The sequence below is a fragment of the Bos taurus genome, chromosome X (genome assembly GCF_002263795.3).
Source record: "Bos taurus isolate L1 Dominette 01449 registration number 42190680 breed Hereford chromosome X, ARS-UCD2.0, whole genome shotgun sequence".
In the NCBI taxonomy this organism is placed as follows: Eukaryota; Metazoa; Chordata; class Mammalia; order Artiodactyla; family Bovidae; genus Bos; species Bos taurus.
Window position 1 is genome coordinate 66971148 of NC_037357.1, and position 52468 is coordinate 67023615.

General features: G+C 35.8%; 1 protein-coding gene across 7 annotated transcripts; it reads right to left on the minus strand.

Moving 5' to 3' along the window:
- Positions 1-1152: 1152 nt before the first annotated feature.
- On the minus strand, positions 1153-31889 carry ZNF711 (zinc finger protein 711). Of its 7 annotated transcripts, XM_024988064.2 has the most exons (10): positions 31557-31888; positions 29700-29827; positions 28610-28866; positions 28132-28236; positions 21512-22054; positions 15517-15672; positions 14513-14650; positions 5851-5898; positions 4373-4516; positions 1153-3806 (listed from the first exon to the last, which is right to left on the minus strand). In XM_024988064.2, exons 4-10 carry the CDS (start codon positions 28208-28210, stop codon positions 2629-2631), a joined length of 2286 nt encoding a protein of 761 aa, XP_024843832.1. In that variant the 5' UTR covers positions 28211-28236; positions 28610-28866; positions 29700-29827; positions 31557-31888; the 3' UTR covers positions 1153-2628. The 7 variants fall into 7 exon arrangements, with proteins under 7 accessions (XP_024843832.1, XP_059739427.1, XP_010820111.1 ...); XM_059883444.1 differs by adding an exon at positions 11908-12042 and having other exon boundaries at positions 28132-29827; positions 30784-31889; XM_010821809.4 differs by lacking the exon at positions 28610-28866 and having other exon boundaries at positions 31557-31885.
- Between the last annotated feature and the right edge of the window lie 20579 nt (positions 31890-52468).

The window sequence follows — 52468 nt, forward strand, 5'->3', positions numbered from 1 at the left end:
ACATGGACTGAATTCTTATCTGTTCTATCTTGGCTGAGGTTTTCTAGATCCAGTTAATAAGAGAATCTATTTGCTTTTCTTCAGCCCCACTGTAGCCATGAATGAGTGGAATAACCTCTCCACATGGCTCCCTGCTTCCCTTGGCTCCTCTACAATACATTCTTCGCACAGCCTCCAAAATGATTTTCAAAATGTAAATCACATCACTCCTTTCCTTAAACCCTTCCAATGACTTCTTATTTCAAATTCTCACAGGTCTCATCACTTATCAGTTCCTTTCACCATGATGCAGCCAAAGCTTGTACCATCTCAGGTTGTCTGTATTTGCATGTATGTTTCTCTGCCTTGAATGCTCTTGCACAAGATCTTCACATGACTGGTTTTTTCTTGGCACTCAAGTCTCAGCTCAAATGCCAAGTCCTCAGTATGGATTTCCTCATTATACTCACTCGTAGTTGTTTAAGCAAAGCTGCCAAATTGTACCAGAATTACACTGGGGGCTTTGTCTAACACCTCACTATTTCTATGGTAGTTAACACATTGGCAGCTTGATAGAAATGCAGAATAGTGGACCCCAGCCCACACCTATAGAATTAGAATATGTATTTTAACACTATCCCTAGACAAACTCTATAGACATTAAAGCTTAAAGCATTGGTCTAACATGTAATGGCTTTTTCTCTTAGTGATCATTAAAGAATAATTAACCCAACTGACAAAGAGTTTTAAGCAACAGTGCTATATATCTAGGTACGTGAATTCTACTGAACATTGACTACTATGTTCATTTGCAGAATCTTTCCCAAAGCCTTGATTTAATGAAGTATATTGGCCTACGGTAAACATAATTAGATTCATTTTTCAGGATCATGTTACTTAAGCAGGCCAAGAATTTTTAGTTTTCCCTATAATACTAAGTCTCAAGTCTTAAGATGAGCAACTTTAAAGCATTCCATCATGGTTTTAACAAAAAAAATTTGAGGAATAATCATGCTATAGCCATCATAACTTTAAATTCCTAGCTCATGTTGTTAATGCACAAAATTGTATAAAACATTAAATTACAGACAAAAAATGCCTAAGAACAATTTCAAGTAAAAAGTCTTTTAAGAATGGACATTATAACACAACTTTAAGTAAACTCATAAAGCCTTTAAGTGCAATAAATGCTTTTTATTGTATGCTCATTTCAATGAGTAACATTTAGAAATAATAATCCCACATTAACAGTGACAATCTTATCTTACAGCGTGTACATCATTTACAACCACAGGACACACAACTTTAGATTTTCCAAATTTAATATTCTGAATTAAGAAAGATAAAAAATTTATTCTCAAGGAACTGATTCTTACCTGGTGCAAAAACAGAAAGGTGAACATTATTTAAAACACAAAGCCACAATATAGCATGAAGTAAAATTACATTTTAATTATGCTGAACAGCTGAGTGTAAACATGAAGCAACTAAAACTTAAAAGTACACATCATATGCATTACATTTATGAACAGGATTTTCATTAAATTTCCCTAAACCAGCTTTTTATATTAAGCGCCATGTTTATTTGCAGCATGCTAACATAAAGTGTTGTTAAAAGGATGCATATTTTATACACTGTAAACTGAATATCCACCTCTAAGCTCTATTGGCAGCATAGTGTTTTGTTAAATACTGCATAAATACTGCCTCACATTGAAAATGTATGTTAATAATATGGTATATAGATTTTAAAAATCAAAATTTTCAATAATGGCATAAAATTGCACCTTTAAACATTAGAGCAAGTAAGGCTGGAATAATCATACTTGCTATGACTGTCCTAAAAAAACTAAATATTTAAGAAAACTGTGTTCTCTCAATTTAATCTTAGTATCATTAAGAAATATAGTGCTAGCTTTGTTTGCAACATTACTGTTGCATGCATTTTAGAAAGCCACATTTGACTCAAATATACTTTTGTCATATATACCATACTGAATATCAATCAACTTGAACATCAGAAAAAAGGGGAACTTTAATATTTAGACTTCAGTACAGATGCTGTATTTTAAACATCCTATCCTGTAATAAAACCTTAGTAGCTCTGAAATCCTTCTAAATAGTATTGAATTAATCTAACCTGTTTTCCAGTGAAATTTCTTTCAATGAATACACAAAACTTTTGCCATTTCTGGAATTCAAATTTCCAGGTACCATATAAAGATTCAGTGACTAAGTGACTGATGGATGATTGCATTTTATTTTTCCACCCCATTTATAAAACTGCATAAAAGTGAGGCTTGTTTGCCTTAATTAGATATGATCTTTGCAGAAAGATCTGTCTCTAGTATGATCAGCCAAATAAAGTGGTTGTCTTTGCTCTTCCCCTCTGTAGTTGAATTATGTTTATACCATTAAATAGACAATAAGGTTTTCTGCAACCATTCTATGGTGCTCCTTAAATTCTTTAAGTAATTTCAAAGGGCTGAGATCCCCTCTCAATTCAAATACTTTAAGATCTTTAATAAAAAGAATGTAAATTTATAATTTAATATCAAGCTATGTAACCAGGTGAAACAGTTTGTGAAATTATCTTCCCATGTAGCATGTCATAGTTTCTAAATAGCTTCTTTCTTTATATTGATCTTATTATATAAGAGCCTCCTTGTGGTGCCTCATAATATGCTGATTTTTTTCTGATGGTCGTCGGAATCCCTTCTTGCAGAATTCACACCTGTGTGGATAGTCTTTTGTATGTATTGATATCACATGTCGTTTAAAGCCAGATGCATCTGTGGTGCTGTATTCACAATACTCACATTGGTAAATCTTCCTTCCACTGTGTGTCTTCATATGCTTTTTGAGCTCATTTTGTTGTCTGAACCCTCTTTTGCACCTTTTACACTTCAATGACTGATCCTTAGTATGAACTGAAAGGATATGACCACTAAGAATAAATGGATCTGATGTTTTAAAGTCACAGTGCCTACACTGATGAATCTTCCTACCCTTATGGATATCACTATGCTTTTTGAGCTCAGAAGGGCGATGGAAACCTTTATCACAGACCTCACATTTGTGAGGAAAATCCTTAGTGTGGACAGATATAATGTGCCGCTTAAGGTCACTTGAGTTGGTGCTCTTATGGTCACAATGAGGACACTGGTGTGTCTTATGTCCTTGAAACAAATCCAGATGGCGTTGAAGTTCTCTCTCATCACCAAATGCTTGGGGACAATGCTCACATTTATATGGTAAATTGTTACCATGCTTAGACTTAATGTGAGTTTTCAAATTTGATTGATCTGCACACCTGAAGACACAATACTGACACTGATATGGCTTCTCACCGGTATGGGTTCTCATATGTTTCTTGAGTTCAGAAGGATGTCGAAAGCCCTTCCCACACTCAACACAAACATGAGGAAAATTCTTGCTGTGAACAGCCAGTAAATGTCGGTTTAACAGTCCTTGTTCCGCAGTTTCATAGTCACAGTATTTGCACTTGTGCATCTTCGGCTCCTTGTCTCTTAATATAAGTTTATTTGAACTCAGTGGACTTGCTTCTCTGTATCTTCGTGTGTATTCTGTAAATTCATGGGTTTTGTCAACTTTGTTTATAAGCTTATGGCTTTCTAAATGGTTATGGAAACTCACTTTCTTGTTAGTTGTAAAGTCACAATCTGTACACTGATATTTTTTTCTCATCAAATGATCAGGATGATTCTTCATGTGTCTTTTCAAGAATCCTCGGGATTTAAACTTTTTTGTGCAAATATGGCAAGGATACACTGTCAGGGGTTGTCCATCAGGGCCTATTATAACAGCTATATTAAAAAAAAAAAATAGAAGTTGTAACATTTGGCCAGACTGTTTTAAAAGGGTTTTACAACAAATGCAGCAAAATTAGCTGACATTCACAATGTGAGAACTATACTAGTGGAATAAAATCCTGTAAGACAAGATGTTGATTAAAAGCAATGTATAATAAAGTAAAGCTCCAGGAGTTAGTGATGGACAGGGAAGCCTGGTGTGCTGCAGTCCATGGTGTCGCAAAGTCAGACGTGACTGAGCAAATGAACTGAGCACACTAAAATATAACGAGCAGCACTCTACTATAGACCATTCATCTGCCAAAATGCTATATCACATGCACTTTGTAACAACCTGAAAATTCTCTTTTGAAAAACATCATCTGGGTAAAAAGCAAACAAGCACAGTTAAGTAACAGTAAAACATTTTTTAAAAAACCCATATACTTAGATCAAACACAAGTATATGAAAGTAGGACTAACTACACTACAAACAACTGACTTATATTCTTGGGTTACAAAAAATACTACTGCATTTCAAGTAATTATAATATTCGTAAAGCAATGTATTAGTATTTTACCTGTTTGCCACTGCCTCGTTTCTCCCCTTCTCCTCTTCTTGGTTTTTTGTTTAAGTACTTTATTTGTATTGATGCTATCACAAATTTGAAGGTACTGTGCTGCTGTACTACTTCTGTTTTCTAATGTTGAGTCTAAAGTATTTCCTGAAAAAAAATCAATACACCATTAAACTATATATATTTATACTCTTTTCATTTTGATTAGATGAATTACTAGAGAAAACTTGGCATTCAGTTGCCACTGAAGTGCTAAATTTCACAAAGTACACTCATCTCTCAAGTGAATATGCAAAAATATGATACCATATGAAATTAAAATATCCAGTTTATTCATTCTAAAGGAACAAACTGATCAGATAAATGAAACGTAAGAAAATGAATTTTATGACCATGAACAAAATCTTGACATCAGCTCAATTTTCTCACCAATGAAGGCTGATGAAATTAAAGAGATTTAGCAAAGAATTAATTTATACATGTCAGATAACCAATACAATCATGGTAACTGTGTAATACATGACAAAAAACAACTTCTTGATTTATGCTTCAAAATGGTTTACTTAATGCTAAAAGTAGTAAGATTGATTTTTTAAGAGTTAAGATAAATGTGACAGGCAATTTACCAAAATTTCAATGGACTCAATGTATACAAAATACTTAATATCAGTTCTCACACTCTCTTGTGTTATGCAATTTAGTTTAAAAACGTAGCCCAAGAAACTGTTTAGCTTAAATGCTATGATATGTATGTCTCTCATTAATTCACCTGAAATCTATATTTAAATTTAGAGAGTAAAAAACCTCCTAAGGTTAGAAACAAGATAGTCAGATACTTTATTCTCCCTGTGTAAGAAAATAAAAAGAATTATCAAGCATGGAATAAAAAACACTATATGAAGCATATTAAAACTAAAAAATACTTAAGCTGACACATGAGTTTTATGTAACATCTATATAAATCTACTGGCTGCACAGAAATTAAGAAAATAGTTCCATCCCAAGGAGAACATTAACAAGTGGTTGATATCATGGACAGTTTTTACTTTCATGTCAGAAAAATTTCTATTTTATAATTTTTTCCATAGTAACCTTTTATGGCCCATGCAGTAAGTGGCCTGACATTTGTATCTTGAAAAAGAAATTTTTTTTACTTTTTGGCCACATCATGTGGCATGTGGGATCTCAGTTCCCCAATTAGGGATCAAACCTGCACCCCCTGCAGTGGACACATGGAGTCTTAACCAGTGGACCTCAAGGGAAATCCTGAGGTAAATCTAAAATGAACTGCATTCACAGAATAACACACATTATGCCTCTAAATAAAATTCCTTAAAGAAATAAACTCATAACTAACTAGATATGACTTAGGCAAATAAGAGTCTAATGGGTCTGTACACACAAACTAATAACTCTTTATCTACCAAGTAGTATACAAAACCAGCTACTTAACTTACATCTCACATATAATGCTCTCTCACCTGATGACTGACAATCTTCATACCTTCGAGAAACTCTTCTTTCATCTCCTTAAAAAAAAAAGACAAATTAAAAACTGATTGAGTATAACAATTATCAAAGGATCGCATCTACAAAATCTTACATCAATCACCATTCCTTTGATTAAACTTTTTGTTGTTGAGGTCTTCCACTCCCATAGATTAGATAATTTCACACACTGAAAGTAAGGGCTGCTTTGAGCATTCTTGGAACTACTAACTTATAGGAAAACCTTACTTTCTATATAAAACCTGAGTAGACATTCTATGAGGCCATCATCACCCTGATACCAAAACCAGACAAAGATATCACAAAAAAAAGAAAATTACAGGCCAGTCACTGATGATGGGCTTCCCTGGTAGCTCAGCTGGTAAAAAATCCACCTGCAATGCAGGAGACCCCAGTTTGATTCCTGGGCTGGGAACATCCCCTGGAGAAGGGATAGGCTACCCACTCCAGTGTTCTTGGGCTTCCCTGGTGGCTTAGATGGTAAAGAATCTTCCTGCAATGTGGGAGACCTCAGTTCAATCCCTGGGTAGGGAACATCCACTGGAAGAGGGCATGGCAACATACTCCAGTATTCTTGCCTGGAGAATCCCCATTGCAGAGGAGCCTGGTGGGTACAATCCAAGGGTTTGCAAAGAGTCAGACACAACTGAGTGACTAAGCATGTCATTGATGAACATAGATGCAAAAATCCTCAACAAAATTCTAGCAATCAGAATCCAAAAACATTTTAAAAGGATCATACATCACGATCAAGTGGGCTTGATCCCAGGGATGCAAGGATTCTTCAATATACCCAAATCAATGTGATATATATTATTAATAAATTGAAAGATAAAATCATATAATCATCTCTCAATAGATACAGAGAAAGCTTTTCACAAAAATCACCCATTTATGATAAAAACTCTCTAGAAAGTAGGTAAAGAAGGATCATACCTCAATATGATAAAGGCCATACATGACAAACCCACAGCAAACATTAATCTCAGTGGTGAAAAACTGAAAGCATTTCCTCTAAGACCAGGAACAAGACAAGGGTGCCTACTCTTGCCACTGTTATTCAACATAGTTTTGGACGACCTAGCCACAGCAACCAGAGAAGAAAAAGAAATAAAAGGAATCTAGATTGGAAAAGAAGTAAAACTCTCACTGCTTGCTGATGACATGATATTATACATAGAAAACCCTAAAGATGTCACCAGAAAATACTAGAATTAACCAATGAATATAATAAAGTTGCAGGATATAAAATACACAAAAATCCCTTGTATTCCTATGTACTAACATGAAAAATCAGGAGAAATTAATGAAACAAGCCCATTCACCACTATAACAAAAAGAATAAAATACTTAGGAATAGATCTTCCTAAAGAGACAAAAGACCTGTATGCAGAAAACTATTAATCGAAGATGACACAAACAGATGGAGAGATACAATGTGAAAATGATTATATTACCCTAAGTAATCTACAGATTCCATGTAATCCCTATCAAACTACCAATATATTTTTCACAAAACCAGAACAAACAATTTCACAATTTGCATGGAAGCACAAAAGACCCCAAATAGCCAAAGCAATATTGAAAAAGAAAAACAGCTGGAGGAATCAACCTTCCTGACTTCAGACTATACTACAAACCTACAGTCATCAAGATAGTATGGTACTGGCACAAAAACAGAAATATAGACCAATGGAACAAGAAAGAAAGTCCAGAGATAAACCCATGCACCTATGGGCACCTTGTCTTTGACAAAGGAGGCAAGAATATTCAATGGAGAAAGGATAGTGTCTTTAATAAGTGGTGCTGGGAAAACTGGACAGCTACTTGGAATGAAACTACAATATTTCCTAACACCACACACAAAAATAAACTCAAAATGGATTAAAGACTTAAAAGGTAAGGCAAGAAACTATAAAACTCTTAGAGGAAAACATAGCAAGTACACTCTCGAATATAAATCACAGCAAGATCCTCTGTGATCTACCTCCAAGAGTAATGGAAATAAAAACAAAAATAAACAAATGGGACCTAATTAAACATAAAAGCTCTTGCACCACAAATAAAACAATAAACAAGATGAAAAGACAACCCTCAGAATAAGAGAAAATAATTTTAAATGAAACAACTGACAAAGGATTAATCTCCAAAGTGTATAAACAGCACATATAGCTCAATACTAGAAAAATGACCAATCAAAAAATGGGCAGAAGATCTAAACAGACACTTCTCCAAAGAAGACATATAGATGGCCAACAAACACATGAAAAGATGTTCAGCATCACTATTATAGAAATTCAAATCAAAACTACAGTAAGTGTATCACCTCACACCAGTCAGAGTGGGCATCATCAAAAAATCCACAAACAAATGCTGGAGAGGATGTGGGGAAAAGGGAACTCTCTTGCACTGTTGGTGGGAATGTAAGCTGATACAGCCACTATGGAGAACAGTATGGAGATTTCTTTAAAAACTAGGAATAAAACTATCATGTGACCCAGCAATCCCGCAGTTCAGAAAGACACATGTACCCTCAATGTTTGCAACAGCAGTATTTACAATAGCTAGGACATGGAAGCAACCTAGATGCCCATCGACAGATGAATCGATAAAGATGTGGTACATATATACAATGGAATATCACTCAGCCTTAAAAAGAAATGAATTTGAGTCAGTTCTAGTGAGGTGGATGAACCTAGAGCCTGTTACACAGAGTGAAGTAAGTCAGAAAGAGAAAAATAAATACAGTATATTCATACATATATATGGAATCTAGAAAAATGGTATTGATAAACCTATTAACAGGGAAGGAATGGAGACATGGACTAGAAAATGGACTTGTGGACACAGTGGGAGAAGGAAAGAGTGGGATGAACAGAGAAAGTAGCCTCGACATATATATACTGCCATGTGTAAACGAGATAGCTGGTGAGAAGTTGCTATATAACACAGGGAACCAACCCTAGTACTCTGTGATTACTTAGAGGAGTGGGGTGGGGGGATGGGAGGGAGAAGAGGGAGGTGATATATGTATAATTATGACTGATTTGCTTTGTTGTACGGCAGAAACCAACACAATATTGTATAACAATTTTCCTCCAAATAAAAAGTAAATTAAAAGATTGGAAATGGGAGCTGTTCTTACTATGCAAATGAAAACACGACTCCTGGATTTATAATTAAATTATATTTAATTTAAATAAAAGAGTAGATATTTCTGCAGAATACCCTCAAAATTGAAGATGCTCAACAAATGACTGCTGAATGACTGAAACTGTGAAAAAATCAAGATAAATTAATGCATTTGAACAACAAAATTTTTCAAAATAAAGAATATATCTGGGCCATCCTAAAAATTAAGTAGGAATGAGATCAAATAGAAAGGGAAAAAATAACTTGATTAATTTACCTTTCATCATATACTTCCTAGAAGAGCACACCTGGATTTCTGTTCCTTTTCAAACCCCAATATCTTATTATTTGTGGTGTTAGTACAAAAGAGGAGGGACCAATTTTCAAAGGACATTCCTATTTAAGAAAAATTAAACTTTGAAGCTTCTCACTTATACAGGTAGGATATAAAATAAACCCTACTGAAAAAATTACATTAAGCAAAGTTCATTTTATTTTTTTTTTTTTTTTTTTTTTTTGTTGTTTTTTTTTTTTTTTTTTTTTTTTTTTAATTTTTTTTTTTTATTTTTATTTTTTTTTTTTATTCTTCCAATTTTATTTTATTTTTAAACTTTACATAATTGTATTAGTTTTGCCAAATATCAAAATGAATCCACCACAGGTATACATGTGTTCCCCATCCCGAACCCTCCTCCCTCCTCCCTCCCCATACCCTCCCTCTGGGCCGTCCCAGTGCACCAGCCCCAAGCATCCAGCATCGTGCATCGAACCTGGACTGGCAACTCGTTTCCTACATGATATTTTACATGTTTCATTGCCATTCTCCCAAATCTTCCCACCCTCTCCCTCTCCCACAGAGTCCATAAGACTGTTCTATACATCAGTGTCTCTTTTGCTGTCTCGTACACCGGGTTATTGTTACCATCTTTCTAAATTCCATATATATGCGTTAGTATACTGTATTTATGTTTTTCCTTCTGGCTTACTTCACTCTGTATAATAGGCTCCAGTTTCATCCACCTCATTAGAACTGATTCAAATGTATTCTTTTTAATGGCTGAGTAATACTCCATTGTGTATATGTACCACAGCTTTCTTATCCATTCATCTGCTGATGGACATCTAGGTTGCTTCCATGTCTTGGCTATTATAAACAGTGCTGCGATGAACATTGGGGTACACGTGTCTCTTTCCCTTCTGGTTTCCTCAGTGTGTATGCCCAGCAGTGGGGTTGCTGGATCATAAGGCAGTTCTATTTCCAGTTTTTTAAGGAATCTCCACACTGTTCTCCATAGTGGCTGTACTAGTTTGCATTCCCACCAACAGTGTAAGAGGGTTCCCTTTTCTCCACACCCTCTCCAGCATTTATTGCTTGTAGACTTTTGGATCGCAGCCATTCTGACTGGTGTGAAATGGTACCTCATAGTGGTTTTGATTTGCATTTCTCTGATAATGAGTGATGTTGAGCATCTTTTCATGTGTTTGTTAGCCATCTGTATGTCTTTTTTGGAGAAATGTCTATTTAGTTCTTTGGCCCATTTTTTGATTGGGTCGTTTATTTTTCTGGAGTTGAGCTGTAGGAGTTGCTTGTATATTTTTGAGATTAGTTGTTTGTCGGTTGCTTCATTTGCTATTATTTTCTCCCATTCTGAAGGCTGTCTTTTCACCTTGCTAATCGTTTCCTTTGATGTGCAGAAGCTTTTAAGGTTAATTAGGTCCCATTTGTTTATTTTTGCTTTTATTTCAAATATTCTGGGAGGTGGGTCATAGAGGATCCTGCTGTGATGTATGTCAGAGAGTGTTTTGCCTATGTTCTCCTCTAGGAGTTTTATAGTTTCTGGTCTTACGTTTAGATCTTTAATCCATTTTGAGTTTATTTTTGTGTATGGTGTTAGAAAGTGGTCCAGTTTCATTCTTTTACAAGTGGTTGACCAGATTTCCCAGCACCACTTGTTAAAGAGATTGTCTTTAATCCATTGTATATTCTTGCCTCCTTTGTCGAAGATAAGGTGTCCATATGTGCGTGGATTTATCTCTGGGCTTTCTATTTTATTCCATTGATCAATATTTCTGTCTTTGTGCCAGTACCATACTGTCTTGATAACTGTGGCTTTGTAGTAGAGCCTGAAGTCAGGTAGGTTGATTCCTCCAGTTCCATTCTTCTTTCTCAAGGTCGCTTTGGCTATTCGAGGTTTTTTGTATTTCCATACAAATTGTGAAATTATTTGTTCTAGCTCTGTGAAGAATACTGTTGGTAGCTTGATAGGGATTGCATTGAATCTATAAATTGCTTTGGGTAGTATACTCATTTTCACTATATTGATTCTTCCAATCCATGAACATGGTATATTTCTCCATCTATTAGTGTCCTCTTTGATTTCTTTCACCAGTGTTTTATAGTTTTCTATATATAGGTCTTTAGTTTCTTTAGGTAGATATATTCCTAAGTATTTTATTCTTTCCGTTGCAATGGTGAATGGAATTGTTTCCTTAATTTCTCTTTCTGTTTTCTCATTATTAGTGTATAGGAATGCAAGGGATTTCTGTGTGTTGATTTTATATCCTGCAACTTTACTGTAGTCATTGATTATTTCTAGTAATTTTCTGGTGGACTCTTTAGGGTTTTCTATGTAGAGGATCATGTCATCTGCAAATAGTGAGAGTTTTACTTCTTCTTTTCCAATTTGGATTCCTTTTATTTCAAAGTTCATTTTAAATAACACAAGATATGTGGTATAAAAATCATGGAAGTAACTTGAGATGAATCAGTCCACAGCAAAACATTTTATAGTATTAGCCAACTCATGGGGGGCATTAGCATAGCATGTATAATGACCTAAAGGCTAATCAAATATATGTTATGTACTTATCAGGTTAAAAAAATGACAGTGTCCGACCATATACCACAGCCCAGACAATAGGAACAATTGTTTTATTAACATCGAAGTCCTTAAGTTGAGTCTCAGGGAAAATTCCTTCCTCTTCCCCTACAATGACTTCCATGTACACTTCATCTGCTATTTCAGCACAACCTAAATTTTAGAAATAATTGCTTGCTTATAACCCCAAATATTTACTAAATGGGTAAAAATTTCCAAATAATTATCTTTTAAGATTTCAATTTGGTAAATTTAAAAATTATATTAGGCATTTGGGAGGCTATTGCCACCAGGAGACAATAAATCATCAAAATTCTTATCTTCCTCTTAGAACCTAATCCTATGAAAATGACTTTCAATTTATATAAAACGTGTGCTTAAAATATACTGGCTGATTTTACAGTCCATTGGGCATTACAAATTTATAAGAAGAACTGTATTCCATAATTCTGGTTGATAATTCTTTGGAACTCAGAAGCATTTCCCATAGAATCAATTATGAGAAAGTGGTCCATGCTATCCTACATATTGTAACTTAAATGCAGTACTGTACATGCAATGAAAAAATTGTCAAAAATACTAGTAACTGAAGAATTAAAAATTAAAGAAATTAAAACTATATATATACATAGTTCACCCCACTCCAGTACTCCTGCCTGGAAAATCCCATGGATGGAGGAGCCTAGTAGGCTGCAGTCCATGGGGTCGCTAAGAGTCAGACACGACTGAGCGACTTCACTTTCACTTTTCACTTTCATGCATTGGAGAAGGAAATGGCAACCCACTCCAGTGTTCTTGCCTGGAGAATCCAAGGGACGGGGGAGCCTGTTGGGCTGCCGTCTCTGGGGTCGCACAGAGTCGGACACGACTGAAGTGAATTAGCAGCAGCATATACATAGTTATAATATAAAATGCTGATGCTCAAGGCTATGTGGACACCCATTAAGAGGCAGGATTTTCACAGACCTTACTGAAGACAAAAACATTAAGTTAGACATTTTAAAAATATAGTTAGTATAAAAGAATTTAAACCTAGAGGGTCAATATGTTTATTTTATGTGAAATAATCCACTTAGATTTAATCTGTTAAACAGAAAACTGGCTTGAATTCATGCTTTTCCTTTAATTCACACAGTGGTATTTTCTACTTATTTGAAAAATGTGGAAAAAATATGGGAGAAAAGTATCCCTCTCCTAGGTTTCCTTTCTTTCAATTAACCAGAAAGAGACACTAGTCTAAATTTTGCACATCCCCATGGAATTCTGGCATCAGCTAACTTAAGCTTCAGTCTCCCATCTTCCAGTGTGCCCCTTCTTACTGACCAATAAGTAAAAAAGAAGTAAAGAATTTAGAGATCAAGTAGAAATTCTTTTTCTAATAAAGTCCTCTAGACTCATTTGTTTTTTGACATTTTCAGCTGTGGTATATTATTCGTGTTTGGGATTGGAATTCAGTTCCCTATGAATTCTAGAGAAGGAAATTTGAGGAGTGGGAATCATAGTGCAGTATAGGTAAAGCTAAGTATTGTCAAGGTAATGCACTCAAGGGGAGGCTTTTGCTCTACTACTACTACTACTACTACTGAGTTGCTTCAGTTTTGTCCAACTCTGTGAGACCCCATGGACTGCAGCCTACCAGGCTTCTCCGTCTATGGGATTCTCCAGGCAAGAACAATGGAGTGGGTTGCCATTTCCTTCTCCAATGCATCAAAGTGGAAAGTGAAAGTGAAGTTGCTCAGTTGTGTCCGACTCTTAGCGACCCCATGGACTGCAGCCTACCAAGTAGTTTTTGTTTCAGCATGGCAAGAAGACAGAAAAAGCCTTAGGAAAGGGCTGCATTCCTATACTGAGGTGAGGAGAAAGTAGGAAGAAAGTAAAATGTCTTTATAAGGAAATGTGGACTATGGTAGGAAAGGGAATGTCAGGAGCTTTTTTCACCCTGTGTGGTACTCAGCTCCAAGAAACCTTAAGCAGCAACTACTTGGAGATAATCAACAGCATAATAAGTAAAAATCCTGGTGGCTTGACTTGGAAGACTACTTACTCAGCCAATGCCTCAGTAGCAGAAGGAAACAACCAGTTAGCCCTTCCACTGCTAAACTCAGAAAGCGGTCAGCAGTGCTCACTGCCATGTGCAAAGAACACTGGCAGCAGAGTTAGGCAGACATGAATTTAAATCCTACGTTCCTCATTTAATATTAGTTGACTGTAGGCAATTGCTTAACTTCCTTGAGCATCTTCTGGTTCCATTAAACAGGGATAATACCACCTACCTCAGAAATAAGTTATAAGAATTAAATGAGATAATATATGCAACATATGCAATACACACAAAGTAGATTCTCAGTAATTACCTACGTATTTGTGAGCTCTAGTAAAGTCAGGAACCATATGTTGCTGATCTCTGTATCCCAAGTATCTGAGACACAATATGTTTGCTCACTTGAACAATACACATATGCGTGAATAGTCAAAAGGACCCTTCCCTCTTAATTATAGCAAAGGGTCAGACTTATTTTATTGATATTTGCTACTATGTAGTGCTTAAATCTGAGATTGGTTTTTTTAGAAAAGAATGCATGATGTCTATGGATGAGTCACTACAGTGCCATTTTTTTCTTACTGATATCATCTTCTTCTTGAGAAGAATCTTTAACTGCCATGTAAACCATCTTCTCCCGCTGCATTCGGCTCTGGTCAAGCACTCCAGCTACAGAATGTCCATTGGTGTACTCACTCTCTGTGACAATTTCTGTTCCACCTTAAAAGTTAAAACATGTATCAAAATCAGTAAGCATCATGGAATAATTTCCTCCCAGGTGGCTCTAGTGGTAAAGAATCTGCCTGCCAATGTAGGAGACCCAGGTTCGATCCCTGGATTTGGAAGATCCCCTAGAGAAGGCAATGGCAACCTACTCAAGTATTCTTGCCTAGAAAATCCCACGGACAGAGGAGCCTGGTGGGCTATAGTTCCTGGGGTCACAAAGAGTCAGACATGACTGAGCACACTTTATATTATAATAAGGAAGATAATATTATTTTCCTTTAGAAAAATACTCCCCCCTATATATTCTAACTGTCAAGAAAATTATTATATAAATTTCACTTTAAATTATCAGTCATTACTAAGAAATAACAACATATGTGCACTTTGTCTTTCACATGTATTTATCCATTTAATCCTCGCAATAGTATTATTATAAGGTAGTTACTACCATTATGACCATTTTATGGATGGGGAAACTGACATAGAAGGAGGTTAAGTAATTCACCAAAGGTCACTTAAATGGTAGAACTAGGATTAAAATCCAAGCAGCCTGCCTCTAGACTACTCTTAAATACTCACAATTTCCTATTCTAAACCAAACTCCCTCCACTCATGTTTTGAAATCTCAACTGGAATCTTCTACATGTTTGAAAGAATCTAAGAATGATTTGTTCTGTACCATATTTATAGACAATTATATATATATATATATATTACATATATATATATATAATTTTAAAATATTCCACCCCCAAAGAAACCTATTAAAAAGTTGCACGTTGAAGGCAGTATTAGAATAGTTTCCAGAAAAGAAAAGTTCTAATTCCTAACCATTATAGCAATAAATTTAGTATTTATACCTATTTCAACATCATCTTCAGCCTCGGCCTTAAATATATACACTTTTATTACTTCTGAACCAAATCCATCTTCTTTAACATCTTCTTGTGAACCATCACTGCTGATTTTTAATGGTGTGTTCCCCATATGCTCTAATTTTTCCCCAACATCATCTACTGTAAAATATAAAGAGGAAACTATTTCAGCCAAAAAGTACCAGTGACATTTAGTGGGTGTTAAGCATTAATATTAGTGCAATGTGAAATAATGTGTTAACAACTTACCCACTGTATTCAATTAATAACCTATTATGCAACCATTAAAAGTGGTATAGTTTATGAAAAAATAATTCAAGACAGATACACTACATGATCATAATCATATAAAAATCTAGTCACAGATTTCAATTTATATATATGTAATACTCTTGTATTTCAGCTTTAATTAAAATGATTTGTGAAAAAATTAAATAATCTTCCATCATGTTCAACATTTTAAGCTAAATCCTAACAGCAAAATTAATACCAAAAATTAGAACATAAAATATATAGTACTCATAAAATAAGCTGACATAAACAAGTTTCCAAATTAAGTAGCAGCATGTCTAAACCAATTAGCATATGAAATCTAGTATCTAAAAAAGAGAAAACACCTGAATTATCTTATAAAAAGGGCTTTTTAGAAATCATAAAAATAAAACCTTAGTAAATACTTTTAACTCCTGTTGAGTCAATGGAAGACAACTTCAAATCAGAAACTGTGCATTCTTCTATACTTAACCATTGTATGCTTTGCTTCAAAATCATCATAAAATCAACAATAATTACTTACACTTAAAGTATACTTAAAATTTTTGATTTTTTAAGAATAGTGTTTAGTTTCAAGTAAATATTGTGCACAAACAATGCAATGAATATACTATATTTACAGAGTTTGTTCTTTGGACATAAATATTAAACAATACATTCCCCAAAATATTAACGTCATATGCCTACCATTTTTTCATTTCAATGTTTGTTCTGTCCCTATAAAAACTGAAATGTAATCTAAGTTGATAATCTGCTCCTCCCTATTATATGTATCATAGTATCACATACGAAATAAAAAATCATGAAGTCCTGACTACATCTAAACAATTCCAGAACTACTGAAAACAGTGACATTTAAAAGTTTTTAACTCAGTACTCTTAAAAATATGTATTTCAGTTAAGATCTATATGGGTCAAAGTCTAGCCTTTACCTCAGTTTCAAACTCGATATGCACAAATTCAAAACTATTCTTTTGGTCTTTCACGATGGTGAAAAACAACACATTTCAGAAATTCTTCCTACAATGTAAAGCTACTTTAACTTTGTGACTAAATATAAATGATTCCATAATATTTAAGAGTTCAGATAGTTTACTGTCTATGAAAGAGAGCACCTAAATTATCAAAATAAATAGAAAAAAAATTTTTCATTTCATCATAGACCCTAATTCTATTACCACTTTTTTGGTAAACATTTTTTTTTTTTGACAATGGGGCAGGTTAAAATGAAAGAAAAAAGATGAAGAATCTGATATTGGTTTAACAATCTCTCTTTTAAAATACGTTGAATAAAACAATGAGATCTTTAAAAAAAATTACAAGAGTCAAGTAATAAGTCTTCAGAAAAAAAAGTACTTTCTCATTCTTAGAAATAAAAACATAGAATATTAAAAATTTTAAAAGTGTCCAAAATATGAATTTCTTAGGTTGGAATAATTTACAGTAAATTAATGAAAAAAATAGTCTCATGTGATAAATACTATTTTATACACTTTAGTGGTTTAAAGTGACCACAGTTCCTCCTACAATCAACTGAATTAAAACTGTAATTCACAAAATTAAAGCTCATGAAATGAAATAAGACATTTGTCTGTCACTTTTCAATAGATCTGTACCATAATTTCACTTTAAATATTGAAATTACTGTTGCTATTCTGATTCCATTCATACCTTTCCTTAATGTCCACAGTTTAATGTGTACCTTATTTTCTACTTAGATTCCTCAGAATGAACAATTTTGAAATGTACTGAGTAAACTTGTTCTGTATTTTATGTTCATAGAAGATGATAAAGTTATTAGATATGTTAGTGTACAGTTTTAGTTTTAGAGATAAACTACCAACTTCAAGATTTATTCTATATTCTTCATTACAGAAAGTACAAAGTTAACAAAGACTTAACAGGCAATCAACAGGCTTTAGAGATAGATTCTAAGTCTTTTCTTAATACAGATAATACTCAAAATACCTAAAATTCAAGCTTAACCTTTTTGTTTGTTATAAGGTTTACAACATTCAAGTCCCACAGTGTTGTTTCTCAGTCTACATGTCATCCCAGCTAGTAATAAGTGGGTAATATTTTACACAACACAGAATTCTACTGGTGCTAAATATAACATTAAAATAGTAAGGTGCATTATTTACCAGTCCCCATAAACTGTGGTATCATTCAACATTCTTCTATAGACCATTGGTACAATTTGATTAAAATTTCATTTTAGTAAAATGTATGATATAATATTCCTTTAAAAAACTAAGTAGGCTTTTTAATGCACCCCTTTCTTGTTACATCTACCAAAAAATTAATATGGTGAATATGATATTATCAGTATAGAGTACAGCTGACTCTTGAACAATGCAGGGCTTAGGGGCACTGAAGCTATACACAGTTGAAAATTATATATACCTTTAGAGTTGGCCCTCCATATCTGTAGTTCTACATTTGCAGACTCAATCAACCTCAGATTATGTAATACTATAGTATATATTTATTGAAAAGAATCCTTGTATTAGTGGACCCACACAGTTCAGACCTGTGTTGTTAAAGGGTCAACTATATACTGATGTACCACAGGAATGGGATAAGGCAATGTATAATGGATCCAGAAGGCAATGGCAACCCACTCCAGTACTCTTGCCTGGAAAATCCCACAGACTGAGAAGCCTGGTAGGCTACAGTCCATGGGGTCGCAAAGAGTCGGACACGACTGAGTGACTTCACTTTATTACACAATGATGAAACAAACAAAAATGAATAATAATTAAATTACAAAGGTGTTCTACTCCTATGTGTATATATCGAAGAGATCTAAAATCTATGTGCACAAAATCTTGTACATGAATGTTCAGGGCAGCATTATTCACAACAGCACAAAAGTGGAAACAACCCAAACGTCTATTAACCAATGAACTGATAAAATATATATCCATATAATGAAATATATGGATATAGTCATCAATATATAGGAATGAAGGACTGACCCATGGTACAACATGGATGATCTTTGAAAGCATTATACTAAGTAAAAGGAGTCACACACAAAAGGCCATATATTATACCATTACATTTACATAAAATGTTGAAAACAACAAATCTATAGAGACAGAAACTGGATTAGTGGTTGCCTGAAGGGTGAGTGGACTAGGGGAGTGACTGCTCAAGGGCATGAGGATTTCTTTTTGGGGTAAGAAAAAATTCTAAAATTGATTATGGTGATACAATTAATTCTGTGAATATATGAAAAATCACTGATGAACATCTCAAATGAGTGAATTGTATGGCATGTGAATATCTCAATAAAGTTGTTATATTAAAAAATGCAAAGGTATTAACTTTTCCCTTTTATCCCTGAAATTGGTAAGGTTTCATGATATCTCCCATAATGACCATACCAATATATTTTTCTTTACACAAAACTATTTTCCTGAAAGAAATAAAAACTGATTTTATAGATAAAAAACAACTCTGAATGCATTATATTGGTTGATTATTTAAAGGACTCTCCTTTCTCCAATGAAGTTTTTCATAAAGGAAATCATCACCCACAAGTGTCTTATGGGTGTTAGGTATTTTTAAAGAAAACACGTGGGACAACTTTAGACAGATACAGTTATCCTATATTAATTTCCAAGTTACTTAGCACAAGTGGAATAGCCTAACTATCTGTTAAGATAAAGAAATTGTGACATTTGGTCTGAAAGTGGAAAAAACTTAAGATGTACCTCAGAGACTGAGAGAAGACAAACTCCCTACCACTAAAACCCAGCTGCTGATGAGATTTCCTTATAGGGATTCAGGAACAAGATAAAAGTCTGTTTTAAGTTCTCAATTTTATCTCTTAGAGTAGTTGAAGATATCTTGGAAAAAAGCCAGAGAACTTTTAAAATTAACATTGAGACCTCTCAAGACAATTTATTCTTCAACTTCTGAAGATTTAATGGTCAACAAAACCCAAGAGGTAAAAACATGAATTAAAGATTAAGAGATGAAGAAAAAAAAGGACAGACTAAATCAAACTAGAGTAAAATAAAATAAATGAAAATGGTAAGATAGAGTGATCTGGGTGGTGAGAAAATAAACGATATAAAACATTTCATTTTTGTATATCCTATTTTCTACAATAAAAATTATTTATGTTTAAAAGGTATTTATTTAAAAATTGTTAGTTTCTTTACTAATGATTAAGGAGGTAATTAATCTCCAGTCTGAATTCCCCTAAAATGACCCCACAGCAGTTCCAGTATTATTTGAGTAACACAATGTTCCTTATAGTTATCAGTCTATTAGACTAGAAGGACAGAAGTCTTTTGCACTTGACACATATGGTAACATAAAGATAAATATTTTAAATTAAAATAGTCTAGAAAGTTAAACTTTTGCAGAATCAAATCACAGAAGATATGTTGAGATATGACTATTCACAATACATATAACGTCTAAATTTTAGACCACTTTAATACCAAAGAGTTTAATTTGACAAGTATCCTTTTAAAGGCATACTGAATTTGTTTTGGTACAGAAAGACTTTCGACTTTTGCCACACCGTTTTAGAAAACCATAATCACAGTTTTGCTTTTTAAAAAAAAAAAAATGTCAGGTTAAGATGTAAATATGGAGCTGCTTTAGTAATCCACATCAATTGAAAAAGAATAATAACATTTGCACAGTCTTTTAGTGGCTTAAATTATTCGCTTCAAAACAATATAAATATTCACTTTGAAGTGCTTATAGAGGAAAAAAGTTAACACATCAGACTTCAGAATCATATTTACAAATTAAATATAATTTGCTTTTAGTTTTAAATTCACTGATACACATACATAACATACAATCATTTTATATATACATACACATATTCTACCTGTTAATTCACTTCTCAATCAACCATTTTTTATTTAAAAAAAGAAAAGAACAAAAATCCTCCCTTGAAAAGTGAAATCGTCATCTAATCTTTACTCCTTCTAGCATGATGCTTTCAAATTTTATAAGGAATAGATCCACTTCTTCCTCAAGCTCCACCAATAACTTATCATAAGATTTCTATTATTGCTGCTATTCAGGCAAACCTACCACTTGAAATGAGAACAAGATACTTCTATCTTCTTCATTCAGGTAGAATGTCTTAAGAACATCATAAAGTCAGGCTGATCTAAATTTGTTTTAAGTATTTTGCATAGACTATACACACACATAAACAGACAACAGAAAATAAACACAGGCAGAACTGTAGAATACAATCTGAGTTGATTATTTACTTTTCAAGTATTTAATTAGAAAAACTAATTACACATTTCTTAACATGTTATGCTTAAATTCCTAAGCAAAACTGAAATGCCAACTCCACTATCTGTCAAATTAAAGAGAAAGCGGTGGTTGCATACAATTACCCATTTTTAAATACATATATTTACCATTAAAATTTTGTGTCATTTAATGTTCTTTTTGAACCTTCCAAATTCATACTTTTATTCTAAGATATTAATAAATTGCATTAATTTACTCCATTGTGGGTATGAATTTTCAGAGTAATTTAAAAACATGAGCAAATTCAAAAACCATCTGAACAACACAGCTTTGAAAAAAATTATTTTTCAAAAAGATTACCCCCATGACTTTTATTGAACACATCTCCCATCCCAGAAAACCTGTTCATGTTATACATAAATAAATTTCTACCAAGTAATTATGGAACTTAAATGTCACTTACAAGATATCATTAAGTAGTCTTCAGAAGTGCTCTTGACATCATCATCATCATCATCTTCAGTTTTAATAGTAACTGTAGAACCAGGAACACCACCAGCTGCTTGAATCACAGTTTCTGTATCTGAATTAGTTACAAGAACCTCCTCTGAAACCACTGTGGGAGAGTCAACTCCTGAAACACAATCTTGGACCACATGTTCCAAGTGTCCATCAGGACCAGTAACAAGATCAGCCACAAAAACCTGCTCAGGTACTCTAACAGTTTCTGTAATTAGCTCAGACGTCAAGATGTGATCACCATCATCTTCCTCTAAGTCCTCTTCAATAGCAACATCAGCCTCAAGTACAGCTTCAGGAACAATTACACCTTCTGTTACTACATCAGTCTCAGTGATGATATCAGGCCCATGGACAACTTCAGCTGCAAGGCCATGATCAAGAGTTATCCCACCATCTGTGACAACATCAGAAACTAATACAGCTTCAGGAACTGAAACAACAATATGGTCTCCATCGATATGCGCAGTACCAGTCATTCCAGCAACTACAATACAAATTATCCAAAGAAAGTAATCTTATTAATTAAAAGTATTTATATATCAGATGACATAAAATAGTTTTTAAATTAGAAATAGTCCTCGGAAAATTAGTATTTTAAAGAACCACTGATAATTAACTGCCGTAAAAACCCCCACCAACCAGGAACTGAGGGGGAAGTGAAAGAAAATAATGTTAGTAAAATCTAAGTTAAAACCTTAAAAATAATATACTTTATTTTGAAGTAAAACAAAAAAGCCACAGTGAGATACTGAACAGCTAAAAAAAAAGAAATAACACCACAGGTTGGTGAGGATGCAGAGAAACTGAATCTCTCATATGTAATGGTAGCAGCCACTCGAAAATCATTTGGCACTTTCTTACAAAAAACATGTGTACTTACCAATACAACCTAACAATTGCACTCTGCAGCATTTCTCCCATAGTTACTAAAATATGTTTACACACAAAAAAAAACATGAATATCCGTAACAACGCATAGTAGATATTATTTCTAGTAGCAAAAGAAAAATACAACTCAAATGTTTACAGCATGCAAATGATTGGTTAAGCCATCTTTGGCACATCCTCACTATGGAATACTACTCATCAATAAAAAAGGGACAAACTACTGATACATTAACAACCTGAATCAGCTGCCAGAAAATTGTGCTGAGTGAAAAAATTCAATTACAACATACAATATACTGCATAATGTATAAATGGAGTCATTTATATAACATTCTCAAAATTCTAAAAGCATAGAGATGGAGTATAGATAACAGTTGCCAAGGATGGGGGTGTATGTGAATATTTTGGTATAGCACATACACGGTGATGGACATCATAAATACATGCTCACTGTGTATCTTCACTGTGGTGGTGTCTATACAAATCTATGCTATGCTATGCTAAGTCACTTCAGTCGTGTCCGACTCTGTGTGACACCATAGACAGTAGCCCACCAGGCTGCCCCGTCCCTGGGATTCTCCAGGCAAGAACACTGGAGTGGATTGCCATTTCCTTCTCCAATGCATGAAAGTGAAAAGTGAAAGTGAAGTCGCTCAGTCGGGTCCGACTCTTAGCGACCCCATGGACTGTAGCCTACCAGGCTCCTCCGTCCATGGGATTTTCCAGGCAAGAGTACTGGAGTGGGGTGCCATTGCCTTCTCCAATACAAATTTATATATGGAACAAAATTGCACAGACCCATATACACTCACACACACACAAGTGGTGAAAACTGAATGAGGTCTGTAGTCTAGATAACAGTAATGCACCAATGTTAATTTCCCGTTTTTAATATTGTACTAAGATGTCACCATTGCAGAAACATATGAGTAAAGCGTTTATAGGACCCTATACACTAGTTTTTCTATTTCCTGTGAGTCTAGCATTTCAAAAAGTTAAAGTTAAACTAAAAAGGACACAAAACCATGAAAGGTTGCTAATACATTAAATTGAGTTAATAAAATATGACAGCTTAATACATTAGACAATACGTATTATAAACATGAAAGTCTCTGAACTTCTTTATTTTAAAGAAGTTCAGAGACTTAAAAATAAAGAAGTTCAGAGACTTCTTTATTTTAAAAATGGAAAGCATCTTTTAACATCTGATTTGGGGAGAAGAAAACTCATTTTAGATAAATATTTGGTTTATTTTAAAAAAACACACAAATAGACTCTGAATTGTATTAAATTCTAAACTAGTAAATTGTAGGAATAAAGCTTTAAATAACATTTATCTTGAGCAGCATGGTAAACGCCAACTCCTACCCTCTTGTAAATATTATAAGAGCGTAAAATTCCTTCACAAGTAATTCTGTTACATTCTGCCTCTGAAGTGATGCAGTAAACAAATTAATAGTTTATGGACCAAGTTATAAGAAAATTACCTACAAGAATCCAGTACAAAGCCTTTTCTACATAATGATCACTTTCTATACAGTAATAATCTGAAAGAGTGCAATTTGTTACATGGTTCACTACTATTAACCAATTCATTATGGAAGATTGCTGGTAAATTAGGATGGAGACCAGTGAACACATTAAAAAATAAGGTGAAAAGGCAAAGTTACTTTTCAACCCTTCTGAAGTTTTCTCACTATTCTCAAATTCTCACCGAAACCACATTACCCAAAAGGACACAGCCTCAACCTTGAAAATTAGTAGACAAAGGGAGTGTGTATAGAATAAGAACTTTCTACTCACTTTTTACTCCACTGGTCATTTTTGTAGACAGGGAGACAGTGAGGGTTCAAATTTAGTATTCAACCAGACTGAAAATGTGTTTTTTAGCAAGGAAAAATTAAATGCTAAGCCTATAAAATTCACAGTATTGAAATTCTATGTATATGAATGACAACATTAATACTGTATAAAATTTTTTCATAAATTAGACTTAAAGTGCGGGAAATTCCATTTATTTAAGAACACAGCTAGAAAATAGTTTGTTTCCTAAAGGTAGACACTAAAGAAGGATGGAAGGACAGAATAATGCTAGTGCTGGCTTGGGTTCAGATTAACCTGTTTGGGAGGATTCTAATAAGATGGAATAAGTGCTTTTCAGTTTACCTAGTTTTTACTCTAGCAGGAACTTACATGTTAAAATAAATCAGATATAAACCAAAAAAATCCAAACATGCTTGTTTACCCTGAACTAAATAATTTAAGAATCTTAGACCAAGAATTGATGAGTTCCCACAGGGTACTGGCAGAAATTCAGACCATGATCCAAAATGCTTTTCATTAAATTCTGCTCTTTCCTCTTATCAACTCATTTGAAATTCCACTGAATTGCTAGACAAAGTTATTTATTTTAGCTACACATTAGCTATATTTATTATTGAATATTATGCACCAAGTAACTCAGTATTTTACATATAATATCTCATTTAAGCCTCAGAACTATGAAATAAGGGGAGTGTTATTATCTCCACTTTAAACACAAACAAACTACAGTTTAGAGAGATTAAATAAGCTTGCCCAAGGTTCAAGCTGGGAACTGAATGCATTTTTTTTTTTTACTCTAGACTGGCTTTTTTAACTTGCCTAAATGAGGAAAACAGAATTTACTTACTCTAGAGACTGATTTTTAAGAAATTTATAGGGCTAATCAAGTGAGTCACTACTAAAGGAATAGATTGAAAGAGAAAGAATAAAAAGACCTACCATATAGTGACTTATTTAAAATTCAAGGCATTTAGTAAGCAGCATTAAAAGGCATTAAAATTTTATCTCGCTAGGTAGCAAACTATAAACAATATGAAAAAAAAATCTTTTAAAAGTGTGAAATCAATTAGATGACTTGATAACAGTTAAGAAACAAGTCATTATTCCAAGCATTTCCCTTCTTACTAAAGTTGCTTAAATTAAATGTGAATAGCTGAATTTCACCAGAAAGCATAATATTTGGTATTTTGGGGGTATGTCTTGGGCCACCACATACCACTATTTTGCTACTAAGTCTCAAAGCAATATGGGCTTCCTAGGTGGATCGGTAGTAATAAATCCACATTTGATCCCTGTGTCGGGAAGATTCCCTCAAGAAGGCAAGGGCAACCTACTCCAGTATTCTTGCTTGGTAAGTCCCATGGACAGAGGAGCCTGGTGGTCTATAGTCCATGAGGTCACAGAGTTGGACACAACTAAGCAACTGAATACACATGCACACGCACGCTCAAAGCAGTATGGACTTTTTTTAGCAATAAAATCTTAAACAATTAGATTCAACAGCACAGATTCCAAGGACAACTATTATACTGAGACATGCACAAGTTATCACATAAAGCATACTATTGTAAAATTTAAAGTATCCTTGAAAAGAAACTGGTCCAATAAATTTCTGAATTAAATTAATAGTTCAGACTCAATATAGTAGCCATTTCATACCAACCAAAAACAGAGAATTTAGAGATTCTATACCACATAGTGTGTTTACTTAGCTAGCTCTATCTATGTATGCTACACTCATGTTTCACAAGTATCATTAATTTCTGGGTTTGTAGATATCTAAGTTTTTAAGCTAGCAAAAATTTAAAGAGAATGTATCTAATTTCTAATCAAATTTTAGAATTTGGAAACCTTAGTATTAGATATAAGGGATTAATTAAGCCTCAAGACAGCGAGGAGGAAAAATGCAAAGAAAGCTAAGAGGAACACCAAGTAAAAATTCACCAGCACCAGACATTTTTCCAATCTTTGAAAGGAATCAAGCTTTGCTTGCTAATGGGCAACTTCTTCAGGAGTGCGGATGGGAGGGATTTCTGGGACTGTATCAGATGCCATAGGGTAAGTAATATTTTGTATAAAATGGACAAAATACTGTATTTCTTCCATAAAAAATCTTATTTTGCATCATTTATTTTCAGATTCCAGATATAAAAGATGTCATATAATATTTCTCCTTCTCTGTCTGACTTCAGTCACAGAGACTCACACACTTAAGAGAATGAACTTATGGCTGCTGAGGGGGGAAGGATGGGGGCAAGGCATAGTTGACGAGTTTGGAATGGACATATACACACTGCTGCATTTAAAATGGATAACCAACAAGGACCTACTGTAAAGCACATGGAACTCTGCTCACTTGGCAGCATGGATGGGAGGGGAGTTTGGGGGAGAATGGAAACATGTATATGTATGGCTGATTCTCTTTGCTGTTCCCCTGAAACTATCACAACATTGTTAATTGGCTATACCCCAAAGGAAAAAGTTTAAAAAATACCTTATTTTTAAAAGGTAAAAAGTTAAGATTATACTTAATATATACTTAAAATATATATACATATACTGAAATATATATTTCAGTATATAAAATAATATATACTGAAAATTATTATAAACTTATTATACTGAATTTCAAGTGTTCCATAATTTGAAAAACTTATCTCTTGCAAGGTATTCACAAAATTCTTTTTAAAATCTCTTACACCTCAGTCTTTTGCCTTCTTCTAGAGTTTATTCACATACTTTTTCCACCTAAAATCACTTTTAGGTCATCTATAATCAAAAAACTCACTTCTGACTCTTTAAGCAGAGTAAATCCATGATTCCTTTTTGTGTCATCAATTAACTACAACTCCTACCATATTAAATTTGGAGAGGACATTTAATGTTATCTAGCCCAACCCACTCATAAAAGTGAATTAAGTAATTTGCCTAAGTTTACATAGATAATTAATAAGACTGCCAAGACTAGAATCTAGTTCTGAGTCTCATTACAGTGGGCTTTACAACATGAGACAAAATAACATATTCAACCATATTATCTAAAAATAGTATAGCCTTTTCTTAATTGAGCAAAGTATCCTCTTTGTAGTCTCCCATTTCTAATTGTATCTTTAACATTCCACAATATCTCATGCTTCTGTTTACATTTTATCCCAATTTACCATTTGTCTCTTCTACACTCACTTTGATCTTTTGTGTAAGTCTTAACCACTCTATCACTGCCACTTATACTTCAGATACCTCTCTCTTCTATCATTCAGACTGACCTTGCCCAAATTCAGATTATTTGCTGTTGAGGGTGTCTTATCATTTTCATCAAAATGACTACTGTTAAGAGGCCACTGAAAAATCTCGTCACAAAAATAGGGATTTTTTTTTTTTTTTTCAAGAAAAGAAAAAGGTAATGCTATCAGTGAGAACTTTCTAAGTATATGGCATCAGAATACAATTAATCATCTAGTGCAAGATATTCCTCTATCACTATATAAGCATCTAACTTCTTTGAAATGATGAAAGTACTTCCATTTCCAGCTTTATTAACAATGCAACTTAAAATGTATTTTATATTTTAACATTTTCTAACATGAGAACTACTGTAAGTATTTATATAAACTGTTTTTCATTTCCAATGATGTATTACCACTATATTCCAAGTTTGCTTACTTCAATCTACCCACAAAATTATAAGAATGATTTTAACTAGACTATTGACACATAGATTTACTTAAATAAGCCCTACAAATGTATTTTCCTGGCAAAGGAACAAGTTTTCATTGTAATTCTCCCCTTCCCCAATAGAGTTTTGATATTTAGTTACAAATAAAAAATACAACAAAGAAAATGCTTTACCAAAATCCTGCATAATCATGGTATGGGCCATTCTAGAGTCTGATGTGTGCAATCCAAGACTTCCACCACCTGGATCCATACTTAGTAAAGTTCATTCACAAATCTCTGTAAAAGAAGTGTTTTTTTAAAATAGTTTAAATGCATTTAGGTCAAAGTCAATTGTTTTGAGAAAAATGCAATTGAAAATGTGCCTCTCAACCAGGTGTGCAAATCTCATTACAAAGGAAAACAAAGCAAACAAACAAAAGAAACCTTGTTTTATGCTTTATGTGACAACCATAAATAAAAGAAGGGTCAGTGGAAGTAAACCAAAGATAATGGAGAAGAAGCACAAAGGGTGATGAGCCACAGGGAAGTGATAGACGCAAGCAAAAGAACAAAATTGTAGTATTGAGGTTCCAGTTAAAATATAGGTTATTAAAAAGGAAGAAAAAGAACAAGATGACAACAGACAGTAGTTGGGGTATTTATACATTACTAGAGGACTCAGGTGTCTAGTATTAGTGCATTTCATCCAGTGGCTCTCATCCATTTCTTCCAGACCCAGCTCAGCCCTGCAGCGTAGCTCTGCAGATAAACTTGTGTTTCACCTCTGGCTCCCGGGGTTCTACTTATAATGAAAAATGTTCTATCCCAGTTTCCCTGGAGTTCTTTGAGCCAGTAAGGACTTCTTGCCTTACTCTACTACAATCTCTTGGCTCACAGTTTTGAGGACTCATGAAACATGACTGCTTCCTAAATGTAGTAGAGATAAGATCAATCACATACAAACATTTAGCAAATTGTTTCTTTCAGAATAGCTTTTACTTGTCAATTTTTTCATTAATAATTAATAAAGCTATACTAGCCTCATGCTAGTTTTGGAAGCAAGGGCTCAACCTATTTCATTTCAAATGATTTATACTATATTTAAGATCAACAGATAGTATGGAACCTAAAATTAGATTCTGTTACTTAATGTTATTTCTTAAAACTATATGTATACTTTACTCTCAGATACAAGCTTCTAAGCAAATCAACCAAAAAATCTGTAAATTTTATAGAACATTTCCTCATTTTTAGTTAGAAATGTTTAATAGATTTGGCTTAATCTATTCTTAAGTACAGGAGATCACTAAGATTTTTTTTTTCCCTTGCCTCAAAGTTCTATAGGTGTACAGAAGGCAGGAAAGTCTCACAGAGTAATCTTTATCAACATTTGAGTCATGTATCTCAAAATCCTACAGCAGTAGGTGACATCTCTGTATATTACAATGATTCAAACAAAATTACTTTATGTGTGAGCACATTCTGAGCTGTATTTCTGTTATCTTTTTTAAACACCACATTGTTTTCTGCCTTCAAAATGAAGTCAAGAGAGTTCACAAACTACCTGGGTCTTCAGAGAGAGAAATTAAAATGCCATAATTACTTATTTCCAACATTTAAAACAGTGTACTATTTTAAATTTAATTAGAATAAATGCTTTATCACATAACCAACAGAACAATTACAAATGCCTTTAAAATGTTTTAAACAGTTAATTTTGCTTAATTATTAAATAAAACATGAAGTAATTTGTTAATCACCTTAATATGAGTATCCTGAAGAAACTGTAGATTTTCTTACATATTGTAAAATAAAATCTGCAGCATTTTGTTTTTGTTATTTTTCCTTCTGAACTACGTTATTTTCTTTGGAAGAACGTTCTTTTTACCTATTGTAAAAATACATTCACAATTAGATACCTTAAAACATTTTAAACTGAATCTCTGACACAACTTGAGAATTTTTCTTTACACTTTAATGTACAGGGTGAGATTGGGAAGGATTCATATGCTCAAAACCGTTAACCTAAAAAGCAACCAAAGGGATTCCAACAGAAATAACTACCTACAACGTTACTTCACTTAGAATCCAACCATCTGATTAAGCCAAAATCTTTCCTAAAGCATATTTTAAAAATCACTAGCAACATTTTATTTTGGAAAGTAAAAGAGAACCAACCAAGGGCAAGCTTTATTCTTGCCAAATCCATAGGAAAAAAATCTGCACTAGTGTTCAATGAAGTGTAAAAATTTTAACACAGTGCAACTCTTACAGGAATTATCACACTTTAAGAATATCAAATAAACTGGACCACCTTTTTCCCCATATAGAAAGTTTCAATAAGATCAATAACGAATGGGGTATGAGAACAGCAGTGTGTTAGGATTCAGTAGCCAGGCTTCTCAGTATTCTGAAGAGCATATTTCACATCCTTATTGAATGGAGGTAACCACCAAATACTCTTCAAGAAAACATCTTTCCCTTAGTTTATGTGGAGCAGAAATCACAGAACAAAAATCAAAGCAAAACAAAAAACAAACACCCCCCCCCCCCCCCCACCAAGCACACATTTTACTCTCATTCGTCTTCTCTGAACAGATTATTCAGGGCCTAGCTTCTAGATGATGTAAATAGGGTGAGGGACAGGAGAAAAATCCTAAGGCGGCAGAACAAGAGAATGTGAAAGTAGTATAAGCAGAGATAGGAGACAAAGGAGCCCTGGCAAGTAGCAGTATTGCAGCTTTGGACGCAACCCTCTTCCCGCATCAGTCTCCCTTTCCCACGACCACGCCAAGTTTCAATCATTCTGAGCAGAACGCACACACGTGCCCTCCCATACATTACCCATCTCCCTGGATCTTCAACCAAATGAGAACCTTCGCAGTGGAAAGGCAGAAAGCGAAGAGACAAGAATACCCTTTCCCCTCCTCCCTCACTTGGTGCAGCAGTCGCCACCGATACTACCCACGCCGTGCTGCCCAACCCCTCACCATCCTGCTCCCTTTGCCCCGCTACACGGGAGACGGCGGCAGGGAACCAAAATGGTGGTGTTTTAGCAAAGGCGACAGTTGCCGCACACGGCCCCCACCCCCACCGCAGGCTCTGACGGCTCCCTAGCCCCTAAAATGCCCGATTCGGTGCCACCCTCTCGCAAACGCCGTTATCCCTCGCGCTTTCCAAGGTTACCAACCGCTGCTGGCGGGGACGGGGGCGGGAGCGAGATGGGGGAAGTGCAGCTGAGAGGAATGGGGGGGGGGGTAGTGTCGCCGAGAGAAAATGCCAGGGGGCCGCCGCATTCTTCACCGTTTTGTTTTCCGCCATTTTCCCGTCACCCTAAACCACCGACGGCCTCCACGACGGCTCTAGCCCCCGCGGGCTGTGGCCTCGGGGAAAAACAGGGCAGCTGAAGGAGAAGTAATTCTCTCAATTCCCCCAGCCACCCGCTGCTGAGGAGAAACACTGTCTACCCGAGGGGAGGGAACGCTTAGGGACTAGACGCCACTTCCATTGTTCCCGTCGCCCTACACTACGCGCTGGGTGCGAGCCTCTCCTCAACCGAGCGACACTGAGAGCAGCCGACCCAAGTGCCTGTACTCTCTCCTCAGGAGTCTCCTTACCTGCCGCCGCCGCCGCCAGTTGGATTCTGACCGCGCTCCGGATTTCTGCGGGGGGCGGCAGCTGTGGATCAGCCAGCTCCTCACATTCGGGTTTCCGAGGTTCCGCAGCTCGAGCCAATCACAAGCTACTCTGCGTCTGGGAGGCGCGCCGCCTAGTCCTGTTTTATACCGCGCCTGACTTGCTGAGGTTGCATTACGTCACGCTCCCCTTGCTGCAGGGTAGGGGGCCGCGGGGGGGAGCGCGCACGCGCGCGCGATCGATCGAGAAGCCCGCGCTGGGTTTCTGCCCGGAGACCCCGCGGACTTGCGAGTCGAGGCTGTAGCGCCGGGCGAGTCTCAGTGCGCAAGCCTGGATTTTGGCGCGACCCTGAGGTGTTTCCGTGGGGAGATGTTTTGTTTTCCAGGGTTTCTAAAGGAGAGGAAGAGGGAGAGGTGGGGAAATCAATATGCGAATGGCCATCCACTGAACCTCTCGTAGATGTTGAATAAGGTTTAAAAAAAACCAGTCCTACCCTCGAGGATTTGACCAGTTAGGTTGACCTGAGTGATAAGAAGTATATTTCCCCGAAATGAAACCCTTATGTATTTTGCAGTTTCCCTCCTTCATTCTTTTTATATTTCCTCGTGAAGTCGCTCAGTCGTGTCAGACTCTTTGTGACCCCATGGACTGTAGCCCACCAGGCTCTTCCATCCATGGAATTTTCTAGGCAAGAGTACTGGAGTGGGTTGCCATTTCCTTCTCTTATGTTTCCTAGTGGTAGACAATTCGATCTAGAAAGTAAAGGGAAAAAAAGCATAGAAAGGAAGGGTAAACAAGGGACCAAAATGAAGTGAATACTAAATATCTCTTGATTGTGTCACTTTCAGCTTGTGTCTGAACAAAATGGGAGAACGGTGAGAAATTCAGTGGTAACGGGTGGGCAAAAAAGTGATGCGATGTGACTAAAAGATTGCATTTGCAAAGGGCCTTATGTTCTGAAAATTTAGCTTTGGTACCTTAGCATTTGGAGTGAGTATGGACTGCAAGGAGATCCAACCAGTCCATTCTGAAGGAGATCAGCCCTGGGGTATCTTTGGTAGGAATGATGCTAAAGCTGAAACTCTAGTACTTTGGCCACCTCATGCGAAGAGTTGACTCATTGGAAAATACTCTGATGCTGGGAGGGATTGGGGGCAGGAGGAGAAGGGGCCGACAGAGGATGAGATGGCTGGATGGCATCACTGACTCGATGGACGTGAGTCTGAGTGAACTCCGGGAGTTGGTGATGGACAGGGAGGCCTGGCGTGCTGCGATTCATGGTGTCGCAAAGAGTCGGACACGACTGAGCGACTGATCTGATCTGATCTGAACAGTGTTTAAGGAGGGAAAGGATACGCTCCTTTAAAAAGAGAGAGAGAAGGTAACACTACATTTGCCTAAATAGTTTGAATATTTTTACAAACAAAACATGTTATTTTTCTCGGTCAGCTAGATAATTTCTCCAGGTCTCTATAACCTGATAGACAATTAAAGGTTTTGAGAAACGTAAAGGAGACACAGCATGAAAGCCCTGGCACAGTATCTGGGCTATAGCAGACGGGGAGTACACAAACTGTCTACTTGCAGAGCCAAGTAATAAGTATTTTAGGCTTTGAGGATTATAAGGTCTCTGTCAAGTATTCAAGTCTGCAACTGTAGCCCCAAAGCAGCCATACACAGTATGTACACAAATGAGCATGGCTGTGTTCCCATTGAACTTTATTTATGGGCACTGACATTTAAATTTGGTCATTTTAAAGTGTCTTGAAAAATTATTATTCTTTGAATTTTTAAAAACTATTTAAAAATGTAAAAAACATTCTTAATATCAATCCACTAAAAATACAGGCAGCCATCCAGATTTGCCCTGTGCACGGTAGTTTGTTGACCCTGTAGGTGTTATTTGTTTACTTTTATTTTCCCTCATAGATAAAGTTATTTTTTATGAGTATGTTCCCCTAGGTGATATGTTTCTATATTGGGTTCCCTGGTAAATACTATTTGAAAGGTCTTCTCTCAGTGACAATTCTAATAGGACATGGAAGAATCTGAGAAAGATGTGGGGGGTTTTTACATCAATAACCTTTGCAAACAGTAACTTGTAGTAGATAATTTTTAAAAACTGAAAATCATTCTTGCTCCTCCCTCTTCCTCCAAGTATCTCTTCCATCAAAATGTCCTGAGACTTCTACTTCCTTAATATCTGTGTAGTTCATCCTGTTTTTTTTTTTTTCCCCCCCATTCCTGATCTCATTACCTTGTTTGGGTTCACATCCCTTCTTACCTGGATTACTGTAACACCTTCTTAACTTGTTCATCTTTTCCATTTGCTCATCAAATCCTGAAATCAGAAATAACCAAATCAGGAAAAAATATCTCAGATCAAGCCTCCCAACTCCTTTTTTCACTTCAGTTGATACCCTCAGCAAATAGGACTCTGCAATAGCCTCCTAACTCATTTCAGAAATCGGCTACAAGTCTCGGCTAAAAGTCATATATTTTACTATGTAGAATCTACATCACCACGGAGATCACTTGCATAACAAAACAAAAAAACCTGATATCTCACTCCCCTGCTTAAACATTGCTATAAAATTCCCACTAGAAGTCAAGGATGACTTTCAAGCAAGGAGAGAAGGAGACTTGTAAGACTCCCAGCTGGGCAACAATGTTGAAGACCATCTAAGTTATGTCTTTTAGCTTTTTGGTCAGTATTTATTTGAAGGGTAAATTAAATGCTATGTTACAGATGGCTGTTTGTGCTATTATTTTAAATAAGTGCTGCTTTTATATTCATGCTTCAGCTTTTTGCTGTTTCACATTAACCAATAATATTCATTAGGTACTATAACGGAGAAGGCAATGGCAACCCACTCCAGCACTCTTGCCTGGAATATCCCATGGGTGGAGGAGCCTGGTAGGCTGCAGTCCATGCAGTTGCTGGGAGTTGGACACAACTGAGCGACTTCACTTTCACTTTTCACTTTCATGCATTGGAGAAGGAAATGGCAACCCACTCCAGTACTCTTGCCTGGAGAATCCCAGGGATGGGGGAGTCTGATGGGCTGCCGTCTCTGGGGTCGCACAGAGTCAGACACGACTGAAGCGACTTAGCAGCAGCAGGTACTATAAATACTTTGTAGCTTACTTTGTTTTATAATTTGCTCACTTCACTCCCTCTACTTTCTTTGGTAGCCATGGCCAACTAATAGTGTTTTGCTATGGTACATTTAGAAACTACGTGTTCTGTTTCTTCTTTCTCATGTGCTTCTGGAATCACAGTTTGTCATCAGATATATTCCCTTTAACCTCAACTTGTTCTACGAAAACTATTAGTCTTCTTACTTTATCTGGCACCTGACCATCTCCCAAGGAAATAATCTAAAATAAATTAACATAAGCATATTCAGGATCATCTAGAAGACCACTTTGTAAATGAACACTGTCATACATCATCAACACTCACACTTGTATTTGTATTTACAGGCACATCAACGCCAGACAGTACCACTTTAGTTGTTTTGGGTTTGATATGCAATGAACAAATCAGACCGTGTAAACTATGTGGTCAGGTCCTATACCAGGTATGTGGTACATAATACAATTTCTTGGTAGACAGAATAAAGTGCTAGGGGAGGTGAGTCATCCCACAGCATACAATAAGATAAGCTATGCTCAATATGCCATTGCAGAGTCATATTCCTGTTATGAAATGTAATTTAGTTTCAGCACAACAATCTAATGCATAACATTAAATTAATGCTGTTAATTTATTAGTTTTGTTGTTTATCATTTTGGTTTTATAATTGTATCAGGACTGTTAGCTTAAGAAATTTATTTATACAGAGCTCTACTATTATTTATGTTTAAGTAACATTATAATGGAGCTTCCCTGGTGGCTCAGTGGTAAAATATCCACCTGCAATGCAGGAAACACAGATTCAATCCCTGGGTCAGAAAGATCCCCTGGAGAAGGGAATGGTAACCCACTCCAGTATTCTTGCCTGGGAAATCCCATGGACAGAGGAGCCTGACAGGCCACAGTCCATTGGGTCAATCAGTCCAAAAGAGTCAAACATGGCTTAGCGACTAAACAAAAACATTATAATAAAACCAGCTTAAATCAACGTTGGCTACAAATATTTTCCTTTAGTCTATGATAAAAATTGCAAAGAATCAGACACGACTGAGCACACATGATAAAAATATACAAAATGATGCACAAAATCTCTAAATACTATGCTACAGAAAAAGTATCAAGACTTCTTGAGGGTAATAGCTAATTCCAGATTTGAAAGGAAATAAATAAGATGAAACTGTGTTATATTGTTGTGTCAGTGAGCAAAAAAGCCATCAAAGACTAATGGGATCATTTCAAAAATACATGAGCATCAAATAATGATAATAACTGCATGATTACTAAGTGACTGAAACATGTAAAATATGTAAAAACTGATGAGTTTATTAAAGATACTGAAAGAGAAATAGAGAGATCACCCTCCCAACCCTCATCAAAGAAAAAAATCTCATTCGATACCATTTGAAGTAAATAAAACATCAACCCCTTACTCTGACAATTAACAAAAGAAAGGAACTCAGTATTTTATTCTGTTTTTCCTATACAGACTATTTCAGTACAACCAAATAACTCTAGGTTGATGAGGGAAAGTTATTTTTCATAAGAAATATAATAAATATAGAATAAACATAGAAATAAATGTAGAAAATCACCATTTTACAACCCTTAGTGAAGTCACAGATCCAGGTAGTAATCATCAGTGGGTGAAATATTAGATGAAAGACTGGATGGAAAACTATAAATTAGTTAATGTTGTCATCACCTGAACCCTCTAATCAGTTTCTCCCCATCCTGTTTGGCATTTGACATTATCACTGTTTTTTTTTTAAATAATTTTTATTTATTTATTTTTGGTTATGCTGGGTCTTCGTTGCTGCATGGGCTTTTCTCTAGTTGCCATGTGCAGGCTTCTCATTGCGATGGCTTCTCTTGTCATGGAGCACGTGCTCTGGAGCATACAGGGTTCAGTAGTTGCAGCTCCTGGGCTCTATCTAGAGCACAGGCTCAATAGTTGTGGCACACGGGCTTAACTGTGCCGCACGGACTTAGTAGCTCTACAGCATGTGGGATCTTCCATAATCAGGGATAGAACCCGTGTCTCCTGTATTGACAGGTGGATTCTTTACCACTGAACCACCAGGAAAGTCGATCACTGTTTTTTATTTCAGCTTGTCTAATAGCTGTGTAGTGATATCTCATTGCAGTGTTAATTTGAATTTGTCTGATAGCTAATATTGCTAAATATCTTTCACATGCTCATTTGCCATAATCTCTATGGTGAAGTGTCTTTTCAAGTTCTTTACCCATCTTTTCATGTGGTTGAGTTTCATATTTTTAAAAATATATATATTTGTGGATACAAGTCCTTTATCAGATATGTGATTTGTAGATATTTTCTATCCATTGTCACCTGGTCTTTTCTTTTTCTTTCCACGTCTTTGGCAGAGCAAAAATTTTTTAATTTTTTATCAACTTATCAATATTTTCTTATATCAGTTCAGTTCAGTTTAGTCACTCAGTCGTGACCGACTCTTTGTGACCCCATGAATTGCAGCACGCCAGGCCTCCCTGTCCATCACCAACTTCCAGAGTTCACTCAGACTCACGTCCATCGAGTCGGTGATGCCATCCAGCCGTCTCACCCTCTGTCGTCCCCTTCTCCTCCTGCCCCCAATCCCTTCCAGCATCAGAGTCTTTTCCAATGAGTCAACTCTTCACATGAGGTGGCCAAAGTATTGGAGTTTCAGCTTCAGCATCATTCCTTCCAAAGAACATCCAGGACTGATCTCCTTTAGAATGGACTGGTTGGATCTCCTTGCAGTCCAAGGGACTCTCAAGAGTCTTCTCCAACACCACAGTTCAAAAGCATCAACTCTTCGGTGCTCAGAGATTATGCTTTAGTTTGGATTCTAAGAATTCTTTGCCTTGTTTCAGCTCACAGACATTTTCTCCTATTTTTTTTTTCCCAGAAGTTTCATTGTTTGGGGCTTTAAATTTACATCTATGATCTATTCTGGATTAGTCTTTGGATAAAGTGTGAGATGTAAGTTGTTCATTTTTATGCATATTGACAACCAAAGATTCCAACAACATTTGTTAAAAAGTCTATCCTTTCTCCAAAGAGATTTTGCACATTTGTAAAAATAAAATGGCCATATTTATGTAGGGTCATATCTGTTCTATTTATTAGGTTCCATAGATCTGTATCTTTTTCTTTACCGATACCACACTGATCTGATTACTTTGGCTTTTTTAATATTTCCTAAAGTTGGGTAGTGTAATTTTCCGAACTTTGTTTTTCTTTTTCAAAATGGCATTAGATATTCTCCTTTCTTATATTTTTTTATTTTTCTCCTTTATTTTAACATTAACTTTTCTATATCATTAAAAAATTCTGCTGGGATTTTGATTGGTATTTTGTGAATCTATAGACATCTGAGGAAAACTGGCATCTTTATTGCGTTGATTCTGCTAATTCATATAACTCAGTATGTTCATTTATTTACATCTTCTTGGGTTATTTCATCAGCATTTTGTATTTTTCAGAATTCAGCTTCTGTACATGTCTTATTATATATATACCTTGTTAGATGTATACCTAAGTCCTTTGGAGGAACTGTTGTGTCTTCTAAAATTTGATTTCCAATTGTTCTTTGTATTTAGCTTTAAACTCTTTGATTATAATGTGACCAGAATTGGATTTTTTGGGTTTGTTCTGTTTGGGGTCCACTCAGCTTCTTTTTATTTGTATGTTTATGTCAGATAATTGGCCACATTTGGAACATTTTCAGTCATTATTTCTTTGAATACTCTTTCAGCACCATCATTTTTTTCTTGTCCTTTTGAGACTTTGATTATATAAAGTTTAGACACTTTGTGCTGTCCTACAGGTCCCTAAGGCTTCATTCATTTTTTGTTTTCAATCTTTTTTCTTTTTGTTAAAATTGGATAATTTCTATTAGTCTAACTTCAAGTTCACTAACTTCTTACTCTGTCATCTCTATTCTGCTATTAAATCCAGAAACTGAAATTTTGTGGGTTTGTAATTGTGTTGGTTATCGTCTTTTTCAGTTCAGTTCAGTTTTTCAGTTCAAAAATTAGTCAGAATGGCTGCAATCCAAAAGTCTACAAATAATAAATGCTGGAGAGGGTGTGGAGAAAAGGGAACCCTCTTACACTGTTGGTGGGAATGCAAACTAGTACAGCCACTATGGAGAACAGTGTGGAGATTCCTTAAAAAACTGGAAATAGAACTGCCTTATGATCCAGCAATCCCACTGCTGGGCATACACACCGAGGAAACCAGAAGGGAAAGAGACACGTGTACCCCAATGTTCATCGCAGCACTGTTTATAATAGCCAGGACATGGAAGCAACCTAGATGTCCATCAGCAGATGAATGGATAAGAAAGCTGTGGTACATATACACAATGGAGTATTACTCAGCCATTAAAAAGAATACATTTGAATCAGTTCTAATGAGGTGGATGAAACTGGAGCCTATTATACAGAGTGAAGTAAGCCAGAAGGAAAAACACCAATACAGTATACTAACACATATATATGGAATTTAGAAAGATGGTAATGATAACCCTGTATACGAGACAGCAAAAGAGACACTGACGTATAGAACAGTCTAATGGACTCTGTGGGAGAGGGAGAGGGTGGGAAGATTTGGGAGAATGGCATTGAAACATGTAAAATATCATGTATGAAACAAGATGCCAGTCCAGGTTCAATGCACGATGCTGGATGCTTGGGGCTGGTGCAATGGGACGACCCAGAGGGATGGTGTGGGGAGGGAGGAGGGAGGGGGTTCAGGATGGGGAACACATGTATACCCGTGGTGGATTCATTTTGATGTTTGGCAGAACTAATACAATTTAAAAAAAAAAAAATTCCCATTTGGTTTTTCTTTGTATATTATATTTCTTTGAGAGTGAAAGTAATAGTTGTTGAGTCATGTCAGACTCTTTGCAATCCCATGGACTATAGCCCACCAGGCTCCTCTGTCTATGGAATTCTCCAGACAAGGATACTGAATTGGGTAGCCATTCCCTTCTCCAGGAGATCTTCCTGACCCAGGAATCGAACTCAGGTCTCCTGCATTGCAGGCAGATTCTTTACTGTCTGAGCCATCAGGCTCAATATGTACCATATGAACTATAAATATTTATGATTTATGAACCATAACAATTTTACTCAAGGTCTCTAAAAGATAAATCTTTTAAAAATATGTCCACATTTCCCCAATTAAAAGATTAATAATAATTCCTTAGTAGCATTAAGTATGGATTTCCCTGGTGGCTCAGTGGTAAAAAAAAAATTTGCCTACAAAATGAGACGTGAGTTCAGCCCCTGGGTTGGGAAGATCCCCAGAAGGAGGGCCTAGTAACCCGCTCCAGTATTCTTGCTGGGAAAATCCCATGGACAGAGAAGCCTGGCAAACTATGGTCCACGGAGTCATAAAGAACACACAATGGAGCAATTGAACAAACACACACATGTGCATTAAGTATCCAGTCAGTATCCAAAATTTCCCATTTGCCCTTTAGCAATGTTTGTTTGAAACAAGATACAAAGAAGGACCATGAAATGCAACTGACCAATGTGTGTCTTAAGTCCCTTTAATCTATAGAATCTCTTTCCATCTGTTTTCCTTAATTTGTTGATCAACTGAATTATTTGTCTTACAGAGTCCCCCACAGTCTAGGTTTTCTGTTTGTATCCTCTTGGTGACTTTTAACATGTTCTTCTATTCTCTGTAACTTGCATTCTAGAGGCTTAATGAGGTGTGGGTTCAAGTTATTGCAAGAATATTTCATAGATGGCATTGTGTACTACCATCTGAAGACACATATGTCTAGATGTCTCTCTTGTTAAGGTGTTAGCAGCAATTGATGAATTTTGCTTAGATCTATGAATTCATTAAGGCTTGCTAGAATTAGCTGGGATACATCTAAAATAAGAAGCTTCCCCTCATTCCTGATAAAATTACACTAATATACAGTTGGAAGTTTTATTTTTATTGCTTTAGTTTTCTCAGGGAAATAGGAAGGAATGTCATCAGCTATTGTGAGGAGAGAGAGAAGATATTTGGAGATTTGAGGAGGAGAAGGTATTAAGTAGACATCTAGGAAAATGAGAACATGATTGGACTAATGAAATCATACTAAGAGCACAGATGAGGTTCATGATCAGGAATGTGGTATAAGACTAATAGATGTGGTTGTGTGCTTTTACTCAAGCAACCTGAAGCTTCATGGGTTCAGGTAGAAGTAGATAGTTCAGTTCAGTTAAGTTCAGTTGCTCAGTCATGTCCGACTCTTTGTGACCCCATGAATCACAGTACGCCAGGCCTCCCTGTCCATCACCAACTCCTGGAGTTCACTCAAACTCATGTCCATCGAGTCAGTGATGCCATCCAGCCATCTCATCCTCTGTCATCCCCTTTCTTCCTGCCCCCCATCAGGGTCTTTTCCAATGAGTCAACTCTTCTCATGAGGTGGCCAAAGTACTGGAGTTTCAGCTTCAGCATCAGTCCTTCCAGTGAATACCCAGGACTGATCTCCTTTAGGATGGACTGGTTGGATTTCCTTGCAGTCTCTCAAGAGTCTTCTCCAACACCACAGTTTAAAAGCATCAGTTCTTTGGCTCTCAGCTTTCTTCACAGTCCAACTCTCACATCCATTCATGACCACTGGAAAAACCATAGCCTTGATTAGATGGACCTTTGTTGGCAAAATAATATCTGTGCTTTTCAATATGCTATCTAGGTTGGTCATAAGTTTCCTTCCAAGGAGTAAGCATCTTTTAATTTCATAAAGAACTGGATTTAACCAGGATTGAGTTTTGGAGTATGAGTTCTAGCAAGAAAAGGACAAGAATATTGAGGGTATGTACACGGGAATGATTATAATAAACCGTGGAATTTGAACTAGGTAAAGGGGAAAGTGAGGGCATGAGAATGATGAGGAATAATGAAAAGCTGATAGGATCAAAGGAGTGTACATTCTATAACAGTTGAATTTAAAGAAGTCAAGGATCTATAAAGAAGAGTGTGCAAGAGGGATAGGAAGTTTTGATCAGATAATGGAAAGCTAAAAAATGAGATTATGAAGAGAGTAATGAATGACTCTGGCTAAGGAAAGACTATGGGAGTAAGTTGCTGAGGTGGAGCAAGGGACATGATCCCTGGAAGAGAGGAGGTCAAGGAGAAAGAGGCCAAAGGATTGGAAAATTCATTAATATAGATATTGACATCATTAAGCATAATGACAGTTAGTGGGCCAGAAGCTAAACTCCTCATGGAAGGAGTGGTATAACTCAATAAGTAGAGGTAGTAAAAGATAAACTCCATATGGGCAAGGATTTTTGTCTATATTTTTTATCACTGTATCCTCAGGTCTTAGGATAATACCTGGAACATAGTAGGGTGCTCAATAAATTAATATTATATGAATTAATAAGCAAATGAATGAATGAATTGGAATTCAAAGTTGAGGAGCTTTTAGGGAAGAGAGAGTAAATGTGTTGTAAATAGAACAACTCACCCACTTCTAGGAACATTGATATGGGGGATATGGAAAAGGAAATAGTTGCCACTTGATAGGATTTTAGGCAAAGCAGTGTCTTCATGGGAGAACTAGAGTTCCTAGATGAAGAAAGTGAAAGGAGTAAGGCAAATGCTAACAAGTATGAATGGGGAAATTAACAGTAACACAATAATTGTGGGAGATTTTAATATCACACTCATACCTATGAATAGGTCAAGCAAATAGAAAATTAGCAAGGAAATACAAACTTTAAATGATAAAATGGACTTGTTAGACCTAATTGATATCTAAATTACATTTCACCCCAAAACAATGAATTTCATCTTTTTCTCAAGTGCACACGAAACATTCTCCAGAACAGATCACATCCTGGGCCATAAATGTAGCCTTGGTAAATTTTTAAAAATTGAAATCATTTCAAGCATATTTTCTGATCACAATGCAGTAAGATTAGATGTCAACTACAGGAAAAAAACTATTAAAAAAAAAAAAAACATATGGAGGCTAAACAACACACTTCTGAATAACCAACAAATCACAGAAGAAATCAAAATATGCATAGAAACAGGTGAAAATGAAAACACGACAATCCAAAACCTATGAGATTCAGTAAAAGCAGTTATTTTACTGAAGGTTCATAGCAATACAAGATTACCTCAAGAAACAAGAGAAATCAAATAAATAACCTAACTTTACACCTAAAGCAACTAGAAAAAGAGAAATTAAGAACCCCAGAGTTAGTAGAAGGAAAGAAATCATAAAAATTAGGGCAGAAATAAATGAAAAAGAAACAAAGGAGACTATAGCAAAAATCATTAAAATTAAAAGCTGGTTCTTTGGGAAAATAAATAAAATAGACAAACCATTAGCCAGACTCATCAAGAAAAAAAGGGAGAAAAGTCAAATTGACAAAATTAGAAATGAAAATGGAGAAATCACAACAGACAACACAAATACAAAGGATCACAAGAGACTACTCTCAGCAACTATATGCCAATAAACTGGACAACTTGAAAAAAATGGAAAAATTCTTAGAAAAGTATAACTTTCCAAAACTGAACCAGAAAGAAATAGAAAATCTTAACAGACCCATCACAAGCACAGATATTGAAACTGTAATAAAAATATTCTAACAAACAAAAGCCCAGGACCAGATGGCTTCACAGGTGAATTCTACCAAAAATTTAGAGAAGAGCTAACACCTATCCTACTCAAATGCTTCCAGAAAATTGCAGAGGATGGTAAACTGCCAAACTCATTATATGAGGCCACCATCACCCTAATACTGAAACCAGACAAAGATGCCCCCCCCCCAAAAAAAAGAAAAGAAAACTACAGGCCAATACCACTGATGAACATAGATGCAAAAATCCTCAACAAAATTATATCAAACAGAATCCGACAACATATTAAAAAGATCATACATCATGACCAAGTGGGCTTTATCCCAGGGATGCAAGAATTCTTCAATATTTGCAAATCAATCAATGTGATACACTACATTAACAAATTGAAAGATAAAATCCATATGATTATCTCAGTAGATGCAGAGAAAGCCTTTGACAAAATTCAACATTCATTTATGATAAAAAGTCCTACATAAAGCAGGCATAGAAGGAACGCACTTCAACATGATAAAAACCATATATAATAAACGCACAGCAAACATTATCCTCAATGGTGAAACATTGAAAGCATTTCCCCTTAAGTCAGGAACAAGACAAGGGTGCCCACTTTCACCACTACTATTCAACATTGTTTTGGAAGTTTTAGCCACAGCAACCAGAAAAGAAAAATAAATAAAAGGAATCCAGTTTGGAAAAGACATAAAACTCTCACTGTTTGCAGATGGCATGATCCTCTACATAGAAAATCCTGAATACACCACCAGAAAATTACTAGAGCTAATCAATGAATATAATAAATTTTCAGGTTATAAAATTAACATACAGAAATTTCGTGCATTCTTATACACTAACAATGAGAAAACAGCAAGAGAAATTAAGGAAACAATTCCATTCACCATTGCAATGAAAAGAATAAAATACTTAGGAATAAATCTACCTAAAGAAACAAAATACCTATATATAGAATACTATAGAACACTGATGAAAGAAATCAAAGATGATGCAAATAGATGGAGAAGTATACCATGTTCATGGATTGGAAGAATCAATATATTGAAAATGAGTATACTACCCAAAACAATCTAGATTCAATGCAATCCTTATCAAGCTACCAACGGTATTTTTCACAGAACTAGAACAAATAATTTCACAGCTTGTATGGAAATTAAAAAAAACCCTCGAATAGCCAAAGCTATCTTGAGAAAGAAGAATGGAACTGGAGGAATCAACCTTCCTGACTTCAGTCTATGCTACAAAGTTACTGTCATCGAGACAGTATGGTACTGGCACAAAGACAGAAATATAGATCAATGAAACAAAATAGAAAGCCCAGAGACAAATCCATGCACCTATGGACACCTTATCTTTGACAAAGGAAGCAAGAATATACTATGGAGAAAAGACAATCTCTTTCACAAGTGGTGCTGGGAAAACTGGTCAACCACTTGTAAAAGGATGAAACTAGAACAATTTCTAACACCATACACAAAAATAAACTCAAAATGGATTAAAGATCTGAATGTAAGGCCAGAAACTATGAAACTCCTAGAGAAAAATATAAGCAAAACACTGTCTGACATAAATCACTACAGGATCCTCTATGACCCACCTCCCAGAGTAATGGAAATAAAAGCAAAAATAAACAAATGGGACCTAATTAAACTTGAAAGCTTTTGCACAACGAAGGAAACTATAAGCAAAGTGAAAAGACAACCTTCAGAATGGGAGAAAATAATAGCAAATGAAGCAACTGACAAAGAATGAATCTTAAAAATATACAAGCAGCTCAGGTAGCTCAATTCCAGAAAAATAAATGACCCAATCAAAAAACAGCCCAAAGAACTAAACAGACATTTCTCCAAAGACATACAGATGGCTAACAAACACATGAAAAGATGCTCAACATCACTCATTATCAGAGAAATGCAAATAAAAACCACAATGTGGTACCCTCTCACATTGGTCAGAATGGCTGCTATCCAAAAGTCTACAAGCAATAAATGCTGGAGAGGGTGTGGCAAAAAGGGAACCTTCTTACACTGTTGGTGGGAATGCAAACTAATACAGCCATTCTGGAGAACAGTGTGGAGGTTCCTTAAAAAACTGGAAATAGAACTGCCATACGACCTAGCAATCCAACTGCTGGTCATACACACCGAGGAAACCAGAATTGAAAGAGACACATGTACCCCCATTGTTCATTGCAGCACTGTTTACAATAGCTAGGACATGAAAGCAACCTAGATGTCCATCGGCAGACGATTGGATAAGAAAGCTATGGTACCCATACAGAATGGACTATTACTCAGCTATTAAAAGGAATGTATTTGAATCTGTTCTAAAGAGGTGGATGAAACTGGAGCCTAATATACAGAGTGAAGTAAGTCAGAAAGAAAAATACCAATACAATATATTAGCACATATATATGGAATTTAGAAGGATGGTAATAATGACCCTATATGCGAGACAGCAGAAGAGACACAGAGATAAAAAAGTCTTTTGGACTCTGTGGGAGAAGGTGAGAGTGGGATGATTTGAGAGAATAGCACTGAAACATGTGTATTACAAGGAGAAGGCAATGGCATCCCAATCCAGTACTCTTGCCTGGAAAACCCCATGGGCGGAGGAGCCTGGTAGGCTGCAGTCCTTGGGGTGGCTAAGAGTGGAACACGACTGAGCGACTTCACTTTCACTTTTCACTTTCATGCATTGGAGAAGGAAATGGCAACCCACTCCAGTGTTCTTGCCTGGAGAATCCCAGGAATGGGGGAGCCTGGTGGGCTGCCGTCTATGGGGTCGCACAGAGTCAGACACGACTGAAGCGACTTAGCAGCAGCAGCATGTGTGTTACAATTTGTTAAATAGATTGCCAGTCCAGGTTTGATGCATGAGACAAGGTGCTCAAGGCTAGTGCACTGGGAGGACGCTGAGGGATGGGATGGTGAGGAAAGTGGGAGGGGAGTTCAGGATGGGGCACGTATGTACACCCATGGCTGATTCATGTCAATGTATGGCAAAAGCCAGTACAATATTGTAAAGTAATTAGCCTCCAATTAAAATATATAATTTTTTAAGAAACAAATATATATTGTAAAAATACCTATAACCATATGAATGTGAAAAAAATTAAGCTACCTATGTGGAAAGGACAAAAAAACTTGCAGAAAATTTAATAGAATATACAGATAATTTATTAGAATTTATAAATTCATGTATAAAGATTGGTGTTTAAAAGTAAGTTTAAAATTCAAGTGCATCCTCTAAAAATAAATGTAGCTAATGTAATTTAAATGAATAACTTTTAGAATTTTTAAAAAAATAATAGACCCATAGGAAGAATCTGATAAAAATTGTGTGGCTGATACTGATGATTATTTAATGAAACGTTGAACACCAGTCTCAACATTTTAAGATCTTAAATTATGTGCCTAAGGACCTGGACACATATGCTAGCTTAGAATAGAAATATTTAATATCAAGAGTGAAAAATATTTCCAAAATTTTAGTGGCATTGAAATCAAATTTCCAAATTGGTTGTATCACCAGGCACACTGATTCTAAAATTCATTTAGAGCAGGGGGTCTCAACTTTGGTACTATTGACATTTGAAGCCAGTTTAGCCTTAATTGTGGGATGCCATTCTGTGCATTGTTAGATATTTAGCAGCATCTCTGGTGTGTGTCCTCAAGTTATCTTTCATGTCAATCAAACTTGTCTGGAGACATCAACAAACATCCCACTGTGAGCAAAATCACCCCTAACTGAGAATCATTGACCTAGGGGGATGAAAATATCCAAGATTGTTTTGAAAAAATATAGAGGGCTTTCTCTACCAGATTTTAGGTTATAATGTTAAACTTTAGAGGTTAAGAATGTATATTTGAAAAAAAAAAAAGAAGTAAAATGAATAAGTTGAGAATATAGGTAGTTTTTCTGGTAATGGATTGTAAGCTTCAGTAGACAATGTAGAAAAAGTTCAGGAGGTTGTGAGGAGTGGAGAAAAGGGGTCAAAATATAATTTGCAAAGTTATATGCAGATTAGAAACTTGGGATTTCTGGATTTCTTTAGGTGACTGAAGTAAACAGAGATAAAGGGTATAAAGAGATGGTCCTAATAACATAAAAGCAGATAATGATTGTGAGGTTGTTGAGTGTTGGGGTTGAGGAAGAGGTGGGAATCCTGCAAGGAACACAGAGAGATATGGGGCAAATTCTTTATTTATGTAATGGAAAGATGGAGACCAGAGTAGGGGGTATGGCTCCCTCCTAACTCCTGGAGAGCAAGGAGTGCTAGGATTCACTTTCAGTTCTTATGTATCATAGTGTTGAATTCCAGGGATCCCTTTTGACTACTTGCAAAAGGAAAAGTGATATTTCTTGCATATGCTGTTTATGCTTCAGCCATACTTCCTTTACTTGCTGCTCCTCAGTCTGGTATGCTTTTTCAGATTTCGTTGCTTTCTATAAAAGTCTCTATTCCTGGCATATTCTCTAAAATATCCCCACCTAACTGGAGTGCTCCTACTCATTTTTCAAGACTCAGTTTAGGCATCTATTTTAATACAAAGTCTTCCCTTATCCCTTGCATTTGAGGCAGTTTTAAGTACTTCCTCCCACTGTGTTCCTTAGCATTCTATAAATATACCATCATAACATTAAACTTTTATTGATATTTTATTAGGATGGTGTAGATTCACTTGTAGTTTTAAGACATAACACAGAAGTTTTTCCCAATTGTAACATCCTGCAAAATTATAATACAGTATAGCAACCAGGATGTTGTCATTAGTATAGGTCATCTATCTTTTTCAGATTTCCCCAGTTTTATCTGTATTTGTGTGTGTGTATTTAGTTATGTGCAGTATTATCATATGTGTAGGTTCTTGTATCCACCACCACAGTCAAGACACAGAATAATTCCTTTACCACAAGGATCCCTCTTGTTGCTCTTTTATAGCCACAGCCCTCTATTCTACCTCCTGCAACCCAACTCCTGACAACCATGGATATGCTCTCTATTTCTAAAATGTTGTCATTTCAAAAATGTAATTAAAATGGAATCATACAGTTTGGGACCTTTTGGGATTCACATTTTCACACACAATTCTTTGGAGATCCATCCAGGTTGCTGCATGTTTCAGTAGCTCATTCCTTTTTATTGTGGCACGTGGGCTTCTCTCTAGTCATGGTATGGGCTCCAGAGCACATGCACTCTTTAGTTAATAGTGCCCAGCCATAGTTGCCCTGCAGCAGTTGGGATCCCTGACCAGGGATCGAACCCACTTCCCCTGCATTGGAAGGTGGATTCTTAAGCCAAGAACTGGACCTCCATGGAAGCCCCAAGAATATATTATTTTACTCTCAGCCTGAATACATAGGTTTCCAGTGTTAACAGGGATAATATCACAAGGTTAATGTGACAGATCTGATTATCTGTTCAGTTAAGGCTCTAGGCATTGAAATACTAGTCTACAAATACTGCAGCTACCAAGGGAGCTCCTCAATATCAGTAATGAGTTCACCAATGAGAGTTAGTATTGTTTCAAAGAGCCTTATGCAAGAAGGTAATTTAATATATAGTATAATTGCTGTTTGGTCAGTAAATTGTGTCTGACTCTTTGCGACCCCATGGACTACAGCCTCCTAGGCTCCTCCGTCTATGACATTTCCCAGGCAAGAATACAGGAATGGGTTGTCATTTCCTTCTCCAGGGGATCTTCCCGACCTTGGGATTGAACCTGCATCTCCTAAATTGGCAGGTGAATTCTTTACCACTGAGCCACCAGGGAAGCCCCATATAGTATCATACTTCATTTTAATTATATGATTCAAAAACAGATAATATACACGTATTATAGCTGATGTCAAATGGATGTACCTAATCAGATACTAAACTATTAAAATTTGGAGTCCCCATCAGAAATCTTAACATATTCTCCAGTCCTGTGTTTGGAAAGTAAACAAGCTATTTCCAGATGTCAGCTTTCTTAAAAGGAAAAAAAATTCTGTGAATTGCAGGCTTCTGACTAACACAGATTTTGACTCTCATCTGAGGACTGTAATGGGACCTTTGTCTTACTTAACACAGAAGGGAAATCCTAATAAGTTTATCGGGACTTCAGGGTTTCAAACAACTTTTTGAAAAGACAAAATATACTCTTATTTCTTTACTAATGTTGAAAGTTCCAGTCTTTTCAAATCCATTCATAATGGCCTACCACAAGATTGGATGCAGCTTTAAGAACATGAAAATACAGAGCATCTTGTAATATATTTCAATAGAATGTTATTGCTAAAAGAAAGGAAATTGTTTTCTTACTAGAAATAAGATAATATTGCAGGATTTAATTCTTAAGTAGGAATTTTCCTTTTGAACTCATCCCCAGTCCCTGGCAAAGATATTTGCTATGATGCCCTTTACCTGGAATTATCCTTTCCCCTGCTCCTGTAAGCCATTACTTCAGACAATCACTCCTACTTTCATGTCTATAGATTCAAGTCTGCATATATGTCGCAAACTGTTCTGAGTGACCCTGGGCAAGAGGTATGTAGGAAATTCCTCCTGAAAATGTGTTTGGCTCAGTATCAAGTGTCCCTTTTGTTGCTGACGCCCTGTGTATATCACTCAGATCCCTTAAATAGATAGCAGCTTTTTGCGGCCCTGATATTTTTGGTCTAGGATTTTTGTTCCCCAGTCAGCAAGCCTGGGTTTCTGATCTCTGCTAATTGTTCTCTTAGATATAATCCACTTTCTGGACTTTATTTTGGTTCGTCCTGCAGGATTTGGATGATGCAACTTAATGTCTGGAAGTGAACTGAGAGGCCATCTAGTCTAACTTTGTTTTATAGAGGGGTAAACTACTCGGCCTCTTTTTTTTTTTCTCTCTGGCCCTGTTATATCTGTCTTTTTCTCTTGGTCTTAGATGACCTCCTTGAAATTCTCTCTGGCTTACTCAAAGTATTATCCCTCTTACAGTCTAATAAAATCCCCAGCCAGATACTCTCCCAATCTTTTCAAGTCTCTGAATTACAAGTGTCATAACACAAACTTTGTGGGCAGGGACATGAGATAATTCTTAAGATAAAATATTTTTATTGTGATAATATCTCAACCACATGATATGAAGGCATGAACCTTGAATGTGTAGTACCCAGACCAATCATAACTAAATATACAATGCATTCAAACATCTACTAAGATAGTAGCTTAACAGTAGAGGAAAAATTTTTAAATTCCTATGAAACTGTTAAAAATACCAAAGGGATGAATATTCCTTTAGAAAATAGAATGAATAACTTTGTATACAAGGTCATAAAGTTGTAGACATTTCAAGGATAGCTAAAACAAGAGCTATTGAGTATAACTTAAAAATAATATTTTCTAGAGACTTTTAGTTAGAAAAGTAATGTAAAATGGACTCTTTTATTCCATAAGAATTCAGTAAAAAAATATTCTGTCCTAACTGAGGAGAACCTATTCGTAGGGGTACTTAACTTTCTTACATTGCTATTTGTGTTATTTTTTGTCTGTTTTAGTCATGAAAAACAAAAGATATAAGGACTTTTAATTGTTGCTTCAGTGTCAGAAAGGCAAACCAAAATCATCCTTGTGCCTAGCAGGAAGCAATTAAAGAACAAATTGCTTCTGTCACTGTGAGGTAGATGTAGGAGTCAAAAAAACAGACTTGAATACAATTTCATAATTCAGGCAATCCCGGTGGTATATACCAAGGGAATAAACAGAATTGGAAAGAGTAAAGTTTATATATGTGTGTGTATGTTTGTATAAAAAGTTTGGAAAAATCAGCTAAGGAAGGTATAATCTAGGATATATCCAAATTTGAAATGTGATATTTGTTCCTTAGAGTGCCAAGAGCATAAAAGATAAGTCATTAGTTCAATGTCCCGTAACTAATAAGTGGAGAGGCTAAGATTTTAATGAAGAGGCTGACTACAAAGTTGTCTAGGCTGTTAATCACTGTGCTATATTATCTCTAATATATAAACCATGCCTTTAATTATCCTGGGTCTTTTCCTGCTCTAACTCTAGCACTTGCAGTAGAAGCTTCTGACAATTTGGGAATGTGTCAGTGCATACAGACAAATCTCTATCTGCACAGATGATGTTTTTATGCCAGACTTTTCATGAAAATATCAGATATTTTTTTGCTGAGAACTATAGGAGTCAGCTAGAATTTATTCTTATGTGGTATCAAACATCTACAGGGTATACTTCTACAAGACTTTCAGGTTGACTAAAGAAGGCTTTCAACAACCTGAAGACTATTGATATTCAGGACTATGTGGCATATGATACAAAACATTCAGCCTCTCAAAAACTCTTTCAGGACCAGCCTCTAAATTAGGCTGTGGCCGTATCTTCCACAGAAGAAGTGTTTGTGTGCCAGGGACTTACTTCTGATTAGGTTATCAAGGTAGAGGAAACTAAATGTTTTGTTCTGTTTCTGTTCTTAGTCACTCAGTTGTGTCTGACTCTTTGAGACCCCACGGGCTGTAGCCCACCAACTATATGTTTGAAGGCCCTCAAAGAGAACCCAAAAGTCAGTGAGATCAAAGCAGAGAGTCTTCTGGAATGTGGTGTGTGAAGAAACTGGGAAGAATATAAGTCAGTTGGTACAGACTTTGGAGTCAGCTTGCTTGTGTTTGAATCCCAGCTCTGACACTAATGATGTGGTCTGGGCAAATTACTAAACTACTTGAAGAGAGTTGGTGATGGACAGGAAAGCCTGGCATGCTACAGTCCATGGAGTTGCAAAGAGTCAGATATGACTGAGTGACTGAACTGACTGACTCAATTTGCTTATTTGTAAAATTGGATTTTTTTAACTTAAATTTATTTATTTTAATTAGAGGCTAATTACTTTACAATATTGTATTGGTTTTGCCATACATCAACATGAATCCGCCACGGGTGTACACATGTTCCCGATCCTGAACCCCCCTCCCACCTCCCTCCCCATTCCATCCCTTTGGGTCATCCCAGTGCACCAGCCCCAAGCATCCTGTATCCTGCATCGAACCTGGACTGGCGATTTGTTTCTTATATGATATTATACATGTTTCAATGCCATTCTTCCAAATCATCCCACTATCTCCCTCTCCCACAGAG

Coding starts and splice junctions, on each gene's coding strand:
- ZNF711 (XM_059883444.1), bottom strand. CDS start 28,210: ATGGATCCAGGTGGTGGAAGTCTTGGATTGCACACATCAGACTCTAGA. Junction 15,673..21,511: donor AGACTACTTAATGATATCTT/GTAAGTGACATT, acceptor TATATTTTACAG/TAGATGATGTTGGGGAAAAA. Junction 14,651..15,516: donor TGAAGATGATGTTGAAATAG/GTATAAATACTA, acceptor TTAACTTTTAAG/GTGGAACAGAAATTGTCACA.